We start from the raw sequence: 72,089 nt of genomic DNA, 5'->3' as shown, positions 1-72,089 counted from the left end.
TAGTCACTGGGGCTTACTCCCAGGAAAGTGTGGATAGGATTGTAGTCTAAAAGAGGAAAAAATTCACCTTACCCTGTCAAGCCTCTGTTTCATTCTTTTTATGGGGTGCTGCCTTCTGGAGCATTTGTTGAGCTCCAGTTGCATCAAATCAGGACCATTCTGGTGACCTCACATTTCCCTTTGCCTGAACTGCCCAGGAGCCAAGGCACATTTGCTTACTCACGAGTAAACACAACCATGTTACTTAGTTTCACTTTCCATAGGGCTCAATACATTCGCCAGCTTGGAGGCGGGGACTTTCTTCTCGGGTGTTTTTGGGGGGCTACATTCATTGGATTAGGACCATTCTGGTGTTGTGGGATTCCTCTCAGCCTGCCCTTTTAAATGGACAAAGGCACATTCACCTACTCACGAGTAATCGCGTGATATGGCTTGGTTTCACTTTCCATTGGGCTCCATGCATTTTTTGTTTTCTGGGTTTTTTTTTAATAACTTTTGAGAGAAAGGTGATATTTCACTCCCGTTTTTTGCATTGCATTCAGCTCGAAATTCCACATCCAACGGTATAGAACATGATGGTATTACTCCTAACTACCGCGATTTTAGTGCATCACCCTCCCAGTGCACATCACCCCCCCTTGCGCGTCACCCAGTGCGGTCTGCACCCCCATACCCCCTAACGACACCACTGATTACTAGTAAAAATTCTCCTTTTTCATCTCCATCCCGCTTCTCAGCCCAGTCCCACCCTCCCTTCACCAGACAGCTGCTAAGCTTCTCAGAAGCTCCCGCTTCACTTACTGTTCTGGCCAGTGTACAAATCGACTCAGGCTTTCAGGCTCAATTTATAGGCATAAATTTTTTGACTTATAGGCAAGTATATACGGTGAGTATGTCCATGATACATATAAAAGAGGACAGTGCAAACTTTGATATTATCAGGACTAATGTCAAGAACTGAAACATTCCCCAACTATATTCAAGGCTAGTACAAGACTGTATTGCTAAAAACAATTCTTTGTGAAACAGAACCATTGCCTTCTATGCACACGTCTGAATTATTCATATGCTAACTTATTTATTATTACTATTACAGTAATAGTTCTCGGATCCCCTGCAGATAACAAAAGTCACAGATAAAGAAATCTCTGATTTTTTACCCATTAACCCCTCTGAAGGGGATGGGAGCTGTGCAGGCTTTCTGAAGCCTGCAGAGGTTGCGTGCAGCTGCCCATGGTCTCTGCAGGCTTCAGAATGACTCCTAGAGCTGAAAAACGTGATTTCCACTTTCCTGAGGGAAACTGGAAATGACGTTTTTATGCATTTAAGGTTCAGCCTAAGCCTCAGAATGCCTTAAAAGACATAAAAGTGCCATTTCCTGTTTCCCTTGGGAAACCAGAAGTTGTGCTTTTTCAGTTTTAGGAGCCATTCTGAAGTCCACAGAGGCTGCAGGTGGACATGTGTGGCATTGGCAGGCTTCAGAAAGCCATCTGGAGGGGACCGGAGCACAGCCATCCAAGGGGGCACACACTGAGCCAGGGGAACAGGATGAAAAATCCACTGATAAACAGGCTCCACCTGTACAGAATTCATGAAAATCAGGGCACCTGGCCCATGCTTAAAATAATGTTTCTTAATATTCGTAATTGATTACTGAAGAATTGTATATGATATTCAGCATGGTTGTGACTTTAAGGTAAGTACAAGTGCATTTTTAACGGCATGGTCAATAACAATGAAAAAATGAAAGTATAAAAGTGTATGGTTTGCACAGAAATTGTTTGCAAACAAAATATTCTTTGAAATTTTCCACAAGGTATTGAATGAATAAGGATTAAACCTCTAATGAAGCAGTAAAACAATTTCCTAATTGCTATGTGCTTAAAGAGTCTCTCAATAGTAGTTCAGTTTCAACTTGTCTTTAATGGCTTCTCTCATTGGACCTTTTAATAATAAAGGATACACATTCAAAACACAAGGCGATGAAATCTCTCTTATCCAAACTTCTATCAAGTCAGATCAGCCTGCCTACTGTTTTGCACCCAAAACTACTTTAGTATATAGTTTATGTCTTCCTTCTACTTCACAAGTAGTAGAAGGAAGGAAAGAGAAAAGACAAGGGGAAAAGAGTAAGAGAAGGAGGGGTAAAACTGAGGTTGATCGAACTTAGGCGATGAAATCTCTCTTATCCAAACTTCTATCAAGTCAGATCAGCCTGCCTACTGTTTTGCACCCAAAACTACTTTAGTATATAGTTTATGTCTTCCTTCTACTTCACAAGTAGTAGAAGGAAGGAAAGAGAAAAGACAAGGGGAAAAGAGTAAGAGAAAGAGGGGTAAAACTGAGGTTGATCGAACTTATGCTTACTGATTTGAAAAGAGTAGATATGTTAGGACTGTTTTAGATCTCCACAAATTGCTGTATGTGGAAAGGCCTGGTCCCTAGAAATGCAGCCATAATAAGAAACTAACCTCTGGTTTTCTGCAACACTGGATATGTACATGTACAGTGGAATGTACATATGTACATGTATAGTACACTGTACAGTCATGTACAGTGGGATGTCTACTTAGAAGTAAGCCCCACTGAGTTCAATGGGTCTTACTCCCATGTAAATGTGTATAGAACTGCAGCATAATTCACTAAAGTGCTGAGGACGTTCTTCCAAACTTACATGACCTGCCACTAGTCAATAGTGGCTGTATCTGGAAATGCATTATGGCCGTTTCCCATTTCTCCCATATTTACTTAGTATCTAGTTCTTTATGATCTATCAATATTTATTCTTTAGTCAATGCTATTTAACTTAAAAAAAAGTTAGCTAAATTTTAGCTCAGCCAGCTAAATTTGTTCCGTCATGTAGATTTTTTCAGTAGTCTATCATGACATCAGAATTTACCAACTGAACAATAACATAATCCACTTGTTCCATGAATGCGACATGGAGAGGGAGAGAGGATCATGCTTTGGCTCAATAGAACCTTGTTTCTCCTTCCCCTACCAGTACGTGCACATGGGCCCATGAATAGGAAGTACAAACAGATGGAAAGCAGAAATGAGAGGCCTGTGTGTCTCCCATATTGTCTGTCTACATCAGCGATTTTCAACCTTTTTCATCTCACAGCACATTGACAAGGCACTAAAATTGTCAAGGTACATCATCAATTCTTTTAAATTGACTAGGCACAGTCCACTGCCCGGGGGGGGGCCCTCACATCACCCAATGACCCTACTAATAACTGACTCCCCCCCCCCAAACTCCTACAGCACACCTACAAACCATTCATGGCATACTGACTGAAAATCACAGGTCTACGTGCATTGCAAGTGATTGACATTGTGACTACAAGAAACTTGCATTGGACTTATAAAGAGGTCTGGCTGGGGATATGGGAAGACATGCACAGAACTCCCATTCCCCTGTCTGTCATATCACATTGCCACTGCCTTTGCGCATACATGCATATGGGGGTAAGGGGAAAGGATGAAAACAGGACTGCATTAAGCCCTATTGGTATTTTCCATATAGGTACTATGCCATGATGCAAATAGGGTTGGCCTGAAGCATCCAGGAATCAGCAACAATAGGTGACTATTTCTGTTACCACTGTTTTTGACAGACCCATGTGACATATTTAGACAAATCACTATCTTGGCTACAGTGGAAGGCTTTGCTCGCATTGCTCACAAATACAAAATTTCCTGTCCTGTTTGTCTTGTTGCAAGGTGCAAAAACTAAGATGTTACAAGGGATCCTAGATGTTACAAGAGATCTCAGATGTTGCACTGTAATCCCAGGTACCAAAGCAAACTCAGTAGACAGTGGTGATCAAATCCAGGCCTTTATTGTAAATCCATCAGCAAAAGGTGGTAAATCCATCCATGTCTCCAAAGGAGACTGCAAGCATCAGAAGTGGGGAGAAGAGAAGCCCCAAAGGAGACTGCTTGCACCAGAAGTGGGGAGAAGAGAAGCGTGTAACGCCCCCTTTAGCTGACTTTTATTACAATCTGGGGTTCCCTCCTTGAGACACAAACATTTCTCTTTGGAAACAATTCATTGGTGGGTTCAAAACATCTGTTGTTCTATAATAGGCCATCTCATACATCCATCATACACATTATACAGATTTGAGCAGGCCGTAGGTGGTACTGCAACCCCTTAGTTCAAAAGCTGACCTCATCTCATCATCGAAATGCAACTTACTTTGCCATTGACATCACGGTGTGTGTGTTCATCTAAAAAATGCTGCGAAATGGTTTTCTCTGGGAATCTGACCTTTGAAATGTGTTAATCAGGAAATGCTTTGCTGTGAACCTGGAAATAGCTTTTCATATGTTGTCTTAAACTTTTTACTGCTGTTAGACTACCACAACTTATTTAGGCTAACGTTAGTTACATGTGTTAATGCACCAAAACTGCTTCTGGAATGAAGAACAAAAACAATAAAAACCAAGCTGACTAGTGTTCTTTTATGATATAACTTATACTATAAATACTAGCCCCCTATGCATATAAGGCTTTCCAGCATATATATTAAAAGAGCCTGTTGCTCCTTCAAACTAAAAAAATTCAAACTGCTAGAATGTTCCTTATCTGTAGCACTCAAAGGCCTGTTCATTCAAATGTATCAACCTTGTTCTGCAGTGAATCTGAGCTCTCGCAATCAGCCTGACTTTTTAAACCGCAACCATTTTTTTTACTCAAGTTGAACATTCAGGGAGAGAGATCAAAACCCATGCTGTTTATATTTCAGGTAAGCATCTTATACCATCCTTTTACCCTGCATCAGTCTTGATATTTCTGGTTTTTCCTCCATCAAAAAATTAAGCTTTATTTAGAATCATTCTCAATTACGATTATAAAGTTGTCACTTCTCTGAACTTAGTAGATAATATGTTTCAAAGCATTTGTAATACATAAAATGTATTAAAATACAAATTGGTTTATTAATTCTCATAATTTCTAAACATCAGTTTCACAGTCACTTTAAAAAGGAGACAAAAATATTCTAAGCATACTACTGTCTTTAACAGTGTTTTCCGTTTTTAAATACACATTTGTGCCTGATGCATAATTCTTGTTTATATTTTCACACACTGGCTGAATCCACAAGTTTCTTACAGCCTGATCCAATGTACATTTACTCAGAAGTAAAACTGACTGAGTTAAGTAGGAGGATTTAGTCCCAGGTTAAATGTGCCTCTATACTGCAGCTATACCTAATTATGCAGAGTGACTAGGATACAGCCTCATATTCAACTTGATTTGGTAATATGTCCAAGGTCAATCAATCACAATGTCTTCTTCAGCCTCATAAGCTGTCTCTGTTCAGTCTTTGTGTAACTGTCTCCACCGTCTTATTTTCTATCAATGATTGACAGGAAAGCCAAGGGAGACTTTAAAACAACAACCACATACCATTCTTCTTCTTATGCTAGTTTACACAGTTATATAGCACCAGAACAGTTATACCTATATCTTACTTATACCTATAAGATGTAGGATCAGCCATGTACAATATCATATCTCGGCCTGCCCTTTCCTTCTTTCTTAGCCATTGCTGGAAAATTCTTCCTCTTTTAGCAAACATGCACCAGCAACAGATTCTATTTTCATTCACAACCTCATTTTTTCATTCAGAGGAGTCACCAAGTAGCTCTGACAAGAATACATATATGAAAAACAAAGGAACAGGAAAACCTGAAAATATTTTACTTAAAGGCCCTCTAGGGCAGTAACAGCAGTAGCAACAACAATAAAATAGTTCTTTTTTTAGCACTTTCACAAGGACATCTTCTAGAAGGAAAAGAAAGTCTGGGCATGGTATTTTAGAGCCAGCAAAAGCTTAAGTGAATACACATTACCTCTAGGGAAAAAAAGCAGGAAACAAAGAGAAGAAATTAAAGGGGTTGTCCCCCATTAATGTATTGCAGAAATATCTCTTAGGTCAAATTTGTAATTCTAAAAAATGTATCCTTTGCCAACAACCAAAATCTTTGTCACGTTCTTTGTTGTTTACCCTCTAATGTAAATGCTGTTTCATTCTGCTTTGCACATATTCTTCTCTGTGTGGCACAAGTGCAAGAGGTGCCACATGGAGAGAAAATAGCCTGAAATGTTGCACAGAAACCTGCCTTTATTTTGACCATTTCCCTCCAGTTATTGCAATCAGAAAGAGTAAAGACCCAATCCTACCTAACTTTTCAGCATCTGTAAACAACTGCATTGTGCTGAAAAGTTGGAAAGGATTGGGCCCTAAAACTATTAAAATGAACACGCTGGCATTGACAAGAATCCATACATATTGTTAATATGTGGAAGGCTAGCAGATGCGTCTGTGTAAAAAGCTGAACCAAGGTGTGATAATATGGAACTCAGTTCAATTTTCCTGGATCCAAACACTAGATCTTCATATTTGCATAGTAGCAATCTCAGAATCCATGCAGGTAATTTTGAAGTACAAGCTGCTTCAAATTTTAGTGAAACATAAATGTAAAAATATCAAGATGCCTCCATTTAGTCATAATTGCATAATGGTTAGCCTTTGGGCCCAATCATATCCAACTTTCTCAAACTGATACATCTGTGCCAATGGAACATGCACTGCATCATTTGGGGGGGGAGTCATAGGGGCCTCCTATAGGGAACATTTGTTCTCTTACCACTGGGCTGCATTGCAGCTGCAGCGGCAGCTGGAAAGCTGGATAGGATTGGGCACTTCCCCTATTATCTGGATTACCAATTCTGGGAAGCTCTTGGGACTATCGCAGGGGCCCTGAAAACTAGACCACAGCAGTGTCCAGGTGCCATGTTCATCAGGTCCATTTGGTGTGAAAATATCAGCCATCTCTCTCCCCCCAATTCTTTTTCCTAATCCTATCTGTCCCCACCCCCCACCGATGCAGCTGTGTCAAAAAGGTGCATCCCGTATCCAGCAGGAGGAGGGGTAGATTAGGAGGCTTCTGAGGGGAAAGGGGAATTATTTTTTCTTACTTCTCTATAAGTCTCCTGCTAAGCAATGTGTCTCCTTGATCCTGCACCAGCACTTGAGCTAGAACTGTGCAGTGATTCTGGAGTTGGACCTGGAAGATCCAGGTCCAAAACCCTGTTCAGCCATGAAGCTTCATGGGTGACCTTGGGCCAGTCACTATCTCTCCGCCTCACTGAACTCATAGGGTTGTTGTGAGAACAAAAGCAGCAGAGGAACTCTGAGCTCCTTGGAGGAAGTGCGATATAAAAATGTCATTGATCAAACAAACAAATTAGATCAGGTCATCAAGTTCTATAGCTATTGAACTTTAGGAACTATTGTTTCCTGTAACATATTATGCAGCCCTCAGCAGTCAAAACATGGTCATGTCTCTATTCTAACTCCCAAAACTATTAGTTACCCATGTAACTGAATTCTACCTTCAGCTAATTCTACCTTAAGCTTCTACACCAGCTAAAATAGCAAAGATATTTTACCTACCTTCTGGAGTGCAAAAATAACCACAGGTTTCTGTGTATTTAAGCATGACTTTCTTTTACATACAGCCCCACAGGCCTTTTGTCATTTGTGGGTTTAAAGACACAGGGCCAATCTGAATGCAGAACATGTACTTCAAAGCATCCATCAGCAAAGGTGCATGATGCTTCACAGCCCAGTGCACAATACAGACTGCTTGGCCTCCTGAAGCCAACATATGGATCTGCACATATTGCTCCTGCTGATAGTACCGCTTCCGAAAGCATCTGCCGTCACCATCTCTGCGGCTGGGTTTGGTATGCTGCTACACACAGGTGACTGTACTGGAGGAATACTGAATTTTCACTTTCCCAGATGGGGAAAATCAATTTCAGCGCCCCAAATGAAGGAAGCACTGATGCGGAATGCCACTAAACGCTACCTGTTCAGTGGGTCTGAAGCCATGAGGGAGATTAACACACACACACACACACACACACACACACGGAATAGAATCTTGTCGTTGAATTGCTGCTCTGAAGTATAGCACAAGGGCACACAGGAGAACTGGGAAAAGAGGGGGATTTTTTTTCCTTTGAATTTTTTTACACTTGATAAATTTGTTAAAGAAAAAAATATATAGCTGTAAAACACAACAAATGGGATAAGGCAGAAAATCAGATCTGTAACTGTTATGTTCCAGATGTTTCTCCAAAGCAGTCCTTATTCCTATGGGGAATTAAGCATTATTATTGCGGTCAGTGAGATTTCCTTTGAGATATCCTTTACCACACATACAGATATTTGTGTCACAATATTAATAGGGAGGAAACTGCAAAGTGTAATGATGTTTCACTGGCATTAGAAGAGCTCACCAGTAGTTCGGGATCACTGCATTTAAATATGCTTTCTTTCAGCATTTGGGAATTCAACCCAATTATTCCTTTCTGGGAGAGGTGGTATTTCTCCCTTTTTAATCCTCCTATTAAAGATGCATGTTTCTTCAGGATGCAGTCAGTGGTCTATGTACCATGAATAATAATTTAATGTTAATAACTGCACTCAAAATCCAGTACATTTTGGTGTGAATGAAGACACAACGTAATTGAATGCAGCTCAGAATACATACAACATGTTTTCTAGTTCTGTCAGATCTTATAATTATCTAATAGGTATTTTACAATATATGGGCTTTTAATCAAAGTAACAGCTCACATACTCAAGATCTTGGCAATCACAGGGTTGAAATAATACGCTCACTCCCATAGTTTTGAGAAAATAATTGTGAAGCCACAATATGAATATTTATTGAAGAGCCAATACTGCAAATTATAAAGCAAAAACCAGATAAAGAGAACTAAAGATATTTCATTCTGCTTTTGAATGAAATTCAGCTTGGGGTGTTAGTTTTTTTACCTCTTTGGGCAGGTTCAGCAGATACTTCTCTGACTGGTCCCTGCTCCATGCAATTAGGATGTGAGCATGCCATGACTGCCCACATCCCACCCACTCCTCTAGCATGATGAGCTGTCATTATCTAAGTGCAAGATGTATTTTGTCTGAACCTTTAATACATGATTTAGAACCCGTTTCTATTCTCCACCATGCAGCCGCGATGACGGAGTGCAGGATGCATGCGGTGGTGGTGGTGGGGTGTAATGAGACAGCCTGGGAGAGGTAAGTAAAAATACTTTTTTACCTACTTCTTTGTTGGATCCCTAGCCATCAATTGATCTCTTTGGATCTATGCTAGCTCTTTAGCTGATGTCAGTCCAAAAAGAAGTAGAGGCATGTTGGTTTGGAAAAAGGGGTGGTATCCTGGTATATCTACCCCCTGCCTTCTCTGTTCTCCTCCCAAACCACCCTTGAGCCATCAGTGACCTCCTTCCACTGGCACTTTACCTGTGCTGATGCAGCCTGGGTCCATTTGTGTTTGGTGTGCACTGCTGCAGGACATTTGCACCAGCAACTCTGACACACAAAACATCATGTTGGCAACCTTCAGTCTCGAAAGACTATGGTATCGCGCTCTGAAAGGTGGTTCTGGAACAGTGTCTAGTGTGGCTGAAAAGAGCGATTCGGGAGTGACAATCCCTTCCACACTGGGAGCAAGTGCAGTCTGTCCCTGGTCTGTCTCCCTGGCTATGGGCCTTTCTTCTTTGCCTCTTTGCCTCAGACTGTTGGCCAAGTGTCTCTTCAAACTGGGAAAGACCATGCTGCACAGCCTGCCTCCAAGCGGGCCGCTCAGAGGCCAGGGTTTCCCACTTATTGAGGTCCACTCCTAAGGCCTTCAGATCCCTCTTGCAGATGTAACACACATAACAGCAGTGCACACATATGTGTGACACACATAACAGCAGTGCACCATTTATGGTGCTGCAGGGGCATTTATGATGGCACGTGGAGGGGCGATTCAGAGAAACCCCAATTAGCAGCCTGGCATGCCAGAAAAAGTCAGGACTTGTGTCACAAACATGTGAGATGGGGACCAGCTGGATAAGAATTTGCCAAATCAGCCGTTTGTTTAAATTTAAAAGGAATAATTTAATTAAAAGAAAGAATTAATTAAATTGAGCATTTAAAAGGAAAAGCACTACAGGTACATCCTGCAAAAACCATGGCAGTATTAGTTGGAAATATGTAATAATGTTCAGAGGTACTTTATTCATCTGTCTTGGGAAGCAGCAGCTGTCACCACAATTACAAAAGCCTATAAATATATTGTGACTCCAAAATGTTGTGAATGTTGATATTTACATTTACGCAATCTGACAACAATAATAGCTTCCAAGATATTTTCTGTCTACATGTCTAATACTAACAGAAACTAGCTTGATAAAATATTAAGCAAAAGATGCCCAACAAAGGAAACTTTAGAGAGAACTTTGGCTCCAGTCAATGCCTCTGTTCCTCTCCCTCTCCACCCAGTACCACTCACTCCCTGCTCATCCCCCATCCCCCCAGCAGCCTTCTCTTCTCCAGCAAGTGCAAGGGTCGCAGCTGTTGCCTCTTCTGCTGTAATAAAGCTCTAGGATTGGTCTGTCAAGTACTTAACTAGGAGATGAAAATTTCTTACCCAAGCTACTAGTACTGGAAATATATTTTCCTCTTTTACTAGCAGAAGGATATAAAACCATTACATCAGTGAGAATTCCATATTCTTATTTTGTATAATTAACACAAAAAGGAATCTATATTACATCTTAAACTACTTTCAAGAGTACTTGAAATCTAGTTTACTGGAGGCAGCTGAGAACAATAACAGATTGTGATTTATTTTAAATGTAGTAAAAGACATAACATGCAAACGGGCCTTTAGGAATTATATCTTATACCAAGTTTATTAGAGACAACAAAAATGATCAGATATGAAAATTTAGTGAAGATGGCAAATGAAAGACAAAAGAAGAATTGTCAAGGCAAGGTGTGGAGATGGATTGGTGGACTTGCCTACAATTAGATTCAAGATTTGGGAAAGATAAACAAGAAGGTTTTTATATGGAACAGATGCCATTTGATAGACAATTGCTAGAAACAAAAGAAAAATATATCAAAAAATGTATATGTTTTTATTAGACTTTGAGATGCAAGAAGAAACAATAAAACAATGTATGATAAAATGGGCGCAAAACAGGCTATAATATCACAACAGATCAATGGGAACAGATCTGGAAGCATAATATCAAACTTACTAGAGCAACGAATTTCAAAGAAAATGTTTATAAAATGTTTTATAGATGGTACATGATACCATCAAGATTGGTAAAAATGAAACAGAATATATCAAATAGTTGTTGGAAATGTAAATGTATAGAAGGAACGTTTTATCATATGTGGTAGACATGTAAAAAAACGCAAATTTATTGGAGAATGGTAAGAAATCTAATACAATAGATTGTTGGATTTACTATTCCACTGAATCCTGAATTATTTTTGCTCAATATTACTTTAGATGTTATAGATAAAGAAAACGATGTGTACCTAGTTATTATGATTTTAAGTGTGGCAAGGATCTTATATGCTAGATATTGGAAGGACTTTAGAATACCAATGAAAGATGAATTAATAGAGAAAATAATTAATGTGGTGGAAATGGACACTGTCAGAAATTTTGGACCAACAACGAAAACCGACACAAATGGGGCAATGGAAACCCTTTTATGCTTGGTTGAAAATGAAGTTTTAGAAATATATGACAGGGCATTTAGATGATTATATACATATACATATACATATACATATACACACACACACACACACACACACATTATATTTGATATGATATGATAGACCAGGGGTGTCCAAACTTTTTGGGAGGAAGGCCACATCATGTCTCTAATACTGTGTCGGGGGCTGGGGGAAAAAAGAATTAATTTGCATTTCAAATTTGAATAAATTTAAATAAATGAATACATTAGAGATAGAACTTCTGTGAATCAATGAAGGTCTTGCAATAGCTCAACGCCTATAAAAGACCTTTCACAAAGCAAGGCTGGCCTTTCCTTCACTGCTACTGCTGCACCACAGATGTAAACAGCAAGCAGTGGAGGGCGCCTTCATCCCACAGCTCATGCAAGACATCAAACAGTTGCCCTCACGCTGAGAGCAGTTGCGTCGGGTCAGCATGGGCTCCAGCAAATCTCCAGAGGGCCAGGGGCTCATTGGAGACTGGGGGCTCCCCACGGGCCAGATTGGGAGTCCCTGAGGGCCAAAAGTGGCCCCCGGGGCGGGGTTTGGGCACCCCTGTTTTAGACGAATGACGAATGAAAAATGATATTAAGAGGTAAATTTAGAAGAGGAAATTGATTGGGAGATATGTGATGATTATTAATTTTAGTGATACATAATAATGATATACGATTTCCTGCACACTTTTTTGTGTGTATGTAGTGAAGTGTGTTATTTTTTTGTGTTATGTGGGTTTGTTTATTAATAAAAAATGTTTTAAGAAGGAATTATATCTTAATCTCTGATTTCTTATTCTCTATCATTATTTAGTATATTATTTAGCTATAAAAGCAATTCCAATGAAAGGTTACTCTATAACAATGACAGAACTAATTTAAAGTCCCAAGGTGAAATGTAAAAGGTATAATTTTTCTTATGAGTAAAAAATTATTCTCTTACTAAAACACTTTGTTAGCTCTGCTTTGCTGGTGAGAAATAAGGTCTGTCACAAATGGCAAGTGCACATTTTAGAATGCTTCATTAGGTATGGGATTTCTGCTGTCTGACAGAAGTTCTCCTATCCATCAATCACACCATTTCTAGCTTGTGAATGATCCATGGGAACTAACCTGAGGTCAGAAGACCGCTCAGTTATATAATTACTTTAGGAAAGCTGATTCATGCAGACAGGATTTTGCCAAAAACTTAGCTAAAAGGCGAATGAGAAAGCCGCAACAGTTTAACATGTCAGAATAAAAACATACTTAACACAAGAAGGAATCACGGCTATTCATAATTACATGTGGCCTTGGTCCAACGAGTAAAGCATTTTTAAAATCTCAGAGGTTTCAAAGGGAAAGTGTTAATCATCTGTTTAACTCTCACTTCAAAATGAATAAGATTTTATAACTGTTGTTTTCAGATGGATTTGCACATACTGTAGAAAATTTCTAACATTATACTGAAATGCAAATACATTCTATGAGTCTTGTTGCAAAAATAGCATTACATAGTCTTACACAACTGAAATAGCCAAAAAAATAAAAAGAATAAAAGAAAAGGCTAAATTGCTCAGGCTATTTACAACAGTAGATCTGTCAATCTGGTGTTGTAAATGGTCCTGTGATGGTGCAAACATAACATAATGGAACAAATGTGTAATGGAAGTGCTGGTGGAAACATCAGCAGTTCCAAACATGTGCCAGAATGTCCAGACTGAACACCAACCCAAATAAGATGGCGAAGGGAGTGGTTCACGGGCAGTACAAGGGAGATTTGGGGCAGGGAAGAGGTAGGGCAGGGAGCAGGTTAGAGGGCGCAAATCCATGATTTCCCAACCCATTCCTATACTGTTTTTCAACCAATACAGAAAGTTGTTCACAGAAATTTATTTGCATAAATAAGGTTTCAGTTTAAGCACAGACCTTGGGAACCTGTACTTAACCCATTTCTGCCCAGCCCACATTTGATCCCTGTTGCGTATATGCAATGTTGGGCAGAAATGGCTTAAGTAGGGAACTACCTGTACCTAGTCTAATAAACCAGCATCAACTGTCCATTCTAATCGTTAAAAGATGCCATCGTCGGGGTTCTACACAGTAGTCACAGATGATTTCATAATGCAGGTAAGCTCACACTCATGTCATATCACATATACAATACACACTGTATTGTATATCATGAGATATACAAGACAAAAACCACTAGATACTTCTACCCCAGTTATTCATAGAATAATTAAAATATGTGAAAAAACCCAATGCTGAACTGGTGGAATTCTGACCTAATCCAAGAATTTTTAATGCTCATATCCTCTTAATTGTTAGAAACTTAATATACTGTACAGAACATCACTTTCCTTTTTTAGAAATTTTTGTGTCTAGGATTGTGAATTATTACAACCATGAAGATGCCTTGAATGAAACATGAGTTACAGCTCATACAGCATACAGATCTATGCCAAGCTTAAATCTTGTTTTATAAAATACAAAGAGTCCAGTACCTTATGAAAGCTAAATAATTAAAAATCTTTGTATTTTATAAAACAAGATTTAAGCTTAGCATAGATCTGATATAAGAATAAAAATATGTATTATAAAAATGTTGTACTTTCCATTTATCTAAAAGCAAGCTGCATTGAACAAAAGTCTAAAGGCCTAAACCTGAGCTGTCCGACATCCAGATAAGTAGCAGCACCAAAATGGCAGCCACTGAAGTTTCCTCGGGGGAAGGGGACATTCATTCCCTTCCCCTGGGTAAGGATGCAGGTCTCACAGTGGGGCTATTCAAGTCTGCGCCAGCAAAATAGCCAGTGCAGAGTTGACAGTTTTTGTATTGGGCCAGAAGACCTGACACAGGGTTCAAGATATGGTGGAGCAGAGCTCCGCCAGTCCCACCTCGTTCTGCCCTGTTTCCTCCCCCTGCCCCCCCTCCCCACCACAGAACACACACCCCTGCTCACCCTGAGAAACCCATCCGCTGCCAGAGCTCTTCCCTGCTCAGGGTGTGTGTGCGGCTAGCTCCTGGCAAGTGCTAGGAGCTCAGGATTGGGCTCTAAGAGAGTCAGGACAGAAAAATTTTAGCCATTTTAGGTGCCTCTGCAGCCATGCATCTTGGGCAGCTCAGGATTGGGCTGTAAAACCTGTATGAAACTGGCAGAGAGGATAGACTACATCTTGTTAAACTTTAAGGAGATTTTCTAACTACAATGGACACTTATACTTTAAAATAAAATAAGACTTAAGTCAAATTATGATAGAACAGTTAAGAGCAACTTACATTGTTTAGCAATAGATTTTGCAGCTGATTTTTGGAATCATGAAAAAACAATGTATTTCAGTAATATAAATACCTTATTTTAATTTTAGCTGTTGTCTTGTACCACATATCTGTATGTGTGTTTTATCTGATCATTGATTTGGAAAATAAGATAAAAGCAAAATATTATTAAAACATGTTGGCAACTGGCCATTATTTTTTTTTTTCAATTCAGTGACCACTGGAGAATAACAAAGATATGTAACCATGAAAAGAGAGTAACGCTTTGAAGGCAGCTTATAATTTATCATACTCAAAATAAAATGGTAGTATAGTAAGTGTTTTCCCAATGGGGAGAATTACCCTGGAATATGTTACCCACACTGGAGAGGATTGTTGGTGTAATAATCATCAGGAGAGAAATTCAACTCATTAGGGGTCATTCACTGGAGTTCAAGTCTATTCACCTCAGATTTTAGAGCTGTCTTTGTTCCAATGATTTCAGCTATTCAACAAATTCACACAGCCCTATCATAAGGCAGATACAATACAGTAGAATTTCATTTTTACAATCAGTCATTTTCATGTTTCCACATGGGCTGTTTTTTAAGTGGGCCTTATCTATTATAGGCATTCACCTAGTTTTCATTTCAAAGCAGAGTCTCAATACTGCTACATTAAACATTTGCAACATGTAAAAGAAATATATGCATATTATCAGAGAATTGCTTGATTTTATTCTGGGTGAGGAAAAAATAACACTGGAAAAATAAGGTGCTGGCAGGGATTAAGGTACTTAGACTTTGTGTGTATGCAGACAGGATGCATATACACTACAAAGCCTGGGTGGAATATGCAATAGTATGATTTGCATGTAGAGACACAATACACTGGCCTCCATGATCTCTGCCAGGCCGTTCTTTCTGTGTCAGTGGTAAAGAGAAATGGTCCAATCTGCTGTCAGAACTAGCATTTCAAACACTTTCCGATGTTGCAAAAGGTGCACCAGAAGTATGCAGAGACCACCTCTGGATAAGCTGTAGAGACCAATCATGTGCTGGAAGCTAGAGGAGTGCCTGTCACTAACTGTGAGTTGGTGGCAGGGCGGAAAGGGAGGGGAGAGTGCAGAACAGGGTGGAAAAGGGGGAAGTGGGAGTCATGGGAGGCTGTGGCAGCCAGTATCCCTTCCTCATCTCCTAATACGTCACCTTTCTCTCCTCAGACTTGGTGAGCAAGAGGCTTACGGGATGCCTTATATTTACATCTCCAAGCATCCCAGGAGTGCCTCCTTCCCCCACAGTACAGAAGGAAGTGTTACATTGGGAACAGGTGTTTGTATTGGAGCTATGCTTGCTTTCTCCTCTAGGTGATTCTGTCTGAAGATTTGCACAACTTCATCCCTCCATCTATATAGCTCCAACCTATGTTCTGTTTCTTGATCATACCTGAGTATGACAAAAGGTTGAGGGATGGAATGCTGGGAACTGGTTTTTATTGAAAACTGGCTAGATTGAAAAATACTCCAATCACTAACCTCCTAGGGCAGTCATTTTCTCTTACTATAATTGCACTTGCAATGGCAATATTTCCCCGGAGTAATACTATCATCTCACTCCCATGCTAACATCCACTGCAGCTATTTTGCCTCTGATTTGTTTCCTTTCCTGCCCTACTGCCTCCCTCTTTCTCTTTCTGTTGCTTTTCTTTCCCTTGCACATATGCCTTTTGAATACAATTCTTTTGTCTGGATCATACAGCACAAGCCTATGCATGTTTACTCAGAAGTAAAGCCCACTGTTTTAAATTGAGTTTGCCCCAGTAAACCGTCCACATGACATTTCAATGTGCTATCACTGTTTCATTGTAGTTTCATATTATCCTCTATGGAACTGGCTTTTGGCTAAGTGTTGACTGGCTTGATAGTAAACAAAAAACAAAGAAATAACAGAATGAATTAAGAGTGTGTGAGGAGAAGGATTCTACAGCAGAGTACAGGCTCAAAAAGGTTAAAGGAAGAGATTTTTTTGAGTGGGGATCAGCAAAACATGCAGTTCTTATTACTGAGGGATGAGCTCCCCCACTCCTAGAATTTGCTCAGTGTTTTCAAGTTTCCTTGAATAAATTTCAGAAAAGTTTGTTTTTAAACCAAGACACCTCCAAAAGAAGTTCTAGATTAAAGCAGGGGGCAAAAAAGAGTTAAGCTATACAGATAACTGTTTTGCCACACATCTACCTCTGATGTTTGACAAAATGATATAAACCCTATTAAGACATTCTGTAAACATGGGCACTGTCCATGCTTACAGGATGCCAAAAAGTTGGCTGGAAAGTGCCATGCCTTGTTCCATGCCCCTTCTAAACCATTCTCTAATGCAAAGTTCTATTACTTACTACTAATAATCAAACTGCAAGACAAAATGCACATTGTGGATGTACACTATGTAGATACGCATGTGAGGTACATAGGGCCAAATCACAGCACTTGAAGGAAAGGATTCTCCAGGATAGAGAAATTCATTCCCATTCTGGAATAGTTTCAAAGAAAATGTTAACATAAGAACATAAGAAGAGCCCCGCTAGATCAGGCCAAAGGCCCATCTAGTCCAGCTTCCTGTATCTCACAGTGGCCCACCAAATGTCCCAGGGAGCACAAAAAACAACAGACACAACCTGTATCCTGGTGCCCTCCCCTGGATCTGGCAATCAGAGGCAGCCTGCTTCTAAAACCAAGAGCTTGCACATATCTACTATGACTTGTAACCCGTAATGAACACCTCCTCCAGAAATTTGTCCAATCCCCTCTTAAAGGCATCCAGGCAAGATGCCATCACTACTTCTTGTGGCAAAGAGTTCCACAAACAAATTACACGCTGGGTAAAGAAATATTTTCTTCTGTCTGTCCTAACTCTCCCAACACTCAACTTTTGTGGATGTTCCCTGGTTCTGGTGTTATGCGAGAGGGAAAAGAGCATCTCTCTATCCACTCTGTCCATCCCCTGCATGATTTTGGATATCTCAATCATGTCCCCGCTCAGGGGCTTCTTTTCTAGACTGAAGAGACCCAAACGCTGTAGCCTTTCCTCATAAGAGAGGTGCCCCAGCCCAGTAATCATTTTGGTTGCTCTCTTTTGCACCTTTTCCATCTCCACTATATCCTCTTTGAGATGTGGCGACCGGAACTGGACACAATATTCCAGGTGTGGCCTTACCATCGATTTGTACAACAGCATTACAATATTAGCTGTCTTATTCTCACTGCCTTTCCTAATAATCCCAAGAATTGAATTAGCCCTTTTCACTGCTGCCGCGCATTGGGTTGACACTTTCATTGAGCTGCCCACAAAAAGCTACATATGTTCCTACATATGTTGGAAGATCCATAAATCTCCTGAAAGGACAGACCAGGCATTTTATGGTCTAAGATTGAGAAGAAACATTCATCTATGCCATGACATGATCATGATCATGGCATAGATGATTTAAGTACAGGTACATGCACTGCTGACACACACTGGCTCTCAAATATTTTTTGGAGTCTTGAAGCAGAATCATTTGTAGAGGCTGAGGCACGAAGTAGATAAGGTGATGCCCTTTGCCAGATCAGATGATTTGCTGAGTGTACACTTTTATCAATAAAGTCATCCCAATAAAAGGATTCTAGATGGCAGGTTATGTGAAATCCCACAATACCTTTTTTGTGAAAAACCACTCTGAAGAATGGCATGTTATTGACATAAGCTACCGTACCATAAGGAATTCTGATTCAACCTACATAGCAAACACAGCTCAGTTTGGGGCCACCTAAACAACTGAACAAAATCAATCACTCAACTCCGCACATATCTGTAGTACTTTGGATTTTTTCCCTTTTGCTGATACCCCGCATTCCACATTCTTATATTCATTCATATTCTTCACCATTTTTTATAAATGTTTTCCCCAAATATTGCTATCTCATGTGCTCATTTCCCTTCGAGCCCCATATAATTGTAGAAATGCTGTTCAACAGCTGTCTGCTTAGTATGTATTTTTAAGAAGCAACACTACTTCTTTCATTATGGATATTTAACTTCATTTAACTTATCCTTATTATGCTAACCACAAACTGAAAGGTGCTCTGCGAAGCAACACTTCAACAGAAGTGCCTCTGCTGAAAGGGTTGCCAACATGATAACTGGGCTTTCCCAGTGTGCCCACACCATCTCCTTCTCTCATTCCCATTGGTCTACCTCTTCCCCATAGCATTCCTTGCCTTCCATCTCTCTCCCCAGAGTTCAAAATGATTGAGACATACTGTGTTTCCCTGAAAATAAGACCTAGTGTGCTTTTTGAGAATTGCTGAAATATAAGACCTACCCCGAAAATAAGACCTAGTTGTGATCAGGGCCAGGGGGGTAGAAGGGGTCCTTGGGCAGGGGTGGGCTGGGTGGGCAACATGGTCAGGAACGCTGCACTCCTGTGCGCCTGCTGTGCTGCCTTGGGCAGAGGACGCTGAGGAGGAGCTGAGGCGGGAAGCAGCAAGCGAGGCAAAACTGGGCTCTGAGGCTCTCCACACCTTCCAGGGAGTAAGTCCCATTAACTATAAAGGGACTGACGTCTGAGTAGACAGGCAGGCAGGCATCCTCCTGGGTGCTGAGGGGATATTTTTGTATGGTATATTTTTGTACATGAATGACTGGATTGTTGTACATTAAAAAAAATAAGACCTACTCCAAAAATAAGACCTAGTGTGTTTTTTTGAGCGAAAAAAATATAAGACAGTGTCTTATTTTGGGGAAAACACAGTACAAAATTATGCAGGGGATGGATAAAGTGGATAAGGAGAAGATCTTTTCTCTCTCACACAACACCAGAACCAGGGGACATCCACTAAAATTGAGTGTTGGGAGAGTTAGGGCAGACAAAAGAAAATATTCCAGCATGTAATTAGTCTGTGGAACTCCTTGCCACAGGATGTGGGATGGCATCTGGCCTAGATGCCTTTAAAAGGGAATTGGGACAAATTTCTGGATGAAAAGTCTATCACAGATGGGTATGTGCTATGATGGGTATGTGCAACCTCCTGATTTTAGAAGTAGGCTACCTCAGAATGTCAGATGCAAAGAAGGGCACCAGGATGCAGGTCTCTAGTGTGCTCCCTGAGGCATCTGGTGGACCACTGTGAGATATAGGAGGCTGGACTAGGAAGGCTTTTGGCCTGATCCAGTAGGCCTATTTCATAAGATGCCATAGTAAGTGCATGTAAATTCCTGATGTACCAACCCTAAGCATGTTCATTTAGAAGTCTAAAGTAAGTCCCACTGAGCTCCTGGTAAGGATGCTTTCGACTGCAGCTAATAAATACACTGTCACTTGAATCATGCATCATTCATTGCATGCCAAACCACGATCTTTAAGAGCAAAACAGCACAGCCAAAATCAATGCACATTGAATGGGTAGCCCCAGAGCTAAATGTCAGGGGAAAAATTAACTGAAGGTGAAATTACTGGGGGAGGGACATTGTCTAAGACTCAGTCTCTGCCTTGTACCAAATTTGTGGTCTTAGGAAATTCCACTGTCTTTCAGCCTCACTAGTTAGGCATCTGTAAAATGGATGTAGGCTCCTGCAGCAGCAAATCAGGTTGCAAACCAGCAGCTTTGACTTTTGAGTTCAGACCACACCCTTATACCTCATGGTCTTGAGCAAAGCCATTTGCTTCCCATTAGTTCAGCTGTCTTTTTTGGTCACTTTTTCCCAGAGATTCTTCTGGGAAGTTTACAAGGCAAGCATAAGGGCAACAGCATTCCTGTTTTTGTCCTCGTAACAGAGGAAGGTAGATTGCCCTGCAATTCATTTAGCAGGGATGGAAACTTAAGTCTTAACATGTGTTTTTGCTGACTCGTGTACACACAAGTCTTGTGTATCAATGACTCCGGCACTGATTCAAGTCTGAGGCCACTGACTCAGAAATGAGTCCCCATGTGTACAGACTCGAGTCTGCCTATGTCTGGGTGTGCTTGTTTACTTTTTTCATGATGTGAAAGACCTCATGGAGCCATCATTCAGACTGGGCATGCAACAGGGAAGTTCCAGCCAAGAGACTGGGAAGGGTTAATGTTTTGACTCAAGACTCCTGATTTGAGTCAAATAGAGTATTAGGTGGGGGGAGGGAGGCAGGAGTGGGCTCTCTTGTCCACCACTGAAGCAACTGATGGTTTTTTCCCCAGGATATGTAAGGGGAGAAGGCAGGGAGGACACAGTTCCTACCCATAGAAGAGAAACTCATGGCTCCAGTGGGCTCTTGAATGACTGGCAGCAATAGGACTCTTTCTGAGTAGACCTGCAAAGGACTGAGTCCTACTGGTAAGCCTCCCAGCTGCTGCACATGACCCTCGTCCCACTTGCCACTTCTGTCCCTGCTCTCTCACCTTGCCGAACTCAGGCACCTCCCAGAACATGGAGGGGGGTTGTTTTGTGCCTGGGGCACTGCTGCCTTCACTCAAACAACAGCAGAGCATTTGTTTACATACACCCAGCCAGGAACTCCATTTTTCCCATGGAGCTGCACCTGACACTTGTGTCAAAAGAGTCAAATAGAGTTCCAAAAATGCTCTGGATGACTTCCCACGACCACCCATTTAGACTCATGCATAATGTTCATATCTGAAAGGAAGAGTTTACATAAGCAGACCTTCAAGCCGGCAGACCTTCAAGCCGCCTTGGGTCCCTTTGGGGAGAAAGGCGGGGTACAAGTAAATAAAATAGGAGTTTTGTGTGGGTGAAGCCACTAGTTGCTATGGGAGAGGCTTAGAGCCCAATCCTGTAGTTGGCGGCATGGAGCCGTGCCGCTGACCACAGTCGCAAACGTGCAGTAAGGCATGTTTGTGGGGCTCACTGCTGGGCTCCCGCCAGTGCTAGCCCAGCACCAGCTGATGCTGGGCTAGCGCGGGGCGATCGCCCAGCTTCTGTGGCTCGGTGGTCTCCCGGTCCGCAGAGCAGTGGAATGGGAGGCGTGGGCATGGATGGGGGCAGGGAGGAGGCGTTCCGGAGAGGGGGGAGGCCAGCGGGGGCAGAGAGAGGGTGGAGGGAGGCGTGCCAGGGGTGGGCAGGAGGCGTGCCGGGGGAGGGAGGGAGGAGGATCCGCAGAACTCTGCTCCGCCACAGAGCAGACATTAATACAGCTATAGCTCATGTTTGGTCAGACTCCACTATTGCTCAAGACATCTGTTTATGTGTTTCATCCACCAATGTGCAAGACATCTGCCTACATGTTTCACTGCATGCAACCACTTGAAAAACCAGGGAGCCACCTCTACTATATAACAAGATACAGGTTGCTTAGGAGCAATCATGTCAATGGCCCTGCCATGTCTTCATGGTCAACACCTTGACAAAATCACTAACCCTAGTGGGAGAAAAATTCCACAGAGCCATCAGGAGGAAATCATTACAGAACTATAAGCCTCTGAGAGCAAACCATATGAATAGGTTCCCCTGAACCTTTGGAGATAAGGGGCTATGATAAGCCTAACTCAGACCAGAAAAAAATGATTTGTACATGACAAAGGACTGATGTCATATAGTAAATCATTATTCATCTACCCAAAGTACTATGTGTGTCCCATCACATGCACAGAAGAAGTAATTAATGGAGACAGTCCCATGGCAGCCATGAAATTCCAAGCCAGTCCCAACAAGTTCAGGAAGTTCAATTAGGACCCTGAAGTTGCCCAGCAATAACAACAGATGGGAAGGGTCCAGTACTATGCCAGAGATCATCCAAGTCAGCTCAGAGAGGGAGACACAATAGAGGGTAAAAGCAGGACACATTATCTTGTCTTAGCCATTTTATTACTTTTCTCCCACAATGACACACATTTTGATTTTAGAAATGGCTTCCCCCCTTTTCAGTCCTAAGGGTCTAAATTCTATTTTTTAACTATTCTGAATTTCCAGTCTAATGCATTTAAAGAGTCCACAGCAGACATCCAGAACCTTGAAGTTAATTAATTAAGTCCCACTGTTTCCACGCTACCCAAAAACAATTTGTCATTGCACGTAAAATTGTATAATTGAGTATTATAAATGTTTTCAGGCCAAGTCGTGCTAGGAATTATTTAGTTAATCTGTACTAATTAAAAACCTATTGGAGGATTAATGTCTCGTAACCTGACAAACTACTTTACTAAGTAACAAATTATCCATTTAATGACCTCAAACAAAATTTATAGAAACCAAAAAGTAATTTATACGGGTATACAAATCTGGCTCCACAGAGTACTGCACTGTAAATACTAATTTCAGCTTAAAGTTTAAATAAAAATATATTAGCACCAAATATAAATTACACATCAAGAAACATTTGTCAACACTCTGTACTCAGTTCACACACCAGCTTTCCTTTGTTCTGGCTCCCCTATTTTCTGAGGTCACATCAACATGGAGGATGCAGCTCCCTGTGCACAGCCAGAGTTCCCCTGTCCTGGAAAGGCATCGAGGAAGGTACTGATCTTCAAAGTTATAAGTTGGTCAATCTTGGCCTGGACGCCCCCCCCCCAGTCCACCCCTCTGGGCCTAAAACCTCCTGGGGTGGTTGAAATGTCTGGTTCAGAATGATGAGGATCTGGATATATAGGGTGTTGGTCCTCTGTTCCCTATGTGGACTCTCAGCTATGCTGGTGTACCCTTGGTGTTTTCATGTTGTTGGGTTTAGGCAAGGCTCACTGGGCTGGATCCCCTGGGCTGGGCCCACTCCTGATCCCAAACAATGGGGCAGGCACTCACCATGCTGGTTGGCCTTCTCTCTGGCTCTCTGCAGCACACCAGGGCTAAGAGGCAGCTTGGATAATCTGTTCTTCACTGGAACACTGCTACCCTGGCCCCACTCTGCCACTTTCTCTGCCGCCTGTGTGGAGGGAGAATGGACTGTCGAGAGCTTCCTCAGGCTTCAGCCTGAGGCTTGAATCCCCATCAATTGTTTCCACCCTATGAGTGGGGAGGAGATGGATCCAGGCGTGTTGAGCTGCTTGAGATCCTCTCCTGCTGTATCATCTGTGCTGCATCACACGCATTCAAGAAAAATGGGCTCTCTTTCTGTCCATTCTTCTGCATGAGCCCACATTCCTGCTGTGGTGGCATTGGTGGACTCTTCCTGCTGTGTTGGCTGGTGCATACTATGTTCCTGGTGACCTGTTTGGTGAGCAAGACAATTTTCTGCCAGTTTGCTGGCCTGGAGAGCACTCCTGCTTCTTCTGCAGGCTGTGTTCCTCTGGCTCCTCATGTTGTTGGGGCCAAACACAGCAAAGCAGTGCTTCCTCTCTGGGAGTAGTGCTGGCTCCAATGCTTGTGGCTCAGCTTAAAGGGGATGTAACCTTCAAAAGTTTAAGGGTAAAGTAGCTTGAATAGCAACTCAGAAGTTGCTTCTTTGGGAGGATGTTTGTGACATTGTTGCCTGGTCACGAGGCAAGGTCTGTCTGGGGATCAGGGAGAGCCCCTTTCCCCATGACATTTCAGATCATCTGATCGTGCCAGCTAGGGAGGGAGGGAGGAGTTTCCCAGATGCCAATACTGAGGTGCCCTGAAACCACTGGAAGTGCAGAAAAAGTTGTCGCATCAGCTGTTTCAGGAGTTGATTGGGCACACACACAGACTCTCCAGTAGGCATAGGCTTCTGGCATGTGCCCCACCAGACTTCCTTGTGGAATCATCCTTGCTCTTAAAATCATACGATAAACCGCACTCAGTCCTTAGTTATAACTTTCCTTTAGCCTCAATTGTGTGAGATTTCAAAAGGTGCCTGGAAAAACAAACTTTAAAGCATTATCTATAACTTTTAGCCGTTCATTAATACTCAACTTTGAAACTCAAGGTCAAGTACATCAAGTGAAAGAAAGTTTATCAAGAGTTTGGCTCTTCCAACAAGGACTCTTCCCATGGAAATTTCAAATGTGATCAATACAACAGCTACATATTGAGATCAGAAGCAGGAGGAAGTCCTCTCCTTATAAAGCATTCCCATAATCTTAAGGATACCTTTGATAGCTCTAGAAGGAAGAATATCTTGACTTTGAAAATGGAAAACAAAAGAAATCAATGTAGCTTGCCTTTTGCTTTTAACGTCTGTTAATATTAGGTAGTGACTTTCTGTGTACTTTTAGTCTCATGTTCCACAACACAATTGGTTTTGACATTCGACAAAATGTGGTTCCCCAAGAAAGATGAATCACAGAATATAGCAATCCAATATTCATTCCAGAGCTCAATGACTAAACAACAAAAATTCAAAGCAACAAACTCCAGAGATATATTATTCAAGACACTAACCAAGTTATTAACTAAGTGCCTTACTGATTAAAGTATAATCAGTTACAAAGACTGTGCCACCACTACCTGATAACATTTGCCATGACTAGCTTCAGATAACTATTCTCTGTACTACAGCAAGCTGCCTTTTACAGTCACTGTAGAGTGGGATTCATAGGGAAAAAAGGTTTTTAAAGAGGTCCAGTTTAGGACTGACTTCTGCTTCTATTATCACATGAGCTTATAACAAAATAAGCTCACAGTTGAAAACAAAAAAGGCACAAAGGGCAAAATTACATGTTTTGTCTGTTTATTTTTTCATAGGTATATACTGCCCTTCCTCCAAAGAGCTCAAGGTAAACTACATGGTTCCTCCCCATCCATTTACAATGACCCTTTAAGATAGGTAAGGCTGAAAGACAGTGAGTAGCCCAGGAAGCTTTATGGTTGAGTGGACAATTGAACATGGTCATGATGGTTAGATCTTCCCAAGTAGAAATGGCATCTAAGGTGACATCCTGAGTTGTGCATGTGCGTGTGTGTGTATTCACATACATGTTGGGCAACTGCATTCGCAGCAACTAGACCTGGAGTGACATGGAGACAAGAAACTGTGTTATAGCCAAGAGAAGTGGTGGTGAAAAAGCCCAGCTGGGCCTGAAAAGTAACCCAAGAAAAGAAGGAAAGGGAAGTTAGCCCATAGGCTATGAATGAATGAATCATACAACAGTTGTAACTGATCACATGTCATATGAATTCTGACTTGAAAATGTGATGTATTGTGCTTAAACATGGGAACATAAATATACAGACACTTTGGCAATGCCTAATTAGAAATCCAAATTGCCCCATACAAGCATAAAAATAGCAGAATGTCAGCGTAGAGAAATGACAAAAACAAACCAATCAGGGCTTCCTAGTTGTCAGCTTCAGAAAAGGGAAGAACCTCTGGTACTTGGGCAAGGCTCTCTTCCACAACCAGCTAGGAGAAGCTCTGTGCACATGTGAGGTTCTGTTTGAATTTAAGCCCAGATATCTATATTCACAAATGAAAATAAATTATTTAAGACTGTTCTGGTTGGCTGTCAGTATTGTGACAACAAAGGGATGTAAATAGTAAAGTATCAACCAATTCTGACAAGGCCCATTAGCCTACCATGAGACAGGGTTTTCTTCTTTTGTATGTAGACATAAATTAAATTACACAAAAGCTTGAAGAGTAACAACGCATTTAGAAACTCAGAACTGAATACAGTACATGTAACATCACCTCCTCCTTGCTTTTAAACCTTCTAGTTGAACTCTACCTTTCCCTTAAATAATGCTAAGTCATGTAGGATATCATAAAAATGTCAGCTGATAATCAAATCAAATTGCACTAGGAGTTTAAATGGCAAGTGCCTAAGGCAGCAGCTGACAATAGACTTCTCCCAAAGAAGCAACTCATCTGGACATAGGAGTCAGGATTATTGGAGCTAGCTGTCATGCAGCTCTCTGAACTTTCAACATTTCTGTTAGTGGAGGGTATTGGCCCAAGCTGACCTTCTGTACTCTGCCAGAGGCAATTACCTCAAACTCCTTTTCTGATTATTGAAAGTGATTGGCACACAGTTAATGAGGCTGTACAACATGCTTCAGGATTCATCACAGTTCTGTTCAGAGAAACTACAGATCCCCATATCCTTTGCCCACAGTTAATTAAGTCTTTCCCCTTCAAATTCCCACTCTCAATCTTAATGCTAATTCCTAAGACTTCAAAGGAATTGATAGCTTGCTATCCTCTTTTAAATGCTTAACCTTGCAAAACAAAAAGGAAAAAAATAAAACCTACACCAGTGGTTCCCAAACTTCTCAGAAGTTTGGGAAGCACTTTGTGGGGGGGGGGGGGGGTAAGGAGAAGGCAGAGACACGATCCCCAGGATTGCACCACTGCTGGGGACAGAAGGGGCATTTTTGCACTTAGCTCTGCCTATGCCGTCCTCCAGGGGGTGAGGGAGCCCCACAGAAACCTCTGCAGGGCTCCCCAAGCCTTAGAAAAGTTAAAAATAACGAATGGAAACCACTTATTGATTTATGTTATTTTTAACATATCTAAGGCTTGGGGAGCATTGCAGAACCATCTGTGGGGCTTCCTGCACCCCCCAGAAGCCAGCACAGGAGGAGGTAAATGCAAACCCTCCCATCCCCAGCACAATCCTGGGGATTATGTCACTGCCTCCCCCCCAGCCAATTAAGGGGCCAGGAACAAGTGCTTCCCAGGCAGGTGGGTTGTGACTCAGCAGTTTGGGAACCACTGACCTACATACTTACCATACACTGCCTTTGTTAAACTCACTTATCAGTAAAAAGAAATCACTCAGACTAAAAACATTCCTACATAGATGATTCCACTGACGCAAGAACAACATCCTTACTACCTAGTTATTGTATAAAAGAAACAGGAATATCATTTACTTAAGAGCTGGTATAGCACTGTGAAAGAAAGCATCAGCTGGAAGTGTCCAGGTCAAACCACTGTTCAGTCATAAATGCAACTGGTAGTTTCAGTTTAGACAAGCAGGTGTCTTTACAGACTTAGTCCCTCATCAGCAGTACAGAGATAATTATACTGGCTGACATCTAAGTAGGTTGTTGTAAGCATTACTTATACCCAAAAAAGTTCTGAGCAGCTGAAATCCTCTATATATTTCCTTACATCATCACCATCATCGTTCATCTATTGGTAATTATCAACAACCAGGAATTATTCCCTTGATCCTCTGCATGGGAAGATTTCTTCGTGCTACTGCTATGTTCCTGCCTTTATTTCAGCCCTAAGTATGTGCTACTTGTAGACAAATATTATCTTACAAACTTATCTTACAAATACGAAATCCCTCAAATAGAAATTCTCAAGACTACTTCTGAACTTCTAAATTAACAAGCAACAACCAGTAAGTAGACACATGCCAGAACTTAATGAATTACTATGGTGTAAAATGTTCTTAAGGATATTGTATTATGTATTGGAGAGAAACAAGGTCCTTCAGGCCAACAAAGTGAAAATGGAATGCAGTGATTGCAAACCAGAAGGGGGTTGCGATCATTCTATTTTCATTTTCAGCACCTTGGGGAGCCCTGTGGAGGTGTCCACGGGGCTTCCCACACCCCTGGAATGCTGTTGCTTCTTTCTGTGAGAAAAGAACAGCTTCTGCCCCCCCCAATAGCAACATGATCCTGGGGATTGCATCACTAATTTCCCCCTCCTCCACAAGAACCTTGGGAGTTTTACTCCTAAGGAGTTTGAGAACCCCTGCCCTCACTGAAAACATACACTGGTTTAATAAAAACTTACTACTGCATGGTTGCATCTATTTTATGCATATAAAATATGTCTGTGCATATATTTGGTTGGACCTCCACTTCGCATTTCTCCCTTCTATTACTGTAAAGCTCTTCCTTTTGGTTATTTTTGCCTCCTCGTATGCCAGCCTTCCTTTGGGGTGCATCATGAGCCAAGAGTGAAAGATCCCTAGAATACACATCCTTTGGTACATATCTAGATGAACTTCCATGTGTCACTGAACAGCACGTAGTAGTGCATAGTAACAATACAGCATGCAGGATAGATTTTTTTTTTGTGTTCAGGCAAAGTTGTTTTCACAAGCAAACCTAACACACTATAAAAAAGGATCAATTTAAAATCCAAGATGAGAAAATACTACATTAGTATGCCTCCAAAGGTCATTGAGATATTTCAACATCAAATATGGTTTGGTATGCCAAAAAAAAAAACAAAAAAAAACACAACAACAACAACAACAACAACCTACAAAGATGCTATATATTAGGTTAGATTGTTTCCTATTAATGAATTCAAGCACAACATCAAGCAATTGAACAGCATTTCTTGAAACTGAACTAGAAATAGCTTCACCTATTCAGGAGGTGCTTCCATGTTAATTCAACCCAAGAGTGTTGCTGTCTGGCTAAAATGGCTTATTTCCTTTTCTAATACACTTCTGGACATTCTAAATAAATTGAAGACTATCAAGGGTACCTTGCAATGTAAAATCTTTACTTAGATCTATCACGATCACATTGCTTATTTACTTCAGCAAAATTCAATCTCTAAACATGTCCAGCAACTTATACCACAAAGAATAGCTTGTTTTGACAGTGGCATACACAGGAATTCATAAGTAATTATTAAAATAAATCAATAAATGCTGAAAACATTGATTATCCATCCACTGTTAATTTTCTTGCAGTATATCCCAAACTGTTGTGTCTCATTTTAATGCTATTTGTTGATGGCCTCATTTATGTTAACCATCTCAATTAGTCTGACACATTAATACAGTCAAATGGATCCTCTAAACAAAATGAGAAAAAGGCAGTTATGCTTTTAATTAAGCACACCTTAATTAAAAGGCAAAACTGGGTGGCCAAATATTATGCTTATTTATGGCATGGATAACCAATCAGTCTTCACATTCTTTCACTCGGTTTTTAAAAATATAGTTTGGAATGTATACAAAAAAGTTACAAAAACCACTTCTCCCTCTTTCCCCACATTGATATCATGTTACTAAATATTTCTATAACTTCAGCAGTTATAGGATGTCTAGCTGAAGGCAATAAAATTTAACCCTAGAGTATTTAATATATTACTCATTCTTTGCAATGATTTAGGAGAGAGTGCAGGAATGTTTCGTGATATCAAATTCCAACAACAACTACAGTTTTATGATCTCTGCAAACAGGAGGTCAAAGCTCAGTAATGAAACACAGTATACTGGGTAGTTTAAATGCAAATAGATGAAATTCACTGCAGGTGATGCTTCAGTTCTCATTTCACCTGCTGAAGTTTTAATTCCTTGCTGTGTGAAATGCCATCAGTCACAAATAATGGTATTAGCTATCCTTTTCAATTTGGTAAGGAAAGTGAACAGTGATCTTCTGCTACGGAGGCCGTTTATGTTAAGGAAAGGATAGAATCCAGCAAAGTAGAGATTGAAGGTGGGTCCAACTCCACCGTAGAATCTCTGTGGGTTAAATTACCAGGCTTGTGCAGCGATGTAATACTGGGGGCGTGCTATCGTCCTCCAGACCAGAAATCGGATGGGGACCTTGAAATGAGGAAACAGATCAGGGAGGTGACAAGGAGGGACAGGGTTGTAATCATGGGGGACTTCAATTATCCTCATATTGACGGTCAATTTGTGTCCTGGTCACGATAAGGAAACCGGATTTCTTGACGTGCTAAATGACTGTGGCTTAGATCAGCTAGTCACGGAGCCCACCAGAGGACAGGTGACTCTGGATTTAATATTGTGCGGTACGCAGGACCTGGTTAGAGATGTAAACATTACTGAGCCATTGGGGAACAGTGATCATGCTGCGATCTGTTTTGACGTGCACGTTGGGGGAAGAATACCAGGCAAATCTCTAACAAAAACCCTTGACTTCCGACGGGCGGACTTCCCTCAAATGAGGAGGCTGAAGGAGGTTGAAAGGCAGGGTAAAAAGAGTCCAATCTCTCCAGAGTGCATGGAGGCTGCTTAAAACAACAGTAATAGAGGCCCAGCAGAGGTGTATACCGCAAAGAAAGAAGGATTCCACTAAATCCAGGAGGGTGCCCGCATGGCTAACCAGCCAAGTTAGAGAGGCTGTGAAGGGCAAGGAATCTTCCTTCCGTAAATGGAAGTCTTGCCCTAATGAGGAGAATAAAAAGGAACATAAACTGTGGCAAAAGAAATGTAAGAAGGTGATACTGGAGGCCAAGTGAGACTATGAGGAACTCATGGCCAGCAACATTAAGGGGAATAATAAAAGCTTCTTCAAATATGTTAGAAGCAGGAAACCCACCAGAGAAGCGGTTGGCCCTCTGGATGGTGAGGGAGGGAAAGGGGAGATAAAAGGAGACTTAGAGATGGCAGAGAAATTAAATGAGTTCTTTGCATCTGTCTTCACGGCAGAAGACCTCGGACAGATACCGCTGCCCGAACGGCCCCTCCTGACCGAGGAGTTAAGTCAGATAGAGGTTAAAAGAGAAGATGTTTCAGACCTCATTGATAAATTAAAGATCAATAAGTCACCGGGCCCTCATGGCATCCACCCAAGAGTTATTAAGGAATTGAAGAATGAAGTTGCAGATCTCTTGACTAAGGTATGCAACTTGTCCCTCAAAACGGCCATGGTGCCAGAAGATTGGAGGATAGCAAATGTCACGCCTATTTTTAAAAAGGGAAAGAGGGGAGACCCGGCAAACTATAGGCCAGTCAGCCTAACATCCATACCGGGTAAGATGGTGGAATGCCTCATCAAAGATAGGATCTCAAAACACATAGATGAACAGGCCTTGCTGAGGGAGAGTCAGCATGGCTTCTGTAAGGGTAAGTCTTGCCTCACGAACCTTATAGAATTCTTTGAAAAGGTCAATAGGCATGTGGACGCGGGAGAACCCGTGGACATTATATATCTGGACTTTCAGAAGGCGTTTGACACGGTCCCTCACTAAAGACTACCGAAAAAACTCCACAGTCAGGGAATTAGAGGACAGGTCCTCTCATGGATTGAGAACTGGTTGGAGGCCAGGAAGCAGAGAGTGGGTGTCAATGGGCAATTTTCACAATGGAGAGAGGTGAAAAGCGGTGTGCCCCAAGGATCTGTCCTGGGACCGGTGCTTTTCAACCTCTTCATAAATGACCTGGAGACAGGGTTGAGCAGTGAAGTGGCTAAGTTTGCAGATGACACCAAACTTTTCCGAGTGGTGAAGACCAGAAGTGAGGAGCTCCAGAAGGATCTCTCCAGACTGGCAGAATGGGCAGCAAAATGGCAGATGCACTTCAATGTCAGTAAGTGTAAAGTCATGCACATTGGGGCAAAAAAATCAAAACTTTAGATATAGGCTGATGGGTTCTGAGCTGTCTGTGACAGATCAGGAGAGAGATCTTGGGGTGGTGGTGGACAGGTCGATGAAAGTGTCGACCCAATGTGCGGCGGCAGTGAAGAAGGCCAATTCTATGCTTGGATCATTAGGAAGGGTATTGAGAACAAAACGGCTAGTATTATAATGCCGTTGTACAAATCTATGGTAAGGCCACACCTGGAGTATTGTGTCCAGTTCTGGTCGCCGCATCTCAAAAAAGACATAGTGGAAATGGAAAAGGTGCAAAAGAGAGCGACTAAGATGATTACGGGGCTGGGGCACCTTCCTTATGAGGAAAGGCTACGGTGTTTGGGCCTCTTCAGCCTAGAAAAGAGACACCTGAGGGGGGACATGATTGAGACATACAAAATTATGCAGGGGATGGACAGAGTGGATAGGGAGATGCTCTTTACACTCTCACATAATACCAGAACCAGGGGACATCCACTAAAATTGAGTGTTGGGCGGGTTAGGACAGAAAAAAGAAAATATTTCTTTCCTCAGCATGTGGTCGGTCTGTGGAACTCCTTGCCACACGATGTGGTGATGGCGTCTAGCCTAGACGCCTTTAAAAGGGGATTGGACAAGTTTCTGGAGGAAAAATCCATTATGGGGTACAAGCCATGATGTGTATGCGCAACCTCCTGATTTTAGAAATGGGTTATGTCAGAATGCCAGATGCAAGGGAGGGCACCAGGATGAGGTCTCTTGTTATCTGGTGTACTCCCTGGGGCATTTGGTGGGCCGCTGTGAGATACAGGAAGCTGGACTAGATGGGCTTATGGCCTGATCCAGTGGGGCTGTTCTTATGGAGGCCTAGTTGCTGAAGTTTGCAGTTCCCTCCACTCAAATCCAGGCTGCATTCCTAGACAGCCATATGATCAGGGACAGCAGAAGAATGCATACAGTTGGAGATGCATTAAATGGTTTCACTGCAGCCATCACTTGACAGAATGAGAAAGTTGTGTTTCAATTTTAAAATGGCCTGGCTCCTCAGGCAGCTGATTGGCTGTAGTACAAATGTCTTGGATAGATAGTATGCTTCTCCCCCATTTGCACATATGACTGTCTAGGATTACAGATGGACTCTTTTTGACATTCAAACATTTTCTCCTTTGTTAAAAAGCTTTGATGAAAGTTTCATCACATCAAACTGGTGGTTTGGCAAATTCAGTATAATACTGTAGTTTTTGCTTCTTTTTAATAACCAGTTGCATATACACTGCTACTACTTAACACAATTTGTAAGACTTTCAATGTGCAACAGTTGTATTTCGCAAACTTTACAAATCTTGACTCCTGAAGCTACCGTGGGCAGTAAGCTATTAGTACAGTGGTTCCCAAACTTCTCCTTGGAAGTTTGGAAAACACTAAGTCTTTGTGGGGATGGAGAGAAGGCAGCGACATGATCCCCAGGATCTTGCCACTGCCAGAAACAGAGGGAGGGCCTTAACATACCTCCACTTGTGCCAGGAAACCTTCCTGATGCCTCTGCAGAGCTCCTCAAGCTATAGAAAAGTTTAAAATAGTGATTGAAACAACTTCCGGTTTCACAATAGAAAACCAGAAGTTGTTTCCAATTGCTATTTAAAACTTTTCTAAGGCTTGGGGACCCCTGCAGAGGCATCTGCAGAGCTTCCCACACCCCCTGGAGGCCAGCATGGGTGGAGGTAAGTTAACTCCCCCATCTGTCCCTGGAAGCGGGGAGATCCTGGGGATCACATTGCTGCCTCATCCCCTTCCCTGCCCCTTAAGGGCCAGAATGAAGCGCTTCCAAGGATGGTGGGTCACAACCTACCAATTTTGGAACCACTGGACTAGTATATAGTACAAACAGTTCTTGATTAATGCGGTTTTAATTTGCACATTTTTGAATTAACACTATTTACAAATTAATACTGGAAGTGCAATTTGTGCAGGAGCATTTTTGAAATAATTAGGTCAATTACTAGTTGCTAACGAGCAACTCCATTCTACAGTGGGGGAAAGAGTCTCCTCTAAAGTCAGAAGATTAAAAAGAGACAAAGAAAGAGGTCTACAGAGCTTCTGAGGTGGCTGTAGCTGCATGTTTTGTAAAATTCCTTCTGCTTGGTGGCAAGGGCTGGAGTGCATGCCAATGCTTGACGATAAGCGCCAGGGAAGGCAGCAAAGGGAGACTCTTGGGGGGGAGGGAGAGAGAGTGCAAGTAATTCCCTATGGTTGTCTCTTTCAGAAGCAGCAAGTGTGCTTTTTTTCCCCAGAAGGTAACTGACAAGAAAGGTCCTCCAACTTAGCTCTGCCACTTACTGCTGTCTCAGTTTTCTTGCTGGCATCTTTGTTTTCCCTTGTGGCTTTCTCAGCCATCAACATCAGTGGCCACTACCACTCACCTCCCTCCTCAACTATCCCCTTACACCATGTGGGACAAGCAGAAGTCACCTGTTGTCAGTGTATTAAATGACTTTTCCTTTAATCCAGGCTAATTCCAGTGTTTCCTGTGGGAAAGTCAGTTTTCATTTAGGCATTAGAAAGACACATGCTTTTCTGGGAACATTAACCCCCATATTAATTGAGACCTTCCTATGCTTGTTCTACAGACTCAGAACTGTGATTGAAAGAGAATGCCTATGTCAACATCACCCAGATAGGGCACTGACCAAGGACCTATGTTCATCATTGGACCTGACTGACACTGTAAGCTCTGTGTTGGTGGCAGTAATGGTTTCCAATGAACTATCCAAGGGGGGGATGCAAGCCTTTGTTCAAGAGTCCCCAATAACCTCGCATTGCCCAGATTACATATAGCAAATGTACATGAAAAATAAGAAGAGCATTAGAATGGCCCCAATGCTTTCTAGTTCAGCATTTTGGCCAAACAGACACTTCCAGGAAGACCACAAGTAGCAAGTGAAGGCTTACTACTCTCCCTCTATTGCTTCCCTTCAGCTGGTATTTTATTACTCCCCTATAACAGTTAAGAGTTGAATCAAGGTCTCTTCAGACCATTTTGCTCTCCATTAAATCATTTTGGCCTTTGTTAAAAGACACCCCTGGGGAATATTCTGTATCTTGCCTTCACATTTTCTTTGCCTCCTTTATTCTATTGCCACCCTCAGCAGCAACAATTACTACCAGTTGGTTATCTAACCTACTATATGTGTACACCCTTCTCATGTCATATCTTTGCTACATATTATATTTGTGAAATTTTCACTGAAAAAAGGTTTTTAGAAAGATTTGGCTGCTGCTATGACCAGTAGATTCCACTCAGCCTCAGATTGTTTGGAATGCTCTCTTATACTAACATAAATAATACTGAAAACTCTGAGTGGAAAAATCTGCCATATAATTTGTCTCACAGATGAATGGCAAACTGACTCAGCTGCTGCCACTATAAAATGATGAAACATTTCTGAAGTGAATGACTCTGCTGCTGGTGTCATGCTTCACATATTTTTCTAGGAAAATCTCATTTAATATAAGTCTTTTGAAACTACTTTTTTTTAAAAAGTCCAAGAATTTTTTTTCTGGGGAGAAGAAACCACATCTTGGATCCATTTCAGAATGTGCAATAGAAACCTAAGAACTCTCTTTAATGAGGAAGTCAACTCCAGTTTCTATTTAGACACTGCAAGCTGGCCAAATTCCCAGCTTGTTAACCACCCTATTCATTCACATCCACCAGTCTCAAAGGATGGAGCCACTACTGACGCTAATCACTCCACATCCAGCATGTTGTTAGATGCCATTAGTGAATGAAGCTATAATGAATGCAACAGAACTTGTTTCTTAACATAGCATGCCTCACTTCATAGTCAAATGGTGTTCTCAATAGGAACATTTTGATAACTATGCAATTGTCAACATTACTGCATATTAAACAACTCTCAATTCCCTGCTGAAAAATAAAGTAAAAACAAGTTCTTGCCTTCAGATGTGATTTCACAGAGGGGGGGGGAGTCCTGTCCAGTCACTACTTACCTTATGAATGGGAACACATAGTCATGGACAGCAGGTGTGGAGTCAGGCCTCAATGCCAATGTGCTACATAGCCCTGAACTCTACAGTTACAGCATTTGACTTAAAAGGCAAATGTTGTACCGAGGAAAGAAGATCTCTGTGGTCTGGGATGCTGATATTTTCTCCATGTGCAGCGTTTGCCTCTCCATGCAAATGCTGTAAACTTGGACAGAAGGGATACCACTACAGAGTGCGGAGACACAGGGTAGGGCTTACCACAAGCTCCTGATGGCCATGGCAATGTGTTCCTATACAGAAGGTAATTAATGACTGACTAGAGCTTTAGATTATTGCTAGTACTTGTAGTTCTTAAGAAAGTAAGTCAAATAGAATGGCACGCCTTCCTCTATCTCTCAAATGACAATTCCTAGAGTTTCCTTTCAAGCATGATCTCCCCCCCACCCCCGGCTGACAACTCATTGTTCAGAATTTTGCTTTTTCTGTTCTAACATTGCTTCTGACTGGCTACAGCAAATCTTACAGGATCTGGGAATCCCGTACAGAAAAGAGAGCATAAGTTGTAGAAACGTCCGTAGACGAGCTTCCATTTTTCCTCATGAAAATGGGGTTGTAGCTCAAGTCAGGCCTGTCCTAGTGCTCTGCATCCAGAAGCATCACACTTCCTCTCCTTCCATGCTTGGGCCATATCCTGCTGCAATGGATTCTTCATTGCAATTTGCTCCTCTGACCCCAAATACTTCCATGTAATTTGATTTCTTCACAAATCAGAGATCAATGCTATTTTGGGTCAAACTACATGTTTGCACCAAACACACTATTAAGAGACTGATCAAAACAGAAAGTGACCAGAACTACCCCCCCCCCTTTTTTTTTGTCAAAAAGCAGCTGTGGGAAGCTGATTGGAATCTGAACTGACATTTTCCTTGTGCTGTTTTCCAACAAACATCCCTTCCCCTCAAAGCACCTATAGTTTTTGCACCAAACAACCACTGTAGGAACAACAGCCATTTTAGGACAACAAATTTCAATGCAAAAATGTCACCAAGAAAAAAGTGTTTTGCACTTCTCGTATTTTGCACTTTGTAATATTTTGCACATTACAGCCACTAGGTAGATTGGGTTCCTATAGTTGCTTTTTAACAAAACAAATTTAATATCCAGCTCAGCATGAACTAAGGACCATGATAAATCCCATTTAAACTTTCAAACCAACCAAATCTTCATGGAATGTAGCAAATCATCACACTAGCAAAAATCAGTATGTAAGGACAACCTTCACTACATTAAGCAACATGAAATGTACATTAGTTAGAACAGCTTACTCAGCATATTCTGCCACTGACAACCTCTCCTAAAAGATACAAGCTATTATGCTATCTTATCCTTGTCAAGAATGTACATACTCATTTTACTATCATAACATACTGCCTGTTGTTAGGTAATAAGTGAGGATTATAACCAGCTTATAAAATGTTAACGTGTACAAGCAAGAAAATGCCTGTTATTTATCTTCCATACTGTATTCAGACATTCATGAAATTGAAAGTTAATGTACCAGAGACTTTCATTATCTGACCCATTCTATTCTAGCCATTAGAATCTCACAGTATTGGAGACAGAGGACCAATCTGTCACTAACACAAGACGTAAAAGGTCGTCATCAAAAATAAGCATCAATAAAGCATTACCTCTGTATTAAATTTCATAATGCTCAGCAGAAAATACACTGGATGAACTCAGAACAGTTTTGTACGTAACACAACTAACTTGAGAAAAATATATGTTTACCTATGCAAAAGGATAACGATTAGTTGTCTGGTAAAAAAAAGGCTTCGTCGCTTGGTTTGTTTGAGGAAAGAAAATATGCACAGCTTTGTATTTTTTCAGTTCTTTTGAAAAACATAAATATACAGTTTTTGTTTGACTGTGGCAGAATTTTACTTCCAGACAATTGGACGCTTTAAATATTTGATGGCATGTGGTGAAGTGACTATGCGACTGATCTTTTTTCATCATCGTTAGTGGCACAGTATAATAAAAAACATTATTTTTCAGGAAAGTCAGATGTATATAATTTCTCAACATAAATGTAACATCAAATTTGACAACAAAGAGTCATGCGTTTTGTTATTTTTGCTGCAATAGACTTACAGTCCTAATGATGGTGGCAGCACCAGGTGCAGTGGCACCAAAATGGCTACTGCTGCATCCAGTGGCACTGCCGAAGCTGCCAGAGGTCTCCTCAGTGGACGCAATGTGGCTTCTCAAGACTCTGATGGCTATTTTGCTGGTGCAGACTTGAGAGCATGTTGGGCTTTGCAGTCCAACATGGAGGATAGGATATGGCGGAGCAGGGCTCTGCCAGTCCCACCCCCTCCCTCCTCTAGGAATGCCAGTGCTTGGATCTCTGAAAGCTTTAAAGTGGCATTTCCCAAACTGTGGGTTATGAGCCCAAGTGTGTTGGGCCCAACATGATGTTCTTCATAGTGCAGCAGTGTCCCAGAGGCCACTTCCAGGTAACTCTGGGCCTGTGACCCACTTTATTGGCCTCTACAGCCCTCCAAATGGCCTGCAGAAGCAACTGGAAGCAATTTCCAATTTGCAGATGCAACTTCTGGTTTGACAGGAAATCACTTCCTGTTACTTTTGTAAGCGATTCTGAAGCCCGTGAAGGCCAGTAGAATAGATTGCAGGCCTTGCACAACTTGGAAGCGACCTCTAGGGCCTCCAATAAGGCACAGCAGCACTATAAAGGATAACCTTTTTAAACAGCTCACACTTACCTGTAATTACTTTTACAAAAATACAACAATGTAATAATGAATTATCCATTTCTGGCATTAGTAAAATGACCAGCACATCCCAGAATATTGTCACCTTACATACAACACATAAGTACCCCAATGAAGGGTTAAGGGTATTCAAAAAATCAATTAAAATTAAGAGCAGTGTAGTGTTACGATTTCGGCAAGAGAATGGAAAAAAATGCAACACTATTTACCGTATTTTTCGCTCCATAAGACGCACTTTCCCTCCCCCCCCAAAAAAAAGTTGGGGGGAAGTGCGTGCGTCTTATGGAGCGAATACTGCAAAAAAAAAAAAACTCCGCCCCTGGCCCCGCCCCCTGCCCGCTCTGCTGGGCTCCGCTTCCCAGGAAAGCGTGGGTGGGGTGGCAGTCTTGCTGAGCAAGCCCGCGTGTCTACTCAGAAGTAAGTCTCAGCATCACTGGGGCTCACTCCCAGGAAAGCGTAGATGGGGTGGCAGTCTTGCTGAGCAAGCCTGCGTGTCTACTCAGAAGTAAGTCTCAGAGTCACTGGGGCTCACTCCCAGGAAAGCGTGGGTGGGGTGGCAGTCTCGCTGCCCAATCCTGTGCATGCCTACTCTGAAGTAAGTCCCATTAGAGTCAGGGGGGCTTACTTCCAGGAAAGCCTCTCTCCACCCCCCAAGCCTGGAGCATCACATCCTCTCTTCCCCCAAGCCTGGAGCATCACAGCTTCTCTCTTTCCTCCCCCAAGCCTGGAGCATCACAGACTCTTGCTCTCCCCCCAAGCCTGGAGCATCACAACTTCTCTGCAACACAAACACATTCCCCCTCTCACACACACACAGGCTGCCCCCTTCACTTACACACACAGATGCTCTGCCCCCCCCCCACTCACACAGCAGGGGAGGGGCACTTTCACTCACCTCATCCAGCATCTGAATGTAAGCCCCCCCATCACAAAGAAAAAACTGTCTCCTTGGTCAGAATGCCAGTGTTTGCTTATTGCACAAGCCCCAGGTAAGGCTGGGTTCTCACCATAAATCCAGAGGTTTGTTGTGTCTTGAGAATTCAAGTTGTGGTTGGACTTTTCACTTGTTCATTTGTATTGGAATCACGGAAGAACTGGCGAGGAGGTAGATGTGGTGTCAGCAGTGGCCCCTTTAAGGGTAAGGCCTGGGCATCCAGCAGAGTGTGCTGCACAGCTGCAGCCACTGGAAGGCAATAGGGCCCTCAGGGATATAAGGAGTACCAGAGGCAGAAAGGGTTTGTGGGTTTTGAAGGAGTGCAGGTTGGAGGTAGGAGACTGACTGGGTTTATTGAATTTGGAGTCTGACTGCACTTGGATACCCTGATGGATTTGACTGACCTACTTGGAACCTGAGCTTGGACTGTAATTTGGCTTATTGGCTCTGGACTCTGATTTGGTAACTCTGATTGATGGGACTGATTTACCTGGCATCTGTGGACTGGAACTGGACTCACTTTTGCTTGCTGCACTGGTGAGTTGTACAAGGGGGACTGATCAGCCTTAAGCGGGCACGAGGCCCAGTGGATTGGGATTTGGCAGAACATCATTGTAGCAGAAAGATAATGTGATCCCCTATTTGTGTGCACCTGCTTTTGTGAGCTTCATAAATTCTGACTCTAGCGATGATGAGTTCTTGGGGTTTCCAGAAAACTAGAGTACTCAAACCTTTAAGTCTCTCCATTTGTTAATGACAGTGATAATGGTTCTTAATGTCACTATTGACTGCTGTTCACTTTACATGGTTCAAATGTTATTCTGTTATAGTTTATTAAATATTTTATTACACTATTTGGTTCAGAATATTTTTTTCCTTGTTTTCCTCCTCTAAAAACAAGGTGCGTCTTATGCTCAGGTGCGTCTTATGGAGCGAAAAATACGGTATATAACTTGTTTCCTTTTATTGCTGTTTCCAATGACTGCTATTTCAAAGTTAAGTAGATCTTCCTGCCAGCTTTTATTTTAACAAACCTGGCACAGCAAAAAGGTAACAAATGTGGATCAGCCATAAATTGTTTTAATTTATTTTGTGTTTCAGATAAAAGGAACAATATTTCCTGCCTCTGGAGCTTATTTTTAAGAGGTTTCAGAAGTAGCCAGAACATTCTTGAAACATTACACAAGCAGTAGTGGGTTAATTTCTTTAAAAAAAAAAGTTCTCTGGATCCAAAACTGATTGAAAACCACAGTGTGTGTGTGTGTGTGTGTGTGTGTGTGTGTGTGTGTGTGTGTGTGTGTGTGTGTGTGTGTGTGTGTGTGTGTGGGGGACGACGACGACGACTGGCAAGATGTCAATGCAGCTGGCATAAGATTAGATGCATTCTCTTCCAGGGCTGAACCCTGGAACTGGAAAAAAATTTAGGTCCTGCCTTTACAACAGAAGGTTTCAGGTAGCCAGGAACTGAAACATTCAAATAAATCATAAGGTTAAAGTTGAGATTAGATAGGATCTGAAACAATACATAGAGGTTATGAAAATGGTGGCATTTATTTTCAAGGATGGGCAAGTGCCCACAACTCAATTTGAAAATGAGTGCTAATGGGCGGTCTTTCTGAATCACCCAGACCATTTTGGTGACTCGAAAAGACTCGAGTTATAAGTCTTTCCCTTTAAAAAGCAGCCATGGCTCTGGGGGGGGGGGGATGAATGTGTGTGAGTTCTCTTAAAAAAAACTCCCCTGCTATCCCCATCCCATCTGTCAAGAAGGTGGGTGAGGGTGGGGTGGGATGAATTGCCTGAGAGCAGGGACAGAAGTGGTAAGGAGGAGGAGGAGGATCATACACAGCAGCTGGGAGACATACCATTATGACCCAATCCTTTAAAGCTCTACTCAGAAGTAGTCTCATTTGTGCAGATCATTCAATGAGGCTCGTCCCAAGTAATAACAGAGCCCAAAGGAGCCATGCGGTTTGAAAGTATGATTGACATGAACTGCTTCCCCGCCTCCTTTTCCACCCTCCCTGGGCTTCTCTAGCCAATTCTGAGACAAAAACTCCCTTGGGCTCCTCCTTCTGTCCTACCTCATCCAAAGAAGAAAATCAGACCGCCTATCCTTCATCCAATGATCCTTCAGAGATAGACAAGAGAGCTCACTCCCACATCCTCCCCTCCTGCTCAATGCAAAAGCAAAACATTAACCCTTCTCAGCTTCCTGGCTGGAACTTCCCTGCTGCTTGCCTGGTCTGAATGATGGCGCCAAGTGGTCTTTCACAGCTCAGAAAATGTAAGCAAGGATACCCAGACACAGATAGACTCCAGTCTGCATGCATGGGGTATCAGTGCTGAGTCAGTGGCCTTAGACTCAAGTCAATGCCAGAGTCATTGACACAGGTGACTCAAGTATATACAAATCAGCAAAAAACACCTGACTTGAGTTCCCATCCCTGTTTATTTTACTCAGAAGTAAGCCCACTGTGAAGTTTCCAAAGCACTAAAGCGGTCAGTCAAGCTTCTGGGTGACCTCAGCCTAGATTTTTTCTTTTTATATGTGCATCTGGTGGTTTGGTATGTGTGCTTACCTCTGAAGGGGTGTTGTATGACCATAGCAGTGTTTGACTGGGATTGAAATTATGCTTCTATGGGTTTCTGTTTCTTCAATGATGCAGAATGATGAGGTGATTCCACTGGCTTTGATGGTTTTAAAAGTGGATTAAATAAACTCATAAATTCTGCTCAGAAAACTGCACCTTGCTTTCAGATGGTCATCCCCCCCCCCCCGCACGAATGGTGCTGCTATTTCTCTGCCTTATACTGCCAAGAGAGTGAAAGTGGCTTATCATCTTTTACTTTAAATCCTTTAACAACCACCCCATGGCCTCCTGTATTCCCTGAAGAAATTATAGAGTTAGTCTCTCAAAGTAAACAAGGGAAAGCTCCTGGGCCAGATTTCGTATTGTCGGAGATCCTGAAAGTAGACCCCGAATGGTGGGCCCTATTCTATCATTATTTACAGTGGCGGACCAAACAGGTATAATACTAGCTGAATGGACAAATGCAACTATAGTGCCTATTTACAAAAAAGGCAACCTCTAATTTTAGACCTATAAGCCTTTTATCAGTGGGGGAAAACTTTATGCAAAACATCTTTTAAACAAGCTGCTATCCTGGATGGAAGATTTGGGCCTTCCAGGGTGGGATCAGATAGGATTTTGAAAAGGATCTTCACCAATTGATCACTGTGCTGTTTTAGCTCATTTGATTGACAAGTACACAAGGATAAAAAATAAAAAATTATGTTGCTTTTCTGGATCTTAAAGGAGCCTTTGACTGTTAATAGATTGCTGCTATGGGACGAACTAGTTAAACTCAATATAGACCCTAGACTTCTAACTCTTATTCAGAAACGTTATACAGGCACCACCTGCCAAATTAAATTTACATCTTCTGGGAAATTGACCCCCAAAATTCAGGTAGAAAGGGAAGTGAAACGGGTGCATTTTAGCACCCACTTTTAAATCTTTTTTTATACGATTTTACCCCCTTTTTGCTTCAGATAGATGGACATATTCCTAAACTAGGTTCAATGCATATTCCAGCATTGCTCTATGCGGATGATGCAGTACTAGTTTCCTGTACACCTATTGGACTTAAGTGACTTTTAAATAGAACTTCTGACTATCTGAAATGTAACAAACTTGAATTGAACTCTCAGAAAACCAAAGTTATGGTCTTTTCAAAATCATGGAGCCCAGGCACTTGGTCTATTGGAGGGGAGAAACTAGAACAGGTCAAAAGCTCTAAATATCTTGGAATTCACTTCCACTACAATCTTTGCTGGGGTACTCATCAAAAATTGGTTACAAACTTGGCACGTGTCACTTTACAGAGCACCAATTGATTCTTTTTTAGTCAGGGCAATCGTTATATACCAGCTGCTCTCAAGGTATTTAATGCCAAGGTATCGGCACAGCTCCTGTACAGGTGCCCTATCTGGATTAGCGCTATAAATCACATCCTTGAGAGTATCCAAGCTAAATTTTTGAGGGCTATCTTGGGTTTACCTAAATCTGTACCATACTCTGCATTATGTTTGGAGACCGGACTATCGCTCTCGGTATCAAGAGCATGGCTTTTAACCATACGCTACTGGCTCCAGTTACATTATAATGCGAAACCAGTCAGTCTCCTATCTGGAATGTTATCTGAGTCTGGTTCTTCTAAATGGTATAGCCAAATTAAATCAAAAATTGAATCAATTGGTTTTTCATTGGATTTTTTAAGTTTCTGTCTATTCCCTGGAGTTTATGATAGGGTAAAGCAAAGAATGCGAGACATTGAGGCACAAAACCTATTTGAACTTGCTTCTAGAATTTGCTCCCCTCTTAATTTCTCTATCCTACTTAAGTATGGGCAAATGGCTCCTTATCTGAGTATTCTGATTAACACTTCTGAAAGTTGTGCAATTTCTTTGGCAAGATTCAATGTGTTTCCATCCAAGGTCACAGAAGGCAGATATAGGCAAATACCATATAAAGAACGCCTCTGCCCTTGTAATTTGGGAATTGTTAAGTCAATCATACATTTTTTATTGTCCTCTGTCACAAACAACACCCTTGGGGTAGGGAAGGACCAGGGGAGATTCCCAAGTCAACCAGGATTTAACCCTCCTCCACCAACCCCCAAGAGCAATGTTTTTTTATTTAGCTTACTCCAAGCCCCAGGTCCTATTAACATACATGTCCTTGGTTAATTATTGCACTCAATTTTTCATGTAAAATTTTTATTATAGCTTTAAGGGAGCTTCAATTACTCCAAGACATATATCTACATGAATTATAGTAGCTTAAAAACAAGAAAAGATCATATCTAAAACAGGCTAAAATTACCATCTTACAGGTCTCTCAGCATTTCTTCCAGTATAAAAGCTGTTAACCCCCAGCTCCCTTCCTCCTGCTGTCTCCCTTTTCAGGCACCCATACCCAGGTTTTATTCTTTAAATTACTGATGCACTACACCTGGGCAGCAAACACCCAACTTAATCCATCTTAAAGGGAAAGGCACTTGCCCCACCCCGTGACATCCTCGGCACACTAGATCCCACCACACTTACATGACTCCAATTTTCCGCAAAATGAATGGGCTTTCGGATGAGGCAAAACTGAAGTGTCTCCTAAATGACTGCTCACCAGATGTGCTAGAGGGAGTTGCTAAATTTTTACTTCTAGTGATTTCTAAGCCTTCTTAATGTAATTTGTCAAAAATATTGATATTTTATGTTGAACTGTAAATGTATTATTAGTAATTTAGTATCTTAACTCCATTTTTGTTAACGGGATTAGGACCGATTATGTTTGCTTTTATGATTTCTTTATCTATGCCTAATAAAGGTTTATTCATTCATTCAACTCATGGAGGATGTCTATCAATAGTTATAACTCATGATGCCTACATGCAACCTCCATGTTCAGAAGCAACATACCATTGAATGCTAGTTACTGGGGAGCAGGGGAAGGTGATTGTCTTCTTGCTACTCTTGTGAGTTTTCCAGAAGCATGTTGTTGGTTCAGTCTAGTCTAGCAGAGCTCTCTTCTTCTTCTAATCTTGGGTCCAAACTTGGCTACGAAAAAGTATCATGTGACTGTGATATTTGGCTTAGCCATGACAGATGTGGGAGATTCTGCGTGGTGAAGTAATTATTCCAAGACCTGCCCTTTCAAAAAGCATGTTCTAACACCAGATGTTGAAAGGCAGAGGTTAAGACATCAGATGATGACATCATTTGCATGGTTCATGAGGGATTGTTTCAAACCAGTGCTGAACCTAGTGAGGCCTATCTCAAATTAAGCCCTGTTAAGTACACAGCATATGTTGGCTGGAAGCCATGGTTCTCAAACTGGTGGTCAAGTCCCACTAGTTCATGTAATGCTTTCCCTATCCCTTTAAGGGGTGGGGGAAGGGAGCAACATGATCCTCAGGATCACATTGCTAAGGGGGACAATTGGGGGTGCTTTTATTCGCTGTGTCTAAGAGCAAGCAGCAGGAGGTGCAGGGAGCCCCATGCAGCCCTCTGTAGGGCTCCCTGAGGCTTGGAACCTTCAGAAATAGCAAGTGCAAGCCACTTCCAGTTTGCGAATACAGCCAGGAGGTGGCTTGTGCCTGCTATTTCTGTTTAGCCCTGTGGAAGGCTGTGCGGGGCTCCCCGCACCTCCTGCTAGTTGTCCCAATGCACATTAAGTAAAAGCACCTCCCTTGCACCTCCTTAGTGACATGATCCTGGGGATCACATCATTGCCCTCACTCCTCCCCCATAAAAACTTACTTTGGGAGTAAAGCTCCCAAAAACTTTGAGAACCACTGCTCTAAGCACATCCAAGGATTTGAGCATGCCTGTAGGGTTTGTTTGTTTAATGTCTTCACCTTATGCATATTGCCTTCAATTTTAAAAGCAGTTTGTCAGGTAGCATAGAGATCTACAGTTCAAGAAATATAGTCCCAAAGTCCCCTACAGGTGCATAGAACTACAGCAGTTGCAGAATTCTTTAAATGCTATTTATATTGTGCTGCATATATATCTCATAAATCCTTGTATGAGATTTGTATGTTGGCTCCTTATGGTCTGCATAAAAACTGTAAACAATGAAATCACCAACTAGAAACGTAAATCACAAACATAATTTACCAGGTATATCTCTCCTGCCAGTGAGATGAAGAGCAGTTGGGTACGTGCAAAATCATGCTCAACTGCACCTACCATTCATTGGAATAGAGCATGGGTAGATAAGATCACTTTTTCAATTATGCCCACAGTGAGGGGAAAAATAATTTAAAGAAGTAACACTGGACTGGTAATGAAGTATAGATTTTTCCACCACCTAATGCAATCTAGTTAGACAGTGGCTGAAACACACTGCTCAGTGTTGCTTAGTGACCTACGTGAATGAGACAAAGATTCAAACAATTGCAAATATATATCTACAAAATGACAAAAGAAAATATCATTACCAATACCTATCAAGGGCACCAATAAACAGGGAAGGTGCAAAAGGCTCAAAAATCAGAGTGCAATTATCAAGAGCTAAAAATATTCTTTTCAAAAACAATTATTCTGGACATCTGATCAACAATTCATGAACATTTGGGGCTTGCAATGTTGTACCATTCCTCAAAAAAAAATCACTTCAGATATATTTGGAGTGCTACAGATGGAGCTTTTTCAAGGAAATGCCTGTGCTAACTTGCTTTTGGGGATGAATTAAATCTCAGGAGATATCAGTCCAGCACCAACGCAGTGTCAGTAAAAATTCACCTTTCTGTGTAAATTGAAGACATGTCTGTAGCTGGGCTCCCAGACAACTGACCTCTGTAAGTTGAAAAGGACTTTGATGTTAGCTAAGAATAGAACCAAAGAAAATGGAAAATGCAATTGTCAATGTTAACCTGATAACTGTGCTTAAAGCAAACGTATATTCATCCAATACAAGGACTGCAAAGTTAAACAGGACATTGATGTTATTTTCCACATGCCTGAAATCTTATATAAACACATTTTCTCAGTACTATAATTTCTTTAATGATCTATTCTAGATTCAGGTGGGAAAAAGAGAGTACAGAGAAGACATTTATGCAAGGAAAACAGAAGCAACCTTAACCAATTTTTTTTATACAGCTATAGTAAAGGTGTGCAGGCACAGAACTTGCATTTTAAGGCCAAAAATTACTGTTTTGAAAATATTGCAGTGTTGCTTTAACTTTTACACAGTTTTTGTATCACTGATCGTTCACATTTTCTAGTAACTCTTAATGTTTTTGTAGGCCAGTGGGAAATATCCAAAAATTCTATGCACTGTTAAATCTTAAAAACCACCATATTAAGAATATAAAAAAAACTGCAGAATCCGATCAATTCCAGCAGTCTGACAAGTCCAGCACTCTGTTCCAACAACAGTGACCTGCCAGATGTTTCTGAGAAGCCATAAGTAGGTCATAAGGGAATAACAGCCCAATTCGGAGCTGCCTGGGGCGCGGGGGCTGCTGTGCCGAAAATGGCTGCCGCCGCATCCTGTATGCTTCGGGCAACCGCCAGCAGCTCCTCAGGAGAAGGGGACTTTTATCCCCTTCCCCCGGGTAAATGGAGTAGCATTGCAATGGGGCTACTTGATTCATTCCAACGAAACGGTCAGCAGTGAAACAAAAGCCTCGCTCCACCGGTCCCATCTCCCTCCCTCCCTGCTCCCTCCCTTCTTGCCCTCTCCCTGCCTCTTCCCTCCCTGTAATGCCTCCTTGTTGTCCTCTTCCTGCCTGCCTCCCCCCTCCCTGGAACGGCTCCTCCCTGTTTCCCCCACATCCCCACTTACCTCTCCACTGCTCGGTGGTCCGTGTGACTACCAAGTGGTGGAGCTCAAGCGCCCTCTTGGCAGTAGCCCAGCACCACAGCTGAGCTACCACCAGTGCTTGCCCAGCACTAGGGTCCGCAAGCATGCTTCACGGCACATTTGCAACAGTGCTCACCAGTGGTGAGCTAGCACACCAAGTTCAGGATTTGGCTCTCAGTCCTTCTCCATTGTTGTCCCCAGAAATTAAGGCACTTTTATGCAAGCTTTTTGGTTGTATAAAAAATGCCAATTTGATCTGTATGTATTTGTAAACAAATAAATGCATACTTGGTTACTATTGCATTAGTAGTAGGGTAATCATACAAAATTGATTTCATTGTATTGATGCAGATTAATTTGCAACATTACAATTAGTATATATTCTACATTTGAAGGAATGTTTTAAACACTTTGCTGTGACTTTGAATAAATGTACCTTGTACCCTGTGAAATAACAGAGTGCAATATTCTTAACTGGTTTTAAATAAAATTTACCAGAGAAATCTGAAACATTATTTCCTCATAATTTTTGAGAACACCCAGCCTGCCTTGGTAAATGTTGAAATTTAGGGGCAGCCCAGGGTCTTTGGTTAACAAGGCAAAGTGCTAATGACATCCTGTCCCCACTGCAGCCTTTAATCACAGAGCAAGCAAGTCTCCTTTTCTTGCCCTGTCCCCCTTGCAAAGGTTAAACTAGGAGCTCCTGGTTCTAGTTCAAGGGACAGAACAATTTGAAGAGAATATGTCCCTTGAACACTTTGAAGAGAATATGGGGCAAGTAAGGGAGACCACAAGATGGATGGTTGCACAAGTTGCTCTCATGGTAGCAGGAGCTGGGGCAGTTGGACCCTCCAAAATTCCACCTGATGATGCACCTGCTTCACCACTGCACATGGGCGGGCTGCAGCTATTGAAATTTACCTGCAAATTAAGGAAACCAGGATGAAAGACTTTAAATATTATAAATAATTTTCTTACAAGGTTAGTCCCTGGATGTTTACCAATATGTTTCAGTAAAAACTGTCAACATTTATCAGTTATGTTCTTTTGAGAATGCTAATGGTGTGAGAAATGCCAGGGAAGTGAACTGGCACGCAGTTCTCAAATCTACTGGGGGGTGGGAAAGAGATTTTTCTCACACTTCATAAATAATCAACATCAGAGAAGCAGCTAAAAGTGTTTAAAAATATACAATATTTCATTACAGGTACCTTTTTTTGAAAGAGAGGCACATTGAAAAGATCAGAGGCTATCGATTTCAAAAAAATATTCTAAAGTATCTGGAGAGATATATATAATTTTCACATTTGGCAACTAAATACTGTACTCCACTTCACAGAAATAAGTATAACCCTCTATTCCCCTGTGAAGAATGCTGTTCTCTGGATTGCCACTATGCTGCTAAATGCACACCATCAGGTTGAGGCCACGCATTCCATAGCGAGGCTTTCAACATGTCCTCCACAGCATCTTGTTCTTCTTCCTGGCCCTACATGTGGTTCAGCTCCTGCTTTCTGTAGAGGCAACAGAATGTTCCTGAATATTCAGTTCCTGAATGTTTAAGAGGAATCACAGGGATACAAAGCTCATCTGCAAAGTGTTGCTCCTAGGAATATAGGCCTGAAATAAAGGCCACCTGATGGTGGAGACGACAATTTGTATGGAGTGGCTCTGTTCTGCGTGCACAGGGCTAACTCCATGACTATCACAACCATACAATGACAAAGCATTGTACTTCTGGAAATTTGGTAACAAAAAAATCACTCTCAATTTCAATTCTTGGCTCATTTTGTCTGAACACATTAATCATAATGTATTTACTTTCTCTAATTCCTCCTGCTTAATTTTTCCATTCCATTTGTTTTCCTGGCCAGGGAAAATTATCTGATTAAGGATACTACATAAGCAGCATAGACTTCTTTTGTACCATTGCAAAACTGAAAATGACTGATAGGATATTATTAATCAACCACAATACAGCAGCCAGTTGTCAGACTGGCAGCAACAACAGTGGCTGATACAAAGCCAGCCATCAGTGCTTGGAAGTAATCATGTGCCTACATACCTGGCAGTGGGAACAGAACATTCACTGATAGATGGAAATAAATATAAGGGCTGATAGTACTGTAATAAAACAACGATGATAGCCCAAAATTATTTATTGCAGGTCAGGAATACTACTGCTGCTTGTGCAGGCAAAGCTATAAATGGGAGTTGACAGAAATGGATGACTTGGAGGGGGGAAGCATGGCCTATTTCAATTTGGGAGTTGCCATGTCGTTCATTTTAGAGTAAACGCTGTTATCAAAGCTGAGCCGAACATGATCTTCAGTAGCTCAAATGATGAAGTGAAAGTTAATTTCTAACCCACTATGCCTTTTGCAGGAGCTCTTATAAAATAATGAACATCCAAGCAAATCCCTGAAACATTAAAACTCTTTGCAAGAGCAGAAAGCTCCTTCCATTCCTTGCAGAAACTCCCATTGGTAGAAGTGCAATGCAGGATTCTATTCACTATTAATAACTTTCTTTATAGTGTTCCAGTTGCTTCTACTAGTAGTGCTACCAATATTATACTTCTCTACCACTTCCAGCATCTAAGTTTTAAAACATTTACTCTGTTATATTAATGGGATGTTGTCAGGGAAAAGGACTTTTGGGAGAAGATCAACTGACATAGGGGAGAGCAAGTAGTGGTCAGCAGGTCTACACCTCTTCCTGCTTTCTCTTTACTTGACCAATAGCTGAACAGGGAAAACCTTGGTAGTTTGCCACCACTGCCACCACCCTAGGCTACAGAGAAGGCATATGGGAAAAAACCCCTTCCAGAAGAGCACTGAACTGGAGGCAGTGGCGTAGCTGGAGGAGGGGCGAAGCACTCAGCCTGCTAGGTGCCTCAGCAAGGCGGGCAAGCGGCCCCTCCCTTTGGAGCCATTCCTGGCAGGGGGAGCAAAACGGAGCCATATGGCTGGGAATGGCTCCGAAGGGAGGGGTCGCTTGCCTGCCTCGCTGAGGCTCCCTGCAGGCTGAGTACTCCACCCCCTTCCAGCTACACCACTGACCGGAGGGGTTCTTATTAAAAATTAATTCCACAGTAGTGTCTGTTGGATGAAGTGAGAAGAGAAGATAATTACTCACGTTCATGGACCAAGCAAAGACATCTGGCCGGTCACCTATCCTTCCCTGCTTGTTTGCTCACTTGCTTGCCCACCTCTCCTCTGTTCCCCTGCTTGCTCATCCTTTCTTCGCTCACTTTCTTGCTCGCCTGCCCTCCACCTTATCCACAGGGACAAGCACAAGGGGGTAAGCAGAACTGTGGGGAGGGAGCGGAGGATTCAGACACTGTGAAGGCATGGGCCACTTTGGCTCAAGAACATCCTTGAGCCAGTATAGTATAACACAAGGTTATACTAATCTATCTTTACCCAAGCTTTCTAGGTTTACTTGGTGAGGAAGCACTGCTTATTACTCTATTGTTAAAGGGAATATCTGATTCTGGTCTCCCTCCAATTCCTTTTCCCTAGGAAACAGGATAAACACTTGCCCTGTAACCCTTCAAGTTGTGCCTCTCCAACATGAGGTACTTAAGAACTCCCATGCAATTTGTCCTTAAGCTGCCTCAGTTATTGAGAGTGCAGAGGACCCTCTGGTGACCTCTTTCCCCTTGTCTTTTCATGTTCTGAGCTATACTAAGTAATATTTAAAAAGTTCTCATCTGTTACCAAGGAATCCAATATACAGTATTAAAATACAGTGAAGGGTACTATATTACTGCTAGTCATGATTTAACACTTTGTCGGTGTCATTTTATTGGGTGTCAACAGTCTAAGAGGCTCTAAGGTATGTACTAAAGAAGATATATATTATGCAGATACCCAAAACTGACAGGAAGATTAGGCAGTCATTGACAAGGATATCTTTTCAGAGTAATTTTTATGTATTGATTGATTAAGATTTATGAACTCCTTTATTCCCAGAACTTGGCAGGTGACAGCAATTTTACGTTCAAAGACAGATTCCAGCCCCTGCAAAGTTCACAACCTAAGGGCAAGAATTATTATCCCCCCCAAAATAAAACAGAATAAAAACTAACCAATAGCTTGCACCTAAATTTCCATTCTGACCTAAGTCAATATGTTTTAAGCACAGACATGCTGGCTCTGATCCATCAAGGCCATGTGGAGCAGCCAGAACTTCACAGACAGTTTTAAAAAGCAGAAATCTTGCCAGACATTTTATCTGATAGGAAAGGGAAGTAGAGGGCTACTGAGTCCAGACCCCAACTCTTCCTCTTAGACAGCTGACTGTTTAAGGCAGTCAGATTTGGCAGTCACAAACTGGAAGAATGTTAACTTTTTAACAAGGTTTCACCACAGAAAGCTCCCCTGCAACTAGATCCAGGAGGGGAAATTGAATCTGCAGAATAATAATAATAATAATAATAATAATAATAATAATAATAACTTTATTTTTATCCCACCTTTCTCCCCAAAGGGACTCAAGGCGGCTTACAACATAAAAAACATAATTTAAAAACAAATAAAAACATATTAACACATCATAAAAAACAGCAGTCAGAGTAAAAAAATAGGTAAAAAGAGCATAGAGCAGCAGCAAGTCATAAAAGAATCAGGCCTGTAAAAAATATTAAAAGATGTTAAAAAGATGTTAAAAGGCCGAGAACTCAGAAGGCCTGTTTAAACAGAAGGGTCTTCAGGCCTCGCCGAAAGGTCTCAAGAGAGGGAGCCATTCTTAAGTCAGGGGGAAGGGAGTTCCATAGCGTTGGTGCCACTACTGAGAAGGCCCTATTTCTTGCAGCCGCCCCACATACCTCCCTAGGCGGCGGCACTTGTAAAAAGGCCTTCTCTGATGACCTAAGAGGATGAGCCGGATTGTATGGGAGCAGGCGATCTCTAAGATACCCTGGTCCAGAGCAGTATAGGGCTTTAAAGGTCAATACCAGCACCTTGAATTGGGCCCGGAAACGAATGGGCAGCCAATGCAGCCGCTGGAGAAGCAGACTGACAGAGTCGAACCGCCTACCTCCAGTAACCACACGGGCCGCCGCATTCTGCACTAGTTGCAGTTTCCGAACCGTCTTCAAGGGCAGCCCCACATAGAGCGCGTTACAGTAATCTAATCTCGATGTCACAGAGGCAGGGATCACCGTTGCCAGGTCTGCACGATCCAAGTACGGCCGCAGCTGGCGCACCAGCCGAAGCTGAGCAAAGGCCCTCCTAGCCACAGCTGCCACCTGGGAATCCAGGAGCAGCTGCGAGTCCAGGTGGACCCCCAAGCTGCGGACCTGCTCCTTCAGAGGGAGTGCAACCCCATTCAGCGCAAGCCAATAGTCCAGCACCTGCATCGAAGATTTCCGAACCAGGAGAGCCTCTGTCTTATCCGGATTTAATTTCAGCTTGTTGGCCCCCATCCAGATCCTCACTGCTTCCAGACAGCGCTCCAGGCCCTCAACCGCCACCCTGGAGTCTGGAGGAAAGGAGAGATAGAGCTGGGTGTCATCGGCATATTGATGGCACCCCACTCCAAACCCCCGGATGACCTCTCCCAGCGGTTTCATGTAGATGTTAAATAGCATGGGGGACAGAATTGAGCCCTGTGGCACCCCGCATCTCAAGGGCCAGGGTGTCGAACAGGCATCCCCCAGCACCACCATCTGGGACCGACCCTCCAAGTAGGAGCAGAACCACCGCAAAACAGTGCCTCCAGCTCCCAACTCGGCCAATCGGCCCAGAAGGATATCATGGTCGATGGTATCGAAAGCCGCTGAGAGGTCCAGCAGGATCAACAGGGACGCACTCCCCCTGTCCAGTCCCCGGCGTAGGTCATCCACCAAGGCGACCAAGGCGGTTTCCGTCCCAAAGCCTGGCCTGAAGCCAGATTGAAAAGGATCCAGATAATCCGCTTCATCCAAGACCCTCTGGAGTTGGGATGCCACCACCCGCTCAATTACCTTGCCCAGAATTTTCTTCTGTGCGCAAAAAGCCCCCATCCTGGATCAGAATGAAGGCAATTGGATATTACGAACAATATTACAAACTCGTATAAGAACAAGCAATTTTGTTTTCAGATTCTCACCTTCTTACATGGGTGCCTAAGAACAATATTACACTTATTGAAGCAAATATAAAAAACTTAGCCTTCTGGTTTCCCTCTCTCTTTAAAGTAGTTATATTTTCTTGACAGGCAGCCACAATTGTTATTGGGGCACATGAGGTTTCCATTGTTATTGCCATTTTTCTTTGGCTTGTTAACTATTCTAGGGTAAGGGGGTTTTTTTCTGTTTGTTATTTTTTTGTAAGGAAAGTAAAAGATAAAGTAAATCTGCATATACTCGGTTTAGTATGTAAATGATTGTTTTGAAAAGAATAAAAGGCTGTAAATATTTTGAAAAGTGGGCCCCCAGTGCCTCCTTAAGGATTCCAAACTGCTCCATGTGCTGGGTAATTATGTAATATATAGTAAACCAGCTGGTCTGAATTGTTCTCAGGGGGTTTGGATGATATCAAAATGCTTTGCTCTCCCAGCGAGAGCTATAATCAAGCAGGCAATACCATAAAGTCAGACCAAAATGACATTGAGTTGTTGGCTTTTAATGCATTTTAAAGCAGATGTTACGCTGTACGCCGTGATTTTGAGAGAGGATTTAGAGAAAACCAAAAGATTATTTCTACAACAAATTGAGAGTATTCTGCAGTGTTTCTCAGAAAATAGTTTCACATTTTCTTAGAGGCAGAGATAGTTCAGCATTAACTTTTGCTGTTGGTTCAAAAAAGAAAGCAAGAAACGGAGGTGTGTGTTTGTTTCTTTGGTCAGCTACTAGTTTTGCTGAAGGAGCACTTACAATAAAGTGGCAAGAGATGAGTTCTGCATATGCTCCCAATCCGCCTGGCACTTGTTGCCATAGATGCTTCTTGCTTGAACAGCCGCCCCCCCCCCCACTGCAAACAAGCTTCAGAAAGCAGGTCCCAACTCACCCAGACCTGAGGAGAGGGACCAGCATGGCTATGCAGTGCCAGTTGGGTGACTGACATATTATCTGAACTGGATTTTATACAGCCAGCATCTGTGTATATTGTACACAGACTGTACTTGCATTTAATGGAACATGTGAATGATCTTGGATACAGATTAACAATGATTGTGCAGTTTAATGTGTGAATACCCCTACTCTCAAAAGGGTTTTCATTAAATGTTAACCATAGTTTGGGTTGTTTCTTTACAATGTTCAACAAAATCATACCTTAGAATTAGGGAGGTGTGTAACGTGTCCATTTTCATGCAGTGTTCTGATGCTTCACCCCACCAGGTACCACTGGAAACTCTGAAATGTGCCTTGGATAACAATATCCACATAGAAATTAAACTTGATGGATTACTGTGGCATTCCTATTTGAAATCAGGTTTTCTACCTCAATATGGTTGAGTAGATTGTTGGGTTTGAATGTGCCATTGGCAAATCTCCTAGCTGACCTTGCATGTGAGAATAAAGTTTGACAATCCCATGCACTCCCACCCTGAGGTCCTTAGGAGGAAGGCTTTATATCCATATTTATAATTGCATATTGCATATTTATAATAAATAAATATGCAAATATAATAAGGGTTGCATTTGGCAAAAGGAAAAATATGTTTTGTGAAATGAAAGAAAAGTTAGGATACCCAATATTTCTAAGTGAAATTAAATGATTCATCATGAAATCTGAACAAACCACTGTGATGCTATTTGGACTTTGTTCCTGAACTCATCTGATAATGACTGTGAGTCAGGCTCATCTGTCCAAAAGGCCTCATTATTCCTGATGTTCCTATTTATTTAGGATATTTTCTAAACCAGTTCCTATCCAAAGTTGCTAGAACATAAAAACATGTTAGAAATACAGCAATAAAGCGCTAAAACATCAACACTAGAATACCTTCAATCTCCAAAGTATACAAAACAAAATAATAATAAGACAGCAAGCCTAAATGCAGGGATAGCCCAAAGGTCTGTAAAACCAGCTTGAGGCCTCTATCCTTGATGCAGTGCACCTCTCCAAAAAACTGCATGGAAGGAGGCAACCTAGTCTCCCCACTTAATCCCTTTCAACAAAACAGAAAGTGCAGGACATGCTGGGAGCTCCCAGTGCGTCCTGCACTTCCAGTTTGGTTGAAAAGGATTGTGCAAGGAAAGAGTGAGGTAAGAAGATAGGTAAATGGATTGCTGCCTTCTGCATGGTTTTTCAGGCGTGTGCATTGGAAGCAATCTGCTTCCCCGCCCCCTTACCTTGCTCCTCCCTTGCATAGTCCTTTGAACAAATCAGGAAGTGGTTTAGTGCTTGAATAGGCATTAGAAGGGGGCTATAGCTGATAAGTTGCCTCCCCCCCTACTGAAGTCCAAGCTGACCTGGTTGCTTTGCTCATCTTGAAATGACAATCGCCTCCTATTCTAGGAAGTTGGCACTATGGCAGGTTCTTCTATTTGACGAATTGCAAAGATGTACTGGAAGACTCAGCGGTAAAGAATAGCCAAGCTCCCCAAAATGAATGTATTCAATTTTATTCAAGGCGAAAACTAGGGCTTTAAAAATGTGTTGACAGAACAGAAGATGGCCACTTAACCTATAGGTTACCCCTGAATAACTCTGAAAAATGTACATAACAGTGGCCATTTTTATTTGCATAAACACAGACTTTCTATTGTCTTCATAATGGCATGAAGTCTGTTCAAGGCTTCTCTTCAAGACCACAGTTCGAATGTTCACATTTCTTTTTATAAAACAAATGGCTAGAAAGATCTCTTTGCCAAGGTTTTTCTTTCTTTTTCTTGTATCTTCCTCTAGTACCGTGGTTCATTGATTGCCTGTGATTCAAGGACATGGCCATGCAGAAAATTCATCACAGCAGGCTAAGTGGGCAAAGTACTCAATTTATGTTGTAAATTGCTCAGCCACAATATGATAATGTGTGTGGAGATCAGTTATAGAGCAGCCTTACCGAGAACACATAATGCATCAATATCTAACTTTCCGTTAGCGCACACACAAGAAAACACCCCACCATTCTTTCTGAGTCACAACAGTGATATACAGGAATAAATACATATTAATAGTGGAGATTGGTGTACTGTAGATAAATCAAAAGGTGGTGGCTCAAAGCTTTGTTCCTAGCACTAGTCCGTTCTACCTCCAGCTCTGTCCACAAGTTCTGTGTCCAGCTTTGTCATCATATGTGCCTCCCATCTGTCCCATACACTTTTCCCACACATCATTCTCTTTGTAAGGATGCATTGCAAATGCAAGAAAAATGTTTTTCCAAGCAACCTCTTTCGTATAGTTTAGGGTTCAAACCAAAATACTTACAACAATACACTATGAAGGTTTACCTAAAATAATTCTTAGAGAAGAATAACATGGCAAAAGCTATAGTGTTTGGAAAGCTTCAGTCAGATGTTGGACTTCCATAAAGACAAAACAAACAGCCATACAGTCCTATGTATTCCTTTTGTACACAACCCTAAAATGCATCAGCATTTTACAGAAGACCTTGATAGCACTTTCTTAACCCCATGAACCATGCACTGGAGTGATATACCTGTACAAGAAGCAATTCTTTAGTCTTACTCAGTTGCGAAAAGATACTTGGGAGAAACAGGACAGATTCTTTCTGCCCTGCTTTGCCAATCCAGTTGGGACTCTGTGATTATCATTGCCTGACTAGAGATTACCCGAGTAATATCTGCTCAAACTAATACTAACTTGGGCTACAATCCTATACACATTATCTGGGAGTAATTCCCACTGTACTTATTGGAATTCACTTCTCAGTAGATGTGCTTAGGATTGCAAGAGTACAGAAGTGCAGGTCATCAATGAAAGTGAAGAAAGATGAAGTGAAGCTACAGGGTCAAGGTACTTCTTTTCATTCATAAACTAATCCCTCATCCTCATATTGGGCGCAATCCTAAGTGTGCCCTATGCCGGCCCAAGTCCCTTGGGCCAGCCTGGGAGGGTCATAAGTGTGCCGTAAAGCACGTTTGCACCTCCTCGAGGGGAAGTCGGGCCAGCGGTCCAAGAAGCGCCAGCCTGCGGAAGCTCACATAAGCCTCCATGCTGGCTTTCCCCAAGTTCCTTTCGTTCCAAGGACGAAAGGTGGGGAGGAGGAGGGAGGGAGGCGTTCTTGGGTGGGTGGTGGGCGACCCAGGGGGCGGACAGGCAGGGAGCCGGAAGTGGGGTTGGGATCTGGCAGTTATGCCAGATACCAACCCCCGTTCCTGGGGAGAACAGAGCAGCTTCAAGCCGCTCCACTCTCCTTGAACTTCTGCTACCTCCAGAGGTGGCGCAAGTCTGAGGAGACCCATTGGGGCCAGCAGCCCTTACCCAGGGGTAAGGGGAAGAGCTTCCCCTTGCCTCTGGCTAAGCCACTTCTGGCCACAATCCTGCGCTGGATACAGTGCAAGCCTCTTGCCTTGTGTGTTCCAGCGCAGGATAAGATTGCACTCATAGTCCAGTTAAAGACATGAATGTTCTAATATGCACAAAACCACTATGGACAGGCTTCATTTCTGTGGAAGGAACTGTGCATAATTTCTTAATGGACCAACACTTTCCAGTGAAATGAATGGGATCCACCACACCACTGCACATACACACTGACTTTTGGGCTGGAGTAGCTGACTCCAATAAAAGACATCTAATTTTAGAAGAAAAAAAATTCACAGAGGACTCCCATAGATACCAAATCAATTGAAATGGCTACAAATGGGTAAACGATTAGGTGAATTTGCACTTTCTAATTAAAGTTATATAACACAGTGTGCCAAAAGGAAAAGTATAATTAAATGAAATAGTATGGAATTTACAGCAAATGTTTTAAAACTGGAATTAGAATTCCCTGCATCATTCCTTTAACTTTATTTCTAAATCAATGACTCAATATGCAAAGGTAGAGACCCTTAAATAAGCTCCATGTGACATCAGGGCAGAATTTACCCACCTTGTTGTTGTCCCCTTTATGCAAAATTCCTCTTGCCTCCATCAACTATAGCATCACATTTTAGAAAGAGTAAGATTTTGAGAAGCGATGACAGCTAATACTTTTAGATGTTGGACAGATGGTGTCTTTTTAGCATTCTGCAGACAGATTTAATCTCTCTGTCAATCATTTTTACATCTACCTGTCCTTAAGATTCAACATTCTAGTTATTCAGCGATAAGAAATCATGTCTGAGCATTCACCTTATTCTTCCATCAAGAGTTTTTTGGGCTAATCTAGGTGTTTAGATTACTGCTGCATTACTTTAGGGCTACTAATGGTAGCATTCCTGCCGTGACAGGACTAAAATGCTTGCAGTATCATTTCACACTTCCACTGCATTGATTACTGAAGGAAAATTCTGGCCTAGTTCTTGGCATTATAGGAAATTCTGAAGTAGATGCCAGTAAGATATGGTTCTTGCTGTGATGATGGAGCTCCTGTTGATTTTTTCTCTTTCCCCATCTGTTCTCCTTAAGGGAAGTTTTGAAGCAAGGTTGACTAGGAAAGAGTTTTCACACACAGGGAGTGTATGGCCAGGCATAGTTGTTTTGTGGATTGCTTATCTTCATTGTCTGGGTCCAGCAAAAGCAATAGATCATAATCAGCACACCTGCTGGGATTGGCCTGTTCTCACTGATTGGGCATCCAAGCCCACCTGCAATTGCCTGAACCTAGGCTCTTCCAACACCCAAGCCATTTTATAAGACCATTTGTTCTTGCGCTTCCTCCTTTTATTTTTTTATTCTCCTCTAATATATCCAATACATTCTTTTTTAAGTGTTTAAATACTTCACCTGCCTGCAGCTACTTGCACTCAACCAGAGTTTTGCCCAAGTTGTCCTGGACCTTTGACTACATGCCACAAAATAGATTTTTTGGGGAATTTTCTGCGTAACTGGGAGGAAGGCTTTTGAGGTTGGCCTCTCTTTGTCTGGGTTTGTGCTCTACTGGGCAGCAAAATCTACTGAATTGGCTCTGGTAAAGGGGCACACCTTGAGGAAGGCAGGAGGCACTGACATCAAGGCTTCCCCCCAAATAACTACACTTGCAAATAGAACTACTATTAGGCCTGAGCTGAAACAGGCTTCATGGCTTCATGGCCTTATTTGTGGGTTGCAAAAAGGCCTCTCCTTTCAGCAATTCTTCAGGAACTCCTGTGTTTGTCTGATCCATTGTACTGGTGGTATCAACAGCTGCATTCCTTCTGTTATGTAGCACCACTAGCTTGAATTGGGGTGTCTCAGATATGTATCTTTATAACCAAGGTCAATGCTTGAAACATATGGCCAAGGTTAAGTGTAGTAACACACTGAACTGAACATGAATTTTAAAGGGCACTTTATATCCCCTGCCCCATTGGGAAAACTCTTATGGAAATTTCCCCACACAATAACACTACCCAATCACCTTATGTGATCTGCAGGGCACAGCACAAACATTCAGAAACCCTGCCACTAGAGAAAAACAAGAGTCATTAGGCCAACAAAGGGACAGTGACCCTGAGTCTCTAAGGTCCTCCACTATATTTTATTATCATCCCCTCTTTATCTGAAGTTTCAGAAAAGGTGCAACAATCAATCTCTTTGAAAAAGCTGAAGACATCCACTGAAAGCTGGAGATAAATTGTATTTATCCTCCAATGTTGTACTTCATTTTTGATTACTCTGATGGTCAAAGGACCCAAGAACACTTCCTTCCCCAGAATTAAGACAATGGGTTCCTCTCTTTGTCCTTAATTGGCCTTATGATTTTATCATGCAGCCAAATCTGGCTTGGAAACTAGCATTATCACTAAACCAATTCAGAACAAGGCCAGGAATCATTGCCCTCAGTCTGCATTGGTGATCCTTAACTGGCCAGGATCATGTACCCAATAAATTCAAGAAGACAACAGAAGATAATGATTTTTAAAATGGCATTCACAAAATGAAGGTGAGAGGGGCCCCGATTTTTAAGCTTCCAAAATCTTTTATATAGCAATTCTGAAGGGCATTCATAAGGACAGAATTTCACACAAAAATTATTTAATTCTTAAATCTAAATGTTTACACCTATTAGCTTAAACTAGAATGAACATTAACTTGTGCCACAGGGAACTTAAGTAACTTCCTTGTGGAGCACTTTAGTTTAAACTTAATTGGCCTTGAAGGCTTCTTTTTGCCTTGAGATTTAAAGATAATTAAGGCTGCATTTCATTATAATTCAAAATAGCTAGAACTCAGAAGCTTTCCTGCTGTAAACTTGAGTGTCTCTGTGATTTTAAAGACAAAATATTATAATGATTTTTAACAAAAATTATATCCTTCCAGGGAAGACATCTGTCAATCAGTTCATTATCTTTAATAAACCAATTTGCACATTTATTTTTGCCCTCTGGTTTGCAATTTGAATTGTTTTATGCAAGTTAATTTTTACAAAATGTGTTTTGAATCAATTTGACCTTTAAGGAAATTTCCATTTTGGTATCTCTCCATGCACAGGTAGAGGTCCATGCATGCAAGGGCTTCCCATCCTCTTGTTTGAGCAGGTTCGTTCCATAAGTGCAATGTGGAATTCTACACATGACAGAAGAGGAAGGCAATTCCATATACAGTTTGTTTTCTAAGGGAAATAATCAACGATGTGGATTTAGCATATAGGCAGCCCTCATTATCTGATGACTCAGTAACCACAAATTTCATAATCTGCAGATTCCAAACCTGCAGGGGAGTGCCCACCAGGATCCTCCGAATGCGACCCAAGTTGTGCTCTGGTTGCGTCCAGAGGTTGTTCTGAGGTCTCTGTGGGCTTCAGAATGCTGGTTTCAGGCAAAAAGAAACGCAACTTCAGGTTTCCAGGGAAACTGGAAGTGATGTCTATATGCCTTTAAAAGGTATTCTCAGGGCCGAGGAAGCCACTGAAGGCTTCTGAGGTTTTAAGGGCCCCAAATCCACAGATTTCAACATCTGCAGATTTCAGAATCTGAAGGGTTTCCAGGAATGGAACTCCCGTGGATATCAAGGGCCAACCTGTACTTCATTCTGTTCTGCAAGGTACCTATTATAAGTGAATGACATTTCTACAAATACCCAAGCTACAGGTCTCTAACAGCCCAATTCTAACTAATTCCTCACACGGTAATGCAGCAGCAGCAAAGTGGTACCCACTCTGTCCTGTGTGGGAGTTTCAGCCTCTGAAAGCTTCCTTCAGCCTCTGAAGGCCTCTTTAGTAAGGGAACACTTGTCTACACCAGTGATATTGCTGGTGCAAATCCACATGGGTGATGGAAGCCAGGAACAGTGTTAGGATTTGGCAGACACCTCTGCCACAGAACCAACCCTCTTCCCAGTCCTGAGCCACCCTTCTCTACACCACCCACTGCTGCCATGGTATCCTGCAGGAGAGTTTCAGCCTCTGGAGATCTCCTTGGGATAAGGCAGTAGTTCTCAAACTCAGGCTTTGTGACGCCCCAGCCCGAGGGCCCTGGATGCCCCCCTCAAGGGGTGGGGGGAAGGCAGCGACATGATCCCCAGGATTGTGTTGCTGGGGGAGGGCGCAGGAGCTGATATGTACTTACCAGTCTCTGCAGTAGCCTCCTGGGCGTACGGGGAGCCCTGTATAACCTTCTGCAGGGCTCCCTGAGCTTCAGAAATGGAATTGCAATTCCAAATTGCTATTGCAAACCAGAAGTGGGGCACGATGCTCCATTTTAATTTTCTGATGCTTGGGGAGCCCTGCGAGGGTCACACAGGGCTCCCTGCACTCCTGGGAGGCTGCTGCAAGGCCTGGTAAGTGCATGCCAGCCACTGCGATGTGATTCTTGGGATCACGTCGCTGCCTTCCCCCCACCCCAGGTACATTCCCCGCTCCCCCGCACACACTTACAGTGGTTCTTGAGCTCCCTGGGAGTTTGAGTACCACTGGGATAAGGGAACATTTGTTCCCTTGTCCCTGGGTCAACCTGTACTGGATGATATTGCTGGTACAAGTCAGCATGTACCCAGGTTGGAGGATTGAGGTAGAAAAGGTGGTAGGATTTGGCAGAACCTGCCGCTGAATGAGCCCCTTGCCTGGTTCTGATCTGTCCTCCTCTGCGCCCCTACTACTGCTCCATTTTGCCCACTCCCTGCCACCCTGTTCCCTTTCCACACCCTGCACACACTTACCAACATAGTTCAATCCCAACTTTGCTTTTATTTAGACTTTCTCCCTACTGTACCTATAGTCTCCAAAACAAGACTGTAAGAAGACAGAAGTGATTAAAGACAAAAATACAACTAAAAATATAATAAACATAAAATTAACTGCAGAATGAGAGTCTTTTTTCCATTAAATACTATATTTTATATTATTAACAAACAAGTGATGGCTGCAGGTTGGGGAATAAAAATAAGAACTGAAGAATTATAGTAATTCTAGCAAATTAGAATTATACACATTTGTATGTAGGAGATACACATTTTTGGGGAGAAGATCTTCAGTTTCAGACAAAAATATTTCTATGTCCTCTATAAAGCAGGAAAAACTGGCAAGAGACTTGTCCTTCCCTCAGTTAGAACTACAGTGAGGTGCAGTCCATGTATAAGAAAGGAACTCTGTTTATTCAGATCATTTGGGTTGGGGAGTTTGTCAGAGCTTACTCTAACAATCTCAAAGACTAGTTAATTGCTTCCAAGACTCAGAAACTTCCATGAGTTGTCCACTGTGACAGTAGCTCTGGAACTGTGCAGATCCCTAAAGCAGTGGTTCTCAAACTTTTTAGAACTGACACACACTTTTTAGAATATCAAACTATTGGGACCCACCAAAAGTGATGTCATGGCCAGAAGTGGCATAATTAAACAGGAACATTTTTAACAACCGCATACAACAAAATCAAATCAATCACTCAATCAAGTCAATTAAAGTTTACAATAAGTATAAGTTTAAAAAAATATTTAAAATCGAGAACCACCTTCTCGATTTATAAATCAAAAATAAAGTATTTTTGATTGATGAGGAGAAATATATTTAAAAAAATGTACAACTTTCTGTTTGAGATGAGAATGGAAGATGAGATAGTGAAAGACTCAATGGTGCACTGGGCAAAAAATTTTGGTTTCAATATATCGATTGACGATTGGAAACAAATTTGGAATACAAATATTAAGATAACTAAGGGCGCAATCCTAACCCCTTATGTCAGTGCTTTCCAGCACTGACATAATGGCAGTACAGCTCTGAGGTAAGAGAACAAACATTCCCTTTCTTTGAGGAGGCCTCCATGAGTGACACCCAACTGCAGGATGCAGCACATGTCCCATTGGCACCACTATGCAAGTGCTGGAAAGCACTGACATAAGGGGTTAGGATTGTGCCCTAAAGCGGTATCTTTTAAAGATAATTTATATAAAATGTTTTATAGACGGTATTTGACTCCAGAGAAAATAGCAAAAATGTATTCAGGCTTATCAAACAAGTGTTGGAAATGTAAAGAGATTGAGGGGACTTTTATCATATGTGGTGGACATGCGAAAAAGCAAAGAAATATTGGAAAATGATACATAAAATGTTACAAGAGATATTGAATTGTGTAATACCATTCAAACTGGAAATATTCCTCCTAAATGTGACATCAGAAATTAAAGAACACCACAAGAAATACCTTATAGTACATATTAGCACAGCAGCAAGATTATTATAAGTGCAAATGTGGAAAGCTATAGACGCTCTAATTAGAGAAAAATTAACAGATAAAATTTACGAAAAGACATCCAGGAATGGATGTCTTAACAGAAAAAATGAAAGAAAGAGAAATAAGTAGAATAAGAAGATATTGGAAGCCTTTTTATGACTGGATAGATAATTTAAGATAAATAATATTTACTGTTTAGATATATTTGTAAATATAAAGGTGGTAACATTTGCATCGATAATCTCTTTTCTTCTAGACTTTAAAAAAAAATGCATGTGTAATCCATATCCTGTTGTGTAACCCTTGCAGACCCATCCCTAAGTCTAGTCCATTTCCCTGCCCTGTATCTGTAACAAATAAAGAAATATAAAAATAAAATAAAAATGAGAGCCACCTCCCTACCCTGAATCAGTTGGCCTGCTTTTCCTTCTCCTCTAACTGCAGAGGCTGCCAATTCGTTACTGAGCTCAATTCAAACTGCTGGTTTTGACCGTTAAGGCCCTTTACAGCTTGTGGCTGAGGTATCTGAAGGGCCCACTTCTTCCAAAGGAGATGGCCCATCCCCAAAGGCCATCTGCAGGTGCTGTCCTATGAACACCACTGGTTTCTGAGGTTTGACTGGTGGCAACAAGAGGAGGGCCTTTTCTACAGTGGCACCACAACTATGGAACATCCATAGTGTTCCTATTAGCCTTACAGCAGGGGCTTAAGTTTTTTAAAAAATTTAGGATCACTTTTTCTTTCTGAAAATTTTTATGGTAATATTCTGCAGTGATATTTTGTTTTTGTTATGTTTATTTTGATGTGTTTTTTTTACCTGTTGTACCTATTGCTATATTTCAGGGGTCTCCAAACTTTTTGGCCAGAGGCCACATGAAATATCTGGCGCAGTGCTGAGGGCTGGAAAAAAATTTAAATATAAAATTTAAATAAATAAGAGGTGGAACTTAGATGAATGAATAAATGATTGAGTGGGCTCATTCACTCAGCCTCTCCGGCCCTCAGAACACCCTCCAGATGCAATTGGAGCACAGCTCTTGTCATGTTCAGTCGAGTGGGCCAGAGGCTTTCAGGGGACAAGAGACTGGTCGCGGGCCAGATAGAGGCTTGCTGTGGGCTGCATCTGGCCCCCGACCCAGGGTTTGGAGACCCCTGCTATATTTTATGGTTTTAAAATTTTTGGATAGTTTCCTTGGTTCCTTATTTCAAGGACAAAGGCGGGACAGAAATGTTTTTAAATAAAATAATCATCACGAGCCAGCAAATTTAGCTGGAAAGAATCATCAATTCCTATCCACAACTGAGCACTACAAGCCCAGAGATGCACTTCTTGCAACTCACAGAGGCAAAAAGAAACTTGTATATATCTTTGCCTCATGACAAGAATTCATCTTAATACAATCTAGTTGCACAGCTACTACAGGAAATTGTTAGCAGTTTGCTGGCACCGTGGGAGACTATCATTACTGACAAGAATGAGAAAACCATCAATGACAATTCAGGGCTTTGTCTAACTGTGTGATCTGAGTGTCGTGCTTCTTCTCACAGATAACAGTACTATCTTCTCACAGCTCTTTAATTCTTATTTGTGTCCATTTATCCTTGGATTACATCAAATTTCACTGAAATGAAGGCTTGAGCTCCATGGAATTCAGTGTCAGAAATCACCACTATATAAGATTTATATCGTATTTTTTAGAAATCCTTACAACTGCAACCCAATTTAGCTGAGACAAAGAAGCACAGTTGGTCCACATCTTATATGAGAGTTACAATTTGAAGTCAGTGCATGAAGCTAGAAGTTTGTATACTCAAAGAATTACCTTGAAAATCCCATGTATCTTAAAAATATGTACTGTCTTTTAAAAAATTATTAATGGCAGGAAGGAACTAGAGGTTCTAGGGACCCCTTTTAACTCATATTGCTGCTTTATGTTATTGCTCTTCTACATTTGAATTTGTTCTTGTATCTTTTTAAATTCTTAATTGTTTCAATGGGTTTCATTTTAATGCTTTTATTTCAATGTTTTATCTTCCGAACGTTTTATCTTTTTGTTATATACTACTTTGAGTTTTAGAAAAGTGGTATATACATCTTTTTAATAAAGAAGTAAACAAATGAACAGAGACCAACTGAGGGAACAGAAGCTTCATTCTCTGATCGCAGACTAAGGCTGCAATCCTAACCACACTTTCCTGAGTAAGCCCCATTGAACAAAATAGGACTTACCTCTGAGTAGACCTGGTTATGATTGTGCCCTAACTCTCAGACATGCATTTAAGTACACAGAATGGCAGGTGGAAGCTCCTGCAGTATTTAAACCTTTGTTTTTCCATTTTCTTTTGTTTGGTTACAGCAAGTAAAGTGCACCTAAGATGTGGACCATTTGTATTGTGTGTTTTTGTACCAAAGAATAGGGATAGCCCACCAGCACTGCAGTTCCTCAGGGAATACTGTTCTGCCTGTTGTTAACTCATTTCCGTTTTCATCATGAATTTTTGACAGAAATAAATAAATCAAGCAATCTCAATCTACCTATATTGCTTTATTGTTTTAAAAGGTCTATTTATACTAGCTGAAGCTTCAGGATCGAGTAGCAGTCATTTTTTATTCACAGGACAATAAATCTGTAGGGTTTATGATCACGTATTTTTCATTACTACATTATAAAACCTCCACTGGAACAACAACACTTTAATCCTACTCTTATTAAAGACAGGGGTGTTTCACCTTACCTCAAAACTTTATAGCACCTTTGCTGTTTTAATTTTGAAACCTGGAGCCATAGAGGCTGAAATAGCTTGTGGGCCCAATCCTATCCAACTTTCCAGCACAGATGCAGCCACAATGCAAAACAGATGAACAATGGCAATGGCAGTCTCAATGGCAAAACACATAAGCAGCCCAATCCTATTGAAACTCTCCCATGGTGATGCAGTGGAGCCACTGCTGCATCCCGTGGGAGAATTTAGCAGTTTGGATGGCTCCCTGAGATAAGGGGACATTTGTCCTGTTGCCCCAGGAAAAGGCCCATCTACAACAACGGGTCTCCTCTGACCTATGCTTGCTAATTTGCTGGCGCATGTCTGAGTGGATCCATGTTGGCAGATCTAGGAAAGGGGGCAGGATACAGTGCATGCCAGCACTGCTGATCCCACCCCTCCTGGTTTGATCCACCCACCTCTCCCCACTCTTCCCCTGCCCAGTGTGAAGATTATCTGTTCTGACATACGTTGCAGCCTGCTCTGGTGGGATGGCGCAGGTCTTCCTGCCAGCACCACCAACTCCTATACAATGCCACAAAGTGCTCTATGATGCTTTTGCAATAGTCTGTGCTGGCAAGGTGCATGATCCCCCAGCACAGGAGAAGCTTAGGGTTGTGCTATAAAACAATTTAGTTCTTAAGAAAGAAATCCAAGAATCTAAACCTAAGGTAATACACTAATATATACCTTCTGAGACAGATCCTGGGTGTCTCTCTTTGTGATAGCTATTGTAACGAGACAATTTGAATATGGTGCAATCATCAACCATCAGTCGAAGAACAAATCCAAAAACATAGACTACAATGGTTTAGAACAGGGGTGCTCACACATTTTTGGCTCGAGAGCTACTTTGAAACCCAGCAAGGCCCGGAGATGTACCGGGGGGAAGGAAGCGTCTGACAGACACCCCCTTTGATGTATGGAGCCCCTGCTGGACCAGGTCAGAGGAGGCCCACCAAGTCCAGCTTCCTGTGCCCCACAGTGGCCCACCAGATGCTTCAGGAAGCACACAGGAGGCCTTTCCTCTCTCCCCACCCCACATACTGGGGGCAGCCACAGGTCCCCCCAAGAGGCACATGCCCAGCCTTGCTGCACTATGGGGGGAGGAGCTCCCCACTCCCCGCCCCCCCAAACTCTTTGTGGCTGCACCCCGAGACCAGCAGGGAGAGGGAGGCGTCGCAGGTCCTCCTCGGAAGGGGTGGGGGGCTTCCCCATTTCCATGGAGAGGGGCTGCGCATGCAGACGGCAGAGATACTGCTCCCACCGGCCCTCCTCCTGCAGCGGTGGGGGGGCCAGGGGGGTCGTCTCACCTGTCAGCCCCGACCGAGAGCGGCAGTGGCCGCAGCACTTACCTCTGGGCTCCTACAGGGGTGGCTGGGCAGGGCATGGCTGGGCTGGGTTGGGCCGGACCTGACTGGAAGGGAAGGGCCACTCGGGGCCTCCTGCGGCAACCGCCATCAGAGCGACTCCATCTCGAACTCCCGCCCCTCCCCCTTCCGCTATGGAGCCCCAGGAAGCGCCTCAGTCCAGTGCAGCCCAGCTCCCCCTCCTGCCGCCGCCCACTTTAGCTCCTGCCCTTCGGCATGCAGCGCCACGAAACTGATGAAACTGACTAGAGTTTAGTCCATTTTGTCAGTTTTGTTGCTACATGCCTGAAGAGCAACTAAAGTGTCAGTTTCAGTGTCAGTTTAGTGTCAGCTAAATATGTCAGTTTCGTCTAGTCACTAGACGAAACTGACATATTAACAGTTTGGAGAGACAGGGCTCCGCGATCTACTCATTTTGCCTCGCAATCTACTGGTAGATCGCGATCCACCTATTGAGCACCCCTGGTTTAGAACATGTCTGAAGAATGAACACCAATTGGCTGTCACACGCCTTCCTATTGGAAGGTTCAGAGGACAGCAGCAAGGAAAAACTGGATCAAACACATTGACCCAAGGAACCAGAGATTGACCACTGATGAGGCTAGAAACATCTCCAACAATCAGGAAGAGTGGAAGCGTGTCACAAATGACACAGGTCCCGGAGAGCAGTGCATTGGGTGAGAAGGCAACCTGCCTTCCAAGTACCAGCTAAGGAATAAAGAAGAATATATACTTTACTGACAAAACTGGTTTAACAATAATTTAAGCAACACTAGAACAATCTTCCAAGTACCAGCTCCCTCCTATCATTCAAAGAGACTTGTGTAGACTGGGATAACAAACCATCTGTTTTGGTGGATTATACTGGTATGTCAATAAATCTAGGCAGAAAAAGGTATTGCTTGTAAGGTTGGGACAGAGAGGGGAAAAAAACAACTACCTTTTAAATCCAGTTCAAAATACTGCACTTACTGCCATATTTACAAACTGATCAAGCAGTACGTGAATGTGGTAGCCCTGTGCCATTATACAGAATTTAATATGAACAGATTAATTCTACTGACAAACACGGTGTGCATGTGTGTGAACAAATCATGCTAGAGCTAACCAATTATACATCTTGGCATTAGAAAATAACTATATAGCAGACACTGTGTATACTAGATGGATGCCTCCCACTGAAGGTTAATGAAATGTTGCATTACATCAAGCCGTTATAGTGCAAATGCCAGGACTGTGCTGTTCCAACTTGTCCCTTCTCTTTGATGAAGAGGGAGAAGATAATGAACTTTTTCCTATGAGTTTCAATTGCTTGGCCTTCCATATGCTAATGTTTTCTTTAGTGCAGATGGTTGTTCCTAAATACGACCAACCCAGTCCTTTTGTGTCAAGAGTAAAATACCAGGGGTGACAAATGAATGACTACTAAAAAAGCAGCTACAGAGGGGAGTATTAACTAAAAGGAAAAGGTATTACTCTCCTGATGCCATAAATTACAACTGGTATATACACCAGGGCAACAACCAAGTTCATTCATTGCTCAGGTGTTACTTAGGTCACTGGTATGCTCTTGTCAACAGGCTGTAGAAACCTGAATCTTATCTCTTCTGTCAGAAAGCAGGACTTGCTTGTTTTGTAAGCTGAGTAAATATCACCAGCCACAATTGTTTATAGCTATAAACTGATGGACTTTGCTCCGAAACCATTCTATTTATGTCTAGTTGCTCAAAGGCTGGGGAAAACAACTTTGTAGAGAAGATGATATGGCTATAACACCATATAGCTGTTGTTCTACATATAATGGCAAAAAAACTGCAATTCACATTGTAACACTGTATTACAGAACTCATCAGGAGGCATTTAAGCCCACAGTGTAATTGCCTGAGGAAAGTGTAGCCTTTTCTAACGTTAACACACCTTAGAAAATGGGAATGCTGTATAGACCACTGTTTCTCAACGTTTGTCCCCTGCTGTATCACTTCACATTGGCCACCTATTGGATGATGTCATCACCAGTTACTTCCAGATTGGGAGCCCAGATGTAACAAGATAAACACCAGTAAGATGTTCAGGGCAGACAGGAGGGCTTTTCTGAGCATGTGAAAAAAACACACTTGTTGCATTTCATTGCTAGTGTCACTGCCGGCAGCAGGGGTCTGGGGGTCCCGCGAGTAACACCTGAAATCACCTCAAGTACCAATGGTGGTACGAGCACCACTGGTTGAGTAACACTATACCAGTATAGACAGAGGTACTTCTTCCACATCCACACAGAGGTACTTCTTCAGGCAAATGGCCATTAAATGTCTACAGCCTACTTGGTAGAGCCCAGCACACTACTGATATGATTTTGTGGGACCTGCCTAATGTATGATTTAGTCAACAGGTACATTTTTTTTCTGCTTAGAACAATGTTTATAATACACATTGTCTCAGGCACTGACCTGCAATGACTGCTTTTCTGATTCTTCTTGAAGATGTGAACATCTTATCACAAGTAACAAAAGTCATGAACATGTTATCTGAGAACCAGAATACGTGCACCCAGCTTTGAGAAGTGATCTGTATATGGCACAAGAATAACACTTCACATGCTTCTTTTGTGGCATAATACACCCATGTTGAAATTCTGTGAAGCCTTTGTACAGAAAGATGCATTCTTGTTCTCTCTACCTTTTCATATGGTTTAAAAATGCAAGTGTGATTTCGGATTCAATGGATCTTAATTACTTTGAAGATTTTTTAACTACAACATAGCCAAACATGAATAAACATTTCATATTATCTTTAAGATACATTAAATTTTAATATTCCATTTTCTGAGTTTCTAGAGTTCAAACTAAATCAAAGTATAACACACATTATCTTGCAAATTTGCATGCCCTTCCCCAATATCAATAAACCTTGGTTTATAAAAGAACAAGTTTTCGGTTTGAATATAGAATTACTGTGAGTTTACCAGACCTTTTAGAGTCAACATAAAGGGGACCCATATTTCCAAGAATATACAGTAATACGCTGTATTTTTAAAAATGCCCTAAGTTACTCCGTTTGTGATACACTCAAGCATAGCAACTATTTGACAAAATAAGTTACCAAAAAATACTTCATTTTTTTCTAAATCCAGAGATAAATTCAC

This window comes from Tiliqua scincoides, chromosome 1, assembly GCF_035046505.1.
Source record: "Tiliqua scincoides isolate rTilSci1 chromosome 1, rTilSci1.hap2, whole genome shotgun sequence".
Classification (NCBI taxonomy): Eukaryota; Metazoa; Chordata; class Lepidosauria; order Squamata; family Scincidae; genus Tiliqua; species Tiliqua scincoides.
Note: the sequence above shows the minus strand (reverse complement) of the source record.